The sequence below is a fragment of the Glycine soja genome, chromosome 11 (genome assembly GCF_004193775.1).
Source record: "Glycine soja cultivar W05 chromosome 11, ASM419377v2, whole genome shotgun sequence".
Classification (NCBI taxonomy): domain Eukaryota; kingdom Viridiplantae; phylum Streptophyta; class Magnoliopsida; order Fabales; family Fabaceae; genus Glycine; species Glycine soja.
The window spans coordinates 45,844,661-45,915,784 of record NC_041012.1 but is presented as its reverse complement, the minus strand read 5'-3'; the positions used below and the strand labels follow the sequence as shown (position 1 = coordinate 45,915,784).

General features: G+C 31.1%; 8 protein-coding genes and 2 pseudogenes across 12 annotated transcripts; 4 read left to right on the top strand and 6 right to left on the bottom strand.

The window, feature by feature from the left end:
* The first annotated feature begins 1,924 nt into the window (after positions 1–1,924).
* Positions 1,925–4,295, top strand: LOC114373628 (tubulin-folding cofactor A-like). 2 transcript variants are annotated; one of them, XM_028331133.1, is made up of 5 exons: positions 1,925–2,085; positions 2,265–2,424; positions 2,558–2,644; positions 3,449–3,554; positions 4,267–4,295. In XM_028331133.1, exons 2-4 carry the CDS (start codon positions 2,272–2,274, stop codon positions 3,548–3,550), a joined length of 342 nt encoding a protein of 113 aa, XP_028186934.1. In that variant the 5' UTR covers positions 1,925–2,085; positions 2,265–2,271; the 3' UTR covers positions 3,551–3,554; positions 4,267–4,295. The 2 variants fall into 2 exon arrangements, with proteins under 2 accessions (XP_028186934.1, XP_028186933.1); XM_028331132.1 differs by lacking the exon at positions 4,267–4,295 and having other exon boundaries at positions 1,928–2,085; positions 3,449–4,130.
* Positions 4,296–9,773: 5,478 nt separating this feature from the next.
* Positions 9,774–11,614, bottom strand: LOC114373976. Of its 2 annotated transcripts, none has more exons than XM_028331554.1 (2): positions 10,873–11,614; positions 9,774–10,469 (listed from the first exon to the last, which is right to left on the bottom strand). In XM_028331554.1, exons 1-2 carry the CDS (start codon positions 11,498–11,500, stop codon positions 10,099–10,101), a joined length of 999 nt encoding a protein of 332 aa, XP_028187355.1. In that variant the 5' UTR covers positions 11,501–11,614; the 3' UTR covers positions 9,774–10,098. The 2 variants fall into 2 exon arrangements, with proteins under 2 accessions (XP_028187355.1, XP_028187356.1); XM_028331555.1 differs by having other exon boundaries at positions 9,774–10,466; positions 10,873–11,613.
* Positions 11,615–19,365: 7,751 nt separating this feature from the next.
* Positions 19,366–24,252, bottom strand: LOC114376414 (ADP-ribosylation factor GTPase-activating protein AGD5-like). Of its 2 annotated transcripts, none has more exons than XM_028334514.1 (11): positions 23,974–24,252; positions 23,111–23,169; positions 22,841–22,931; positions 22,153–22,207; positions 21,963–22,053; positions 21,625–21,844; positions 21,118–21,319; positions 20,758–20,936; positions 20,351–20,584; positions 20,211–20,275; positions 19,366–19,788 (listed from the first exon to the last, which is right to left on the bottom strand). In XM_028334514.1, exons 1-11 carry the CDS (start codon positions 24,022–24,024, stop codon positions 19,629–19,631), a joined length of 1,407 nt encoding a protein of 468 aa, XP_028190315.1. In that variant the 5' UTR covers positions 24,025–24,252; the 3' UTR covers positions 19,366–19,628. The 2 variants fall into 2 exon arrangements, with proteins under 2 accessions (XP_028190315.1, XP_028190314.1); XM_028334513.1 differs by having other exon boundaries at positions 21,079–21,319; positions 23,974–24,150.
* A 5,851-nt stretch (positions 24,253–30,103) lies between these two features.
* On the top strand, positions 30,104–34,447 carry LOC114374437. 2 transcript variants are annotated; one of them, XM_028332073.1, is made up of 7 exons: positions 30,104–30,581; positions 31,853–31,930; positions 32,268–32,302; positions 32,455–32,510; positions 33,264–33,359; positions 33,499–33,577; positions 34,096–34,447. In XM_028332073.1, exons 1-6 carry the CDS (start codon positions 30,168–30,170, stop codon positions 33,552–33,554), a joined length of 735 nt encoding a protein of 244 aa, XP_028187874.1. In that variant the 5' UTR covers positions 30,104–30,167; the 3' UTR covers positions 33,555–33,577; positions 34,096–34,447. The 2 variants fall into 2 exon arrangements, with proteins under 2 accessions (XP_028187874.1, XP_028187873.1); XM_028332072.1 differs by having other exon boundaries at positions 30,105–30,581; positions 34,066–34,447.
* Positions 34,448–37,467: 3,020 nt separating this feature from the next.
* Positions 37,468–39,066, bottom strand: LOC114375741. The gene is made up of 2 exons (XM_028333588.1): positions 38,791–39,066; positions 37,468–38,483 (listed from the first exon to the last, which is right to left on the bottom strand). Exons 1-2 carry the CDS (start codon positions 39,014–39,016, stop codon positions 37,705–37,707), a joined length of 1,005 nt encoding a protein of 334 aa, XP_028189389.1. The 5' UTR covers positions 39,017–39,066; the 3' UTR covers positions 37,468–37,704.
* A 2,777-nt stretch (positions 39,067–41,843) lies between these two features.
* On the top strand, positions 41,844–43,444 carry LOC114375672. Its single transcript, XM_028333524.1, has 2 exons — positions 41,844–42,119; positions 42,427–43,444. Exons 1-2 carry the CDS (start codon positions 41,894–41,896, stop codon positions 43,203–43,205), a joined length of 1,005 nt encoding a protein of 334 aa, XP_028189325.1. The 5' UTR covers positions 41,844–41,893; the 3' UTR covers positions 43,206–43,444.
* An 838-nt stretch (positions 43,445–44,282) lies between these two features.
* On the bottom strand, positions 44,283–45,210 carry LOC114373346 (annotated as a pseudogene).
* Positions 45,211–51,027: 5,817 nt separating this feature from the next.
* Positions 51,028–51,767, top strand: LOC114373345 (annotated as a pseudogene).
* On the bottom strand, positions 51,563–55,302 carry LOC114377340 (receptor-like protein kinase THESEUS 1). The gene is made up of 2 exons (XM_028335808.1): positions 54,705–55,302; positions 51,563–54,535 (listed from the first exon to the last, which is right to left on the bottom strand). The coding sequence occupies exon 2, from the start codon at positions 54,414–54,416 to the stop codon at positions 51,885–51,887; it is 2,532 nt and encodes an 843-aa protein (XP_028191609.1). The 5' UTR covers positions 54,417–54,535; positions 54,705–55,302; the 3' UTR covers positions 51,563–51,884.
* A 5,411-nt stretch (positions 55,303–60,713) lies between these two features.
* On the bottom strand, positions 60,714–61,195 carry LOC114373910. Its single transcript, XM_028331484.1, has one exon. It carries the CDS (start codon positions 61,064–61,066, stop codon positions 60,860–60,862), a length of 207 nt encoding a protein of 68 aa, XP_028187285.1. The 5' UTR covers positions 61,067–61,195; the 3' UTR covers positions 60,714–60,859.
* Between the last annotated feature and the right edge of the window lie 9,929 nt (positions 61,196–71,124).

The following is a 71,124-nucleotide window of genomic DNA, read 5'->3' as shown; positions in this document are numbered from 1 at the left end:
ATTTAATGAGGGTGCATGTTTGACTATGGAAATATGTGGGTGTTTACCAAAGAAATTGATAAAACTTCACCCTTACATCTGCTCTCTCAAATTAAGTTCCTTTTTTCCCCCGCAAAACTATTGCATGTTGTAGTTTGTAAACTTAACAATATCAGAATCAGTGCATGATCATATATTGTTAGCAAAGATAAATATATATAATGACAGATTGTTATGGGACATTTCTTATGTGTTTGCTTCTTCCTTTCCAGTCAGAAGAAACTTTATGCTCATTAGCTATAAACAATTGAACAAGTTGCTAACGCAGGGTTATATGGTTTGCTTTATCCAAAATATATACTTATTTTATTTGACCCTTAAACATAGTTTCTTTATTTAAATCATTTAGGATTTGATTCATCTCCATAATTTCCTTACATAACTAACAGGCTTGATCCTTGAAAATGCAGCGCTCTTTATGAAAATGGAACCTTTTGTGAGAAATTCACAAGGAATCTGATGGATGGAGAGATTGTGTAGCTTGCTACAAGGTAAGATTGGAACTTTTTTGTTTGTTCATTTTATATAAGTAATGTCATGGGAAAGAAAGATGAAAAATAAAAAAAAAAAAAAAGTTGGAGATGAGATGAAAGCAAACAAATGAATATCTATGATCTATATATCTATTAAATCTGTCCAGACAATTATCATGTGTTGACTGAACACAAAATTAAGTATTTAATTTTATACTTTTATTTTCTCTCTCCGTCAATCACTCTCACTTTTTTTTAAACAGGGCATTAGCACTGGTCTCATGCTAGTTAGAGAATTAAATTCCAGCAAATTTCTTAAATTTAGCAAAACAAACTATTCTAATTTTCCATAGCTTTTAAGTGTTCATGTTTTTTTTGCAAGATGCATTAGATGATTCATACCCACAAAATCCACACTCGTTCTTTCTAAAATTTTCCTCTGCTTTATAATATTTTAAAGTCAATGTTGCTCAAAGTCCAATTTCTTGCTAATATATTATGTTAAATGTTTAATATTAATTATAGCATTGTCATTAATCAGATCATAATAATAAAGAGTAAATTACTCTTTTTTTTTTCCCAGAGTTTTAGGCCCGTAAGTCATAGTAATAAAGTGCCGTTTTTTTATATAAAAAAATGCAGTAAAAAATAAAAAAAAAGTTTCTTTTTATGAAAACCCTAAATTGGCCTTCTGATTAGGGGATCTGCTGTTTGTGTTGCTTTAGAACAGCTTGAAGATCTAAAACTACTTAAGGCTGTTGCCATCAACAAACGCAGCGTTTTGCAGCGGGTGGGTGCGGTAGAGGGTGAGTGTCCTGTGGATGTCAACATTATTACGGACTATGAATGTCATTCTTGACTGCCATGTAATTGCTGCTTGCTGCATTTTTTAACAATGGCTATGTTTTGTTTTTCAATTAATGTTCAAAATCTTCCAACTTTCTCTCCCTCTTTTTTTTCTTTTTCTCTACCAAGCCAAACGAAAAAAAAAATTGATTCCTGAAACTTTAGATTGTTGTTAATTCAATGGTTGAATTGCTACCTACTGGGCTAAATTCATATTACACTAATGTTTTGCACCCGTGAATTCCAATCTCAATTGTTGGATTGCTAAGTAAAATTTCGTTATTTTTTAATCTGAAATTTTGATTTCGATTAGGGTTAAACCGTGAAGGGTTATGCTTCACTCAAAACTTATTCTTGGTTTAAAATAAAGGTGTCTACTTCTAGTATCTTCTACTATCTTATCTATCCAAGTAGTCTATTCCAAGAAAACGATAATAGGCTACAAAATTTGCTAATTACTAATTTAACCTTTTTTAATTTTTTAACACCTGTCATTTTTTTCTTCTATTTCTGTCTTTTATCAAAATTTGTCTTTGTTTGTTTGGAGTTTGGACCACAAAATAGTGTTTCAAGATTCTTGGTAACACAACGGAACTTGTGATTAAACGGTGCGTTTTAGTAAGAGGAAGGTCCTCTTCAATCTTGTCTTTTTCATCGTGGATCTGCGCTAGGGCTCCGTAATCAGACACCTTTTTCCTCTTACTTCATTTAACCTCACAACAATCAAGTATTGCGTTGAATCTCCGCTGCTTTTTTATGTTTTACTTTTCGATTCGATCATTTTTTCATTTGCGGAATGCGGCTTAAGATTTTCATTTTGCATTGCCAAGTTTTATGAATTTTGATTTGGAAGCAAATTTTATATATATAAAAAAAAACCCTTCTCTGTGGTTTTTGTGGATGTAGGTTTTGAATGGCAACTGTGAGAAGTCTGAAGATCAAGACAAGTACCTGCAAACGTATAGTGAAGGAGCTGCATTCTTATGAGAAGGAAGTTGAGAGAGAAGCTGCCAAAACAGCTGATATGACGGAAAAAGGAGCTGACCCCCATGATCTCAAGCAACAGGTATATCTTCTCCCTCTGCATTTGCTTTCAGGTGATTTGCCACATCGGGTTATGTGTTATTTACTTTTCTCTGTTAAAAAAAAATTATGCAATTTGATGGTAAATTTTGTTGAGCTGATTTGCATTTTGACAGGAAAATGTGTTGGCAGAGTCTAGGATGATGATTCCTGACTGCCGCAAGCGCCTTGAGGCCGCTTTGGCAGACTTGAAAGGAATATTGGTACTGTTTCTGTGCTTACTGTATCTCTAACTTTTCTGTTGTTTTCTTCTGTCATGGACATTTTTATGTTTTAACCACTTTGACATGCTCAGTATTGCTAGCTTCATCTTAACTCGTAATTGATCCAATGGAAGATGGTACCTGTTAATGGTTAATGTGCTATAATCAGTCCATTGGGATAGGAATATAGTTATCTTACTTATCCTGACCCCTGCTAGTTCAAGGTTTTATACAGAATTGAGTTTCCTAGTTCCTACAGTTTTACTCTGCTCTGGGACAAGGTGATTGCCTTCAGCCAGTCCATGCTATATTTTCTCAAAATATTCGTGCAACTTCCTATTTTCAATTCCTCTTCTTTATCTAAATATCTAATTATAACCTTAATGTGAAAATTAAAGACTTGTTTGACTGGTTGAGGATTGCTGCATCTTGATTTAATCAAGAGTCTAACAGATGCAAAAATAAAATTGATAACTAAGATCTTTTTCCAAACCCAGGGATGGGGGTGGTGGTGATTTGAAATAAGAGAAAGTTGGAACTTGCAACTAAAAGGACTTCTGTAATATTTAATTATTTTGTATATTTGTTATTGAATATGTTCTGCAACTTTTTTGTTCTCTTGTTATGAACACATTTGTGTAGTCTGATGAAGCAGGGTCTCTTTAAAACAAATCTATACTTTTTATCCCCATATGTTTTGGTCCATATCTTTATTTCTTTATTGAGGTGTTTTCACTAATTTAAAAATAAGTTTAATTTGTGCATTTTCTTGAAATTGGATTGTAATTTTGATCCCACTTTCAGGCTGAGTTGGAGGAGTCAGATGAGAAGGCCAGTCTTGAGATTGATGAAGCTAAGAACACCATTGTAGAAGTTGAAAAAGTATTTGAAACAACAGAAGATTAACAAGGTTGTTTGATTAGTGATCTTGATGGAGGATATTGGACCTGAATTATATATTTTCCTGGTCACAAAACAATCATACAGTCTTCTTGTTCCATGTGCCCTCTCTTCCACCGTTTAATTCTGTGCTTTTATAGAACATCTGAAAATGAATGATTATGGCATTGGTCTACTTCTCTAGGCTTGCAAACACGGTATCAATTTATCAAAGTTTTTACATCCAAATTTCTCTAATTTTATGTGGTATGCGGTATGCCACCTAAAGATCATTAAGTCAGTAATTTCGGCAGTGATTGTGTGTTTGTAGAGAAAGGAGGTTATGAAAATTAGATGATTAATACAAGGGTATTATTGTCTATAAACTTATATAAATTTGTTGAACTTCTAGACTAGTTATTTTTCTGTTGATCCATCGTTATGTATTTTTATTTTAGTTATAAGGAAAACCAAACACAAAAAGAAAGTTTGGTAGATTGATAAAAGGAAAATCAAATCTATGTTTTCAGTCTGCATTTGTATTCGATGCATTCCTGTAGTAGTTGCTGATGTCATTATCATCACTCATCAGTACTTGTTGCAGCAACACACATGATATGTTCTTTTCCCATACATTCAAATTGGTATGATATGACATGATAAATTCAGTTATGTTTCTTTCGGAGTTTCCTCTAACTAAAAGTTGTTGGTCCTATATGCTTGTTGTTCCTCATCTTGTACAGGTTGATAGCAATCCACTTTGTCAAGGAGCTAAAAAACTCACACAACACTTCCACCTCTGGTTATGGTCATAGAGATGGAATTTTATGATTGTCCTCTTTATCAGTCAGTCCTTTATACAAGAGATGAATAAGTGCAGTTTTTTTTTATTTTTTTATCCCAATTATAAAAATCCCATTTGAGATGGGTTAATTGCTAATTTTCTTTTATATTTAATTTAGTGTGAGATCTATTCATGAAACACCAACTCGTTTTTTTATGTAGGTAGATAAATTCATTGATTTATCAACAATTAAGTTATTTATTTGTAAAAAAACTATCTCTTGAATTACGTGCAGTCAGGGGATGGATTCAAGAGGGGCAAATAAAGGCCTTGGCCCTCTATTAGGATCCTTTATGAATATATGAAAAAAATAAATAGAAAAATTAAAACTAAATAATATTAATAAATAAAGATGTATAAGAAAAATAGGTTTTTGAGTTAATATTTATTTAATTTTTTCTAGTAGTAGATCATATCTATAATTTTATACATAAAATTAATAATAATATTTTTGTTAAACTTATTATTTATTAATAATTATTTTTAGAAGTTAAATATTTAAACATTTGTGTAAAAACAAAATTGGATCTCCCCCTGATACACTCCTAGATTTTTCCTGTGTGCAATATTATTAAATATAATTACTCCTTAAATCACTTAATTCTATAGATATTTCTAAAACAAAATTTAAATATATGACATTATTAATTAAATTAATTTCAATAGTCTTAATAAGTTAATTAATTATATTTTATATAAAAGACCCAATGAAATATACGAATATTTTCATCTTATTATTTATTTGCATGCATGTAGTTTTCAACTATTCATATCACAAAAAAGTACACTCCCCTGTCCTACCAGCAAATTCAATACTGTTTATTTGCTCGTTTAAAGAGAACCCACTTCCTATCGCACACTAATCATAGTGGCCAAATATCGACAGCCACCCAACGAAAAGTGCACTTTTCTTGTTTATGAAGCATGTAGAATTTTTTTTCACCACAGTGGAGCACTCTATTGGGAGGTGGTGTGTATAATTTCTTCTATCTAGTATTTGTAGATAGAGAAATTCAAATGATATTAATTAATTGCATACTAGAAGCTGTTTCAAAATCTCACTTGTTACTTACTTGGTAGTCTCTTATGTTGTTTTTTTCTTCATAAAACTTCATTTCAGTCATTTGTCTAAATTATTTTTAAAACATGAAAATAGAAAAGAAAACTTTTTTTTTCAAAACCAAACAAATACTGGTCATGGGCAAAGTTTTTTTTCAAGTCCATATCCATAAGCCGGTTCGCAAACTACTTAAATAAATGCAAAGAAATCGATCCATTATGGCTGATCTTAGAATATTGTTGCAATGTATCACCGGAAAGCCGCAATTGAAGATAAGATCACTTTGCCTAGCTAGCTTGGTTCTCATTTCTCAAATTGCACAGTGCTATGCCATGACATCATTGCCCATATTTATTATTTCTTCGGTTGTTCTTTCATTGGGTACATCAATAATGTGATGTTTCATTATGGTGTCAATGTTGACTAGTTTCATAATGGAATAATGCGGAAGCTTCTTTATTGATCTCCCACACAAAGTAAGGAGGAATGTATGTGGCTGCTTGTGTTTGTGTGCATCTGCTTTTGTCATCTTAGCCAAGAGGCAAACCTTGTAGTTTTGTGCTTGCAGTTTTACTCCTTTCTTTTCCATGTGACATTGAGGAAATGAAAGAAAAGGCAAATATATTTTTAGAGGTTATCGCTACTTTGAAACCATGCATTATCAGATATATATGCTTCTTGGCCATATATATCTTCGCGTAATCCACCAAAATGGGTCGTTTTTGGAAACTTAATACCAATGTGGATTGTTTTATAAAGTATTTATCAATGTGAGTAATTCTAAGTTAAGTTGGATACTGGTCGTGTAAGTTAATAACATGTCACCTGTGTAGCATTACATTGACCGACGCCTCCAGTTTAAGTTTTTTACTAGTTTGGTGACACCACTCTAAATAATTTTTACAACTATAGACTACAATAATTTTTTATTTCATTTTTTTTTCTACAACTATAATTTTTCTACAAAATGGCAACAATGATTTTCTATTACATTTTTTCTGCAACTATAATTTAATCACCTATAAAATAAATAATAAGAAAAATAACATCACATATTTTTATTCTATAAATACAGAAAAATCAAACAACTGAAAAAAAACTGAAACATTAAAAAATATATAAATAAAATAAAATATAATAGAACTTGCCAAATAAAAAAAGCTTCAAGAACACACTCAAACAGCAACACCACCACCATCAGCCTCCGCAGCACCAAAATAACACTTACACAAGAGCAAATAAGCTCCAAGAACACTCAAACACACTAAAACTTAAAAAAAAAAAAAAAAACTCTCGACTTCAACAAAAGTTACAATGCAAAAATGTGAATCATGAGTTTCATTTTATAGTCAAAGCAAGGAGTTAGATGGCGCTTTACCTGGTAGCAAGGACTAGGCTGGCACTACTAGTTGCAATGCAACCTAAAGTCTAGGGAAATGCAACCTAAAGTCTAGGGAAGTCTGCAGGCAAATTTACTGTAGGGGGTTACTTTTAAAAACAATTTACCGAAGATTGTCTCTTTTAAAACAAATTGCAAGGGGGTCTCTTCTGTACGTGGGTGCCGCCATTGATACTGGTGGGAAGCTTGAACCGCCAGTGACAATGGCGGGATAGGGGGTGGAGAGAGGGGGTACCGCCATTGGTGCTGGCGGGATAGGCTGAGTAGGAGAGAGGAGGGGGTACCGTCATTGGTGCTGGCGAGACGTGCCAACGTGGACGGTTCCGCCATTGGCACCTGCAGGACACTGATCTCGCTAAAAACAATTTTACTTTGAGATATCCAATATTCTTATTGGCGGCATGCTTTTAGCGAGATCAGTGTCCCGTATGTGCCAATGACGGGACCGTCCACGTTGGCACGTCCCACCAGCACCAATGGCGGTACCCCCTCCTCTCTCCTACTCAGTCTATCCCGTCAACACCAATGGCGGTGCCCCCTCTCTCCACCCCCTATCCCGCCATTGTCACTGGCGGTTCAAGCTTCCCGCCAGTGTCAATGGCGACACCCACGTACAGAAGAGATCCCCTTTGTAATTTGTTTTAAAAAAGACCCTCTTTCGTAAATTGTTTTTAAAAGCAACCCCTACAGTAAATTTGTCGAAGTCTTCACCCCTATCCTCTCTCACTCACGTCCATCAACACTCAATTTTCCAAAATGGCATGAAAGGCTCTGCTGACATGGTGAAACCTAGGTGATATGTTGTTCACTTATGCCATATACAACGTGGCTTGAATCACCATGAATACTTTCTGGACTAACTCAGATTTTTATTAAGTTTTCAAAAAACACCTCATTGTTAGGTCACTGCTATTATGGCGACATGGCTTTTGGTAAACAAAGCTTGTCTCATCATACCATTGCATTATACAAATTCCTTCTTGTGACACGCTGCCTTCCCTCCTACCCACGAAAAATTACACACACTATTCATAGTTTCATACATTTCAATTAAGAGTGTACTTGGTCCTAGTTTTCCATGTTCAGAGTGCTTATCCCACTTTTTTTTTTATTATTAATAAGCATCATATCTAAATAAGAACCTATCACTGGGGTGCAGTCTTAACAAGTATCAGGTGCTTTTGTCTAAGAAAAAAAAACCTAACCGTTGTAGATTTTATGTTACAGAAGTTCTCTTGTTTAGTAACCTGTTTAGCTTTTTATTTTTAATAACTTGATAGCTTTTTATTTTGAATATTATTTTAACTCGGAAAATATTAACTAATGCCTAAAGACCCAAGTTAAGGAATAAAAATAGATTTTTTTTTATTGGGAAGTATGATAGTATATTTTCCCATGATTTATAATGCAACTTTCAATGTTCAATTATTTTATTTATTTATTGATTTTTTAACCAGTGTACTGAGAGGACATTGATTAGCATGATCTTTCAAATTTTGTAATTTAAACTATTTTTTATCATTTAAAATAAAATTTAATTCATTAAAATTGGTTATCTTTTTATTGTTTTATTGTTTCATATATTAAGTAATTATGACTTAGGAAAAAAATGTTGATGAAAGTTATCTACGAGTTACTTAAATTAGAGTTGAGAAATAGTAAGGATGTGAAAGTTATTTAGTAAATTTTTAGAGTTACTTAAATAATGAAAAAAAGAATATACACGAGTGATGTGATGTATATAATATTGAAAAAATCTATTTAAGAAAAATCTCCCGAAAAAAAGTTACCAAGATGGGATAGGCGTGCTTAAAAGGATAACTCTAATGAAACAACTCTTATAAGTTTTTAAAAATAATTCAATTAAATGTAATTTTGATATCGTATTTTGTTTATTTAATAATTTTAGTTTTTTATATTAAAATTGAGATATTTGATTCTTTTATTTAAAAAAAAATTATGATTTTAATTCTCTCATCTCAAAATAGATAAATTTAGTCATTTCATTTTTAAAAATTTTGTAATTTTAAAAAATTCATATTCTTATCAAACTTTTAATTTTATCTGTTTTATTTCATTTCTTTTGATTCAATTAAACCATAAATTTAACATATTCATTTAAAGTTTAAAGTATCATCAATAAATGATTTAATCAATTATTAAAGTATCATCAATAAATGATTTAATCAATTATTAAGTAAGAAATAAAATATAAACAAAATTAAATATTAAACTAAAATTATAGATTTTATAAAATATGGGACCAAATATTTATATTTTGAAATAAAAGAATCAAAATTATCAATTTTTTAAAATATGAGTACTAAATGTCTCAATTTTAAAATAAAAAAATTAAAATTACATATTAAATATATTAAATAAAATATAGATTTTATATTATTTTTCACATTTATTTATTATATCATATATTTTTACTATTTCAAGGAACTTGATTAATTTTTTATTCTAATATATCAACTAAAAAAATTTAATCAGACTGCACTATTTATTCCATAGAATTCCAAAAGCAAATAACTATGGTTATATATATATATATATATATATATACTACATCTCAGATTGTATTGCCCGTGAAACCCAATAGTTATTCATGCGATTTCTGACCTTCCAAGTTCCAGCGGTTTTTAACACACATAAATTCAATTTAAATAATTATTCGTCCATTCTCATTCAAATTTACGAAACGTTGTTGTGGGTCACAGGTTCTTCAATCTTCACATAGCATACATCTCCTCCAATCCTACTCAGGAAATTGATTACATTTTCAGTTATTACCACCCCAAACTCGTCTCTCACTTTGCATTCAATTCAAGTCCATGAATAATAAGTTCAAATTGCCCCTCCGGAAATCAGAAGATTGCATTAAAAAGCATAGGCAAGTACTAACATACTATGCTGCTATAAAGAACCAAAAGAAGATTGAAAATACCAGCAAAAAAACATTTCCTCCGGCAATCGGAAGATTGCATTAAAAAGCGTTGGCATTAACACTATTAACAAAATAAATAAACAACCAAAAGAAGGGGAAAAAAAAAACCAATTCATGGAAATTAAAATATCCCCTACACATTTTCTCCAAAGACTCTAAACTAAAACTTTCCCTATATCCCAAACTGTGTTTCGTTCATCATTTGCCTGAACAAAAAACCAATGCAATGCAACACAAGAAAACCTTGTTTAATCACTGTGTTTGTTTTCTTTCTTTCCCCCCAATTTGATTATTGGAGCAAATGTTTTGTGACTTGTGTGAGTCAGTGAGCTCCTCGATTCATCATCTCCTTGTACTGCCTCAGCGACTCCTGCCTCTGCAGCCTCATATCCGCATTGAACTTGTTGATGAACGCTTCCACTCGGCGGTTCAACTCGTCCTGACTCAGCGACGGCTCCTTCCTCAGCCTCGTCGACGCGTTCTTCTCCCTCCCCGCGAACGTCTCCGACTTCTTCATCAATTTGCCCCCTCCGTTCAAGTCCCGTAACGGCGTCTCCCTCTCCCACGTCTCCGCCTTCTTCAGATGCCGCGTTAACGGCATCGCTCTCCCCTCCGTTATCGTCCTCCACGTGCTCTCCAACGTCTCCTGCTTCTTCGCCTTCGCCACTCCCAACGCCACCACCTTCCCTCCTGCTACACCATAACCATACATCAATTCATATAACAATATTTTCTTCTCCTCTATTTATATCATTCTTTTTTTTTTTTGTTACATTTCAAACACTTTGCGGAGTTCTAATAAAATCCAATGCATTACTGCTGATACGATTGCATCTTCTTCTCTATTTATATCTAATCACTTCATTTATTACATCTCGTACTTTATAAATCAAAATTTATATATACTTTTATTAGAATTGAAATTTCATCTTACTACTATTCTACGGAATCATTTAATGAACTTATGTTTTGTTAAACATTTATTAAATCAGTTTCAGTTCTCCTTTTCTTATTCTGATTATTTTTCAATTTCAAATTTCAAAAAACAAATGAATGAATAGATAAATAAATAGTAATACAGTTGTAGTGACGATACCTTCGGGACTGGCTCTAACGGATTTCCGGTGGCTGAATCTGGCGGAAACCGGCGGTTTCAAGTTTTCATTTGCGAACGCGAAGTCCGAGGAGTCTTTCCTCTGCAGGCTTGGAGAGACAACGCCAACGGCTTCGTCGTCGTCGTCGTCGTTGTTAACCGTCGCTTTCACCGGCGTGTTCTCGTCGTAAACGTAGCCGACAGAGCCGTTACCTTCCGTAACGGTGTCGTAGCTGAGAGTCGGTTTCGTTTCGTAGAGGTATTTCTCAGAGGCGACGGCGTTGTAGTCCGTTTGTACAGCGGCAGAGATGTTGACGGTTTCCGGAGCGAGGATCTGGACTGCGGCGGGTGGTAGGGCGTAGATGACGGGGTCGGAGGGGAGGAGGACGGTGGTATCCGGCGGAGAGTGGTGGTGGTTGTTGAGTTTGGAGGAAGCGACGATGGTGAGGATGATGAAGTTGAGAAGGATGTAGAGGTAAGGGGGAGTGAAGCACGTGAGGAGGAAGGTCCACACGTGAGGGGCTTGGTTGAGGAGGAAATGCGAGAGCAAAGGGAGTGTGAGTTTCAAACCCATTGCCATGGATAAAACCCCGGTGGAGATTAGAACCACTTTCATAGAAACATAACCCATTCTTTTCTTCTTTTTCTTTTGTTTTGTTCTGTTTTTTCTATCTCTGTAACGGGAACTTACCTTCTTCGCTTGGGTGTGTGTGTGATTGCTGGGAAGTTTAGGAGAAGAGAGAAAGGAGGCTATTTATATCTGTATTTGTGTGCGTTTGTGTGATGCGATGTGAACCGTTGGATCAAGTTGTGGGAAAGCATTGAACTTTTGACTAAAGTCTCATTCTATTAGTCCTCTAAACTCATATCATACTAGTACTATAGCTTTTTTGTATATAAAAACATTTTGTTGTGAAAAATTATTATTAGGCGTAAGCAAAATGTTGTACCATAGTTTTTTGTGTGAACAAAATGAAGCAACTTGAATATTATTGGAATATATTTGATTGTTAATAAAAGAAAGTAGTGATTATGATGATAAGCAACGGCTAAAAAGAATATGACCGTTACAGCCGGAGCGGTAGGGATTGGCAGGTCTTACTGGGCTTTCCCACATGCCCAGCGCAAAAGTCCACCGCCATACCGACCACTAATGGGAACCATTTTGACCACTTGACTCTCTCTCCCTCTCTCTTGAATGCAACACTCCAAGACTAAAATAATGCAATTAAATTAACCACATGTCCCAGTTTTTATTTTAACATAAAAACAAAAATTTTCCTTTACAAAATTAGAACATTGAAACAGGATCTGTTACTAGCAATTAATTTACTTTTAAGTTTCATTTTTATATACTTTAAAGGTTTTTACACGTTATCAACTAATTAAAAGATTATTATAGGTGAAAAATTAAATAATTATTATAAAAGCTTATAGGCATATTTTTTTTATAATTATTGGACCTTATTCAATAAGATCCTAATTAAGTTGCTTATTTAAATGGGCTCTAAAGCACATAAGTCATATGAGTTTTTTTTTTTAATAAAAAAAGTCACATTCTTTTAAGTGGTCATCATATGATTTTAAATCTTGATTATTTATCTATGATTATATTTTTAAGATTTATTCATCTAATTTTCCTAATATAGAAAATATTTTCTTAGTGAATATATTTTGGGTAATTGATTAATGTAATATTTATTTGATATATATAAATTCATATTTAATGTTTTTTTTCAACATTAGGAAATAGCTTAATATGTTATTGTTAAAGATTTTCTAACATGATTCAATACATAATTAAGAATCCAAATTAATTGAAATCAAACTTAAAGTCTACTTTTACTTTCTTCATATATTATATTTACAATTATTAGTAATCTCTAAAACAAGCATATATCCTTTGATGGAGATTTCACATTAATTAAAGATATGATAAAAATGATATATACAAATATGTGATAATCTTCACCCCTATAAGTTAGTTTTTTGAATTGAGTTCAGTCCAAATTTAATTTTTAAGATGGTATAAGAGTTTGACGTTTAGTCTTATAAACTTTACATTTGATATGTCCAATCTTAAGTTGTAAATATGTGTTTAGATTCCACATTGACTAACCAAAATAATGTATATATGTGAAGGGTAATATTAACCCTCACATCTTGAGCTATATTTTGGATTCAATCATCCATTTATTTGAGACTTAAATATAATCTAAGTAGGTTTTGTCTATCCTAAGGACAACAAAATTATTCTTCATATATATGATCAAGAAATTAAATTCTTGTTGCCCTACTTAAGAAACTTAACTATCTACTAATTATATTCAGTATTGTTAGTTTTGTGTGATTTAAATTTTAATTAATCACACAAACACCTAATTTACATTGAGATTATAACTTTGATGATTATATTAAAGTATATATGTTTTCAAAGTTAGGTTTGTTTTCATTTATGGTTAAAATATACATAACGTAAAGTGAGAAGTTTTTTTTCCTCATGTAAATGGATTTATATATAGATCAATCAAGTTTTTTTTGAACATGCAATGTTCTTGACGATGAAAGTCATTCCTAATCTAACCCCTTACATTGAAAAGGTGCATGATGATCAGGAACTGACATGCATGATCTACTTTTACGGTCAAAACACGATAGATACGCATTGTGTTTCGTAAGTGATTCATAATAATCCTCCCTAATCGCCTACAATAGAAAAATAATTTTGCTACTTCACTCCCCAAAACAAGACACTAATCAACTTGATCGAATACGACGCATTTATAGACATTCATACACACATATGTGGCTGCATTTGATTTGGGTTGTGTGATATCATGCAAGCACCAACCTCAACTAAATAGTTGGAAATTTGGATTTGCCTTTAATTTATATAATAAAATGAGAGAACTCTAAGCTCTGAGTCTACGGGACCATGATCATATATGACTTATAATGCACCAAAGTCAGACATTGTTATCTGTTGATTTGGCAACTTGAAAATGTGAACGAAGAAGATTTCAACAAATGTTAGACAGAATGGGCACGTAAAGACAATTAATGAAAAAAACTATGCATGAGCAGTGACTGAGAACATGACTGCTTGCACTTGTGGTTTCTTTTCAATGAGAATGGGTGATAATGTTATTCACACGACACTCATGTTTATAATGATCGATTTTGTTAACACCACTTCTTAATACTAATTAATGCTATTTTGTTTCTTTCAATTAAGTTGTTTATCTATTTTTAAAAGAATTTATTTTTATTTACTCCCTCTAATCTCATTTATAAGCAAAACAATCCATTATATCTAGGTCTCAAATATAAATAAATTTTAACTATTTTTATTTTATTTAATAAGACTATCTTAAAAAATATATTTTATTTAATAAAGGATTTATGGTTGATATCAAGATCTAACCAAAAATAGTTTTAAAAAATATTTTTAATTGAATTTAATACAGTTAACTATTTTTTTAATAAGTTTGAATTTTTTTCCTTATAAATGAGATCGGAAGGGGTATCTATTTATTTAGAACTTTAAAACAAAAAAAAACTTCAACAAAAATTAGTAGTTAATTATTATATTCTTAATTATATCTTTATTTTTATGTAAGTTTTAAATGTTTTAAACACTTATAATAATGGGAAAAACAATAATAAATGCTATATTAATTAGAAAGTTAATAGTAATAGTGTTAACATAAATAAAGACATCCATTATTGTTTCAATCAATGTCAATTTCTAAAGTTAGCTAGGTTAGGTTAGTTTTAAAGCTTGACATTGTTTGATTCATAATTATGTTTTATCTTTTCTCATGATGGATGAGTCTATATATAAGAGAATACTATTAAAATTAGAAAAATATTTTTTTGGATAATCTTGAGTTGTCTATCATTTGAGAGAAATGAAAAGAAGAAAGATAAATTATTAATTTGTTTGGTGTAATGTGATAAAAAAAAGAGTGATAAAAAGAAAAAAAATTATTGATAAAATATTTAAAATTTTTAATTACCAGAATATAATCACTTTTAAAATCATGTTTAATAAAATATTTTAGTAATTTATAAACTATTTTGCCTAACTTATAAACTAGTTTCATCAAAAGGTCAAGTAATTGTAGTCTCGGGATAAACATTCGGCTTAAAATCTAGAAGGTCCAATTATATGGTTTATTCTCTGTAATTTTTTAAACAAAAAAAACACACACACACATAATATTAGAGTTATAGAAATAAAAAAAAAAATATTATACTCTTACATCCTTAACATAGGAATAATGTCAACAATATATACGGATATATTTAAAATTATGATAAAAAATATTTTACTAGCTTATTGAAAAAACTTTTATGCACGCTCACATGCATTAACAATTATGTGTAGTTATAATAGGTGACACCTTTGATGTGCTACTTCACATATGACCTAATCATTAATCAAAATGTATGATAAATGTTTTAGTTTTTGAAGAAAATTTTGACGGCAACGGGAGCTGGTGAACTATTTCACCTAAAACTATGGCGTATAATGTCAGATATGCTCATATATATGCATATCAATGAAACTAAAACATAAATATAAAGAAATATAAGACTTTAAAGAAATCAAATCAACTTAAAATTTATCTGTTGCTAGTAGTATTATTTCACTTTGTTATCGTCCAAGTCCAAGAAGAGGAGTAGCCATGGATTACGTGGTCATATTTTGTTGGGGAATGATGATATATATTAGCTTGTGTGGAGTACTGTGGCATTGGTCAATTAGATGGCACCGTCAAGCTGTTAGATACGTGACACGTTAAACCAACTTCAAAACTCACCTCAACATGCCCAATACCACTAATATATATATAATCTACTGTATAAAGTTCTGCACTTTAGTCCCACCCTGGTTTGCCAATTTTATGTGGATTGTGGATTTTTTTTATTTATTAAAATTCTCTCTTTTGTTTTGTTTTTTTTTATAAAAAAAAATAGGACCACACGTTGAAAATCAATTTAATTGGGAAACTCTGCGGCTCATGCCAAGGGCATGGGCACATTTATTGGCCATTTAACATGACTGTAGTTGGAAAGGTATTTTTTTTTTTTTTTTATAATGTGGTTGGAAGGTATTTATTGTGTAAGATGAGATCGACACGAATGTAAAATAAAATAAAAATTAAGAAAATATCATAAATGCTGTAAATACTACATTGCTATAAAGTCGTATAAATTAAATCAATTAAATTAAAATTTTCTCGTTTGATCTCAGAATAGCCATTCACCAAAGAAAGTACATTTTAAACATCAATAATAGAAATGAAAAATCATTTTTTTCTAACAATTCAGATTAAATTATGCAAAAAAAACAATTCAGATTAAATATTATACTTTTAATTGCATTTTTTATTTTATTTATTTCTAAGCAAGTGCCAAAACACTGGTTGTTAGCTAGAGTAACAGTTAACTGAATTTTTATGTTAGTAGTAGTAATTAGTAAACTTTATTGTGGATACAACATATTAAAACCCGTACTATCCTAAACAAGAGATGAGAATGAGAGACATTATGGTTGTGGTATTTAAATGAAAAAGGAAAGATTATGTACACAAAAGAAAAGTAATATGTCCAGTACTGGGAGGTGACTGGTCGAGAAAAACGACACTAGGTGTTGGACGAGAATATTGTTCTGGGCGGGGATAGATAATGAGACATTGTGTGGTTTCCATGAATTTTTTAACCAGCACTTTTTGTGCTTTTAATGAAATGATATTTCTGATAAAAAAAATAAAATAAAATATGTCCAGTATTGTCTTTGTTTCATATATATCGAGTATCGACTGTGTGCATGTCTTGTTGCTGGAAGACCGTATTAAGGGAGAAATTATTATATACTCTGGAATTACTTGTGATCGTATAGTTAATATATGTTTATGTAATATGTATTTGAGTTTTTTAATTTATAAAAAAATTAATAATACTCAACCTTGTATCATCTATTATGTAAAAGTTGATTTTTTTTTTAAAGGATGTAAAGTTTAATTAGGACTATGATAAATTGATAATACTGTATTTTATATAATAATAATTTAATTTTTCATAACAGCAGCCTTATGTCTCATTGTTTTTGCAGCTGCACCATATAACAACTTTTCTGAAACACTAGTTTTTGCACCGTTTAATGCCATCAACTTCGGCATTGATCTAATCGAAAGATCAATTGGCTGAAAGGGAACTTCCTCAAGCTCTGCAAATTTTTGCTTAGAGATACTGTGCATTAGAAAATGCGTTTTCTGGAAAGAGTGAGAATCACCAAGTTAGTTCTTTATGAATTATATATAAAGAATTTTTCTTGCTCTTTATGCATTTATTTATACATTCTTGCATTGTGTTTCACATCAATCGTTGAAGCGGTCTCCCGGACCCCAAGAAGTGTTTCATCTTCATCGATGCTTAATTAAATTCCCATGCTTATCTATACATATCAATTCATATTTATAAAACTTTTATTTCTGTTATCTTGTCATATACTACAAATAGAAATCAATTGGCATGTGTATTCTTTGTATAAAACCAAGAAAAAAAAATCATCCATTACGTATAATTTTTAAGATAATTATAATAGAAATGAAATAAACAATCTTGATTTTTTTATTCAAATATAATTATCTTGATAACGTATAATTGGATAATTATTATACTTATAATGTGAATGTATATGTATTATTTGTTCATACAAATATCACCTCCTGAACGCACTTTTTGTCATTTTATTCATCAACACTGTTCTATTATCCATATAAATGTGAGAGAAAAAAGGTGACAGACTCAAATTTTGGATGGTGCATTTCGAGACGATATATTTCTTATCTTACATCAGAAAATATAATTATAATAATAATAACAGAATGAGAATAAAATCAAAGATAGCAAGCCTTTTAATTCTTGCAAATACTTGACGTTTAATATTTTATTTACACAATTATTTAATTATATAAATTAAAATTATTTTATTATACTCGTTTAATAAATCAAATTAATATGAAAATATAAAATAGCATATACTTTTATTTAAATTTAAAGATAATATTATAATTAAAACAATAGCATGTTAAAGATAATATAATATATTAGAACTTAAAATTAAAATAAATTTAGTTTGAACTTAACAACGGCAGTAATAATAATAATACAATATAATTTATTTTTTTATGAAAATTATTATAATTTAAAATAAAATTTGTTTAATTTGAATTTAAATATAATAACTTACTCATAAGAATGACAATCAAAATTTTAAAACAATGTAAAATCTTAAAGAATGCTTTTTTCTTACAAGTTGTTTGTGAAATCGCTAAATAATTAGGAGTGAGATCTTAGTCTCTAAAATAACTACTAAAAATTATAATGTTTTTATTTTTAAATCACGAGTACTCGTAAAATATATTGGTAAAAAAAATTATACTCCCAACTATTATGAAAGTCAAGAAATGTATCATAAATGATAATTTCTAATGGAATGCTAGACCAAACGATCGAATGTTTATTCCATCACACTTTTAGAATGAAATTTACATGGTATGATGATAGACCACTTCTACCAAGGGAAACACCTTTATGCTTCCCATATTGAAAAACTTTTAGGAGACGTTGAATGCCGATTAAAATGATCTGATGGTCAACTTGAGAGTAGCTAATTAAGGGGTTTATCTGTTAATGATGATAGTTAAGATACAAATTAATGTTTAATTATTTTCCACATGTATCAAAACTTATATAAATATACTTCTAATATGTGCAGCGGTGAGCGACAGCGTTTTTCCTATTTTTCAATCTCTCTGGTTTTGGTGATAGCCATTGGTGCCAAGTATTTTCCATCTAAGTTTGTTGTGTATTGCTTTCGCATTTTCCTCATTGCGGTTTGATTAATGGGTGATTGATGGTGGTGGAGGTGAAACCACACAACAAAGGTTAAGGAAAAAAGGCTTTACACACTGGTTGTAATAGCCAATTTGAATTTACTGTAGATGAGTCATGTGACGAAATCAGATTTGGTATCAAGTACTATTTAAGGAAGTAGATGTATTTTTTTATGATTGTAGACTGAATTGCGAAACATTAATTTGCTGCTATTGTATGGGTCGTAGGACAGAACTGCATGTGGATCAGAAGGAAATTGAAAATGAAACGGAAGAAGGCAAAATTGTGGAAGAAGTTGAAAATGATGAAGATTATAGTGAGGCAGAAGATATGATTGTCAAGGAAGGTTTTCTTGAAGATAATGTGGTGAATCTTTTACACGTGAAAAACAATTTTCTATCTTAACTAACATCGTTATCAGATAAACCACACTTAAATAACTACTCTCAAATTCATCGTCAAATCATTTTAATTTGGGATGGAGAAGTATGTCTCCCACAGCGTCATGATGATATACCAAACATCAAAACTACCTCGGCACTGACTGCTGTAACAAACGATATAGAAGAGTAATGAAAAAAAGAGATATAGAAGCAAAGGAAGGAATATCAATATATAATAAATATCACTAATTTTATTGTGCATAAATAAATAGTGAATACAACTACGGATACAAATGAAGCAATCACCTGAAATGAACGAGAAAAAACCTGAACTAGCTCTACAAATGGATTACACCACAAGGACAGGTCAAGGGAAAAATGAGAAAAGAAAGCGCACCTGCTGTAATTTTAACTAATCTTCTATGGTAGTATATGACATAGCTGGCATTGCCCAACAAAAAAGATCAATCACTGTTTCATAAACATTCCCTGTGTTAAGGAGGAAAAATCATAATCCTTCGCAGACTGTGAAGTGGTAGATGACACTGCAGGAGCTCCTGACTGAGGTTTACTCACTCCCATTGTCATACCGTTAACTGGAGGAGGAACTTGTCCCATACCATAGAAACTGCATCAAAGGTCAACTCGGTCAACAAAAATAAAAAAAGGAGGGTTATTGACAGCAAATGCATTAAACTTGAAGCAAGTTGGAATGTAATAAGACGCAATGACATAAAGGGAAAATGTGATTAATTTTTCAAGCCTAATGGCACCACCCTCAGTTACAAAATGAAAATTCTAGATGAACAGAGGATGTATCTTCCACAGTCAAAGTGGTTGGAATGGAAACAGAACCCTCAAAAATAGCCTTTTGGTACAACAGTCTACAGTCTAATTTGTTCTGGCGGGTGGGACCAAAGTGGATTGGAACCAATTATCATCCTAGGATTATTCAGAATTCTAGGGATCGACATCAGGTAATATTCGAGTAAAAAATTTCTACATCCAAACAGACTAATTTGATGTTAAGCATGCAAACTAATGACATACCTGGATGGTGGATATTGAACAGAACTCCCTGCAAAATGTGCTGGGGTCATGTTCCTAGTCTGACCCTGAAAGAGGAGAAACAAGTTAGTCGCTGGACAAAACTAAGCATTCATCAACATTTGGATTACTTCAGTCCTTACCTGCACAAGTTTTTGCAACTCTCCCTGACCACCCATGGGCATTACTCCAGGAATCGAATAGCCAGTAGCTGGCCAACTTTGGATAGGAACATTGGGTCTAGGTTGTTGTATGCTAGCAGGATACCTAGGATCCCCACCAGAAGATTTAGCTGCAGAAGCCATTAGAAGAGACTGTTGCTGTGCTAGCATGGCAAGCTGCTGTTGATGCATAGAAAATGGAGACACCATATTGCCCTGCAGAGTGCAGATATCCAAATCACTGGTCAGGTAAAAGCATTTCAAATACCAGAGAGAAAGCATCTGATGATAAAGTGCAACTAATTAATTCCTGTTGTCAATTAATAATAGAAGAATTTATATATTCAATAAATAAGACTAAGCAAACCTACAGAAGAATTGGCTAGTACCTTCTCAAAGAGGCTCATGATATCATTTTTCACATCTTTCTGTGGTTTTTCTGGAGTCAAACTTGGTGTCACAGGATGTAAATCTTTGAAAAGATCCTCAATTCCAGATGCAGAAGCTGGAGTACTATCAGCTGCTTTCAGGGGACTAGTCTTCTCAGCTGTTGACACCTCTGCAGCAGCTGAAACAGTTATAGCAACAAAATTACAACCCAAGTTCTACCCAAAATAATAGAAGCAACTTCAAATCTTCCAAAACAATCTAGCAACACTTTCAATTGAGTTTTCATAGTGCAATTTTTTTTTATAAGGACACAAACATACACTGGAAACCTGCCCAGTGATTATCATCAGTAGTTGTACCAGCTGCCTCAGAGCCATTTTCATTGGGGCCATCCATAGACAACATGTTGAAAAGGTCTGTGGCATAGTCAACTTTAGGAGGGTTATTTTTAACTGTGTCTGTAGCCTGCTTTGATGTTTCAGCTAGTGGTTGGGGAGCTTGTGGTTGTGGTGCTACTGATTCCACTTTCTCCACATGCTGAGGTTTGGTAATAGGAGTTACCTGTTCATAAATGGATTATTTTATACCACTATAAACAATAATAATTCTGAAATTTAAAGAAGAGCAAGGAGATAATTTATTTATTTTTATACTAAAAAGGGGGAATAATCTATGCTAAGCTCTAAAAGCAAAATTAATCATTTTATTGCAAATATGCAAATTCTTTGTATAACAGTAGTAACTCATGAAACTAATTGCAGAAGAACAGACATAAGTGCAATAGCACATGTAGGGGCAACAAAAGATGTCAAACAAAAAAAATGTCCACAAAACAGTAATAAAACAAAGGGGGGAAAAGAGATTACCTGCTCAGGTGCTCTGGGAGGAGCAGGAACATTAATTCTTGCGGCAGGAATTGCAGTTGATGGTTGGATTTTCTTCCTTTCCTCAAATTTATTTTCAGAAACAGCGGCATAACCACTTCTCTCCACAGGCCTCTGCCAATGTGAAGGACTTTTCTCTTCCCGAAATCCAGAAGGTGTTTTTGAATTCCCATCTCTTGGAACCCATCTCTTTTCATCATACCTTTAAAGTTTAAATATATACAATGATTGAAACTAGGTGCACAAAACAAATAGCATACACTTCAAACAGTACAAAGATAAAAATTTAGCATGATTCAAGGAGTTTATCATAGACATACTTTGCACGAATGAAATTCTCAATTCCAACTCTATCATAATTTGGAGGTAATTCTGCTTCCCAGAAACAATTTGCTTTCTCGTTTCCCATTGCTGTACAGGATCAAAACAATACAGGAGTTATTACATAATTAATGCACATCAGACAAATTCAAAATAACAACAAACTCATGACCATTCAAATTTTCTTACATTGAATGAATGCAACTTGCTCTGGAAGCCAAGTGTCCAGGGTTGCAGAACGAACCTGCAAGGAAAGTCATAAGTAAATATACAAGATTGGCATAAGTGGTTAAGAAAGTCCTTAGAATAGATACTTCATAATTTCTACATTTCAGACTTAGGAGACATTTTTCAGTTATTCCTGCATCACATTCAGTCAGTACTATTACATGAATTTTTAATGGAAAAGTAACAAATCAAATTGAAAACTTAGTCAACCAAATTTATCAGCCTAACACTTTTCAGAATAAGAAAAAGATTTCAATTTCCATTTAAGGAAGGAACTATTGATGATACTTGTTCAGATTCTTCGAAAACCTTTTGTTTGTCATCACTCATTACTAGCAAGGGTGTTAAATTAACCCATACACTAAATGCAGTATTTTTCAGAATGAAACATTCAATTAGCCACATTAAAATTGCTACAACACATGCAAAGCACATAAACATACTATATTATCAAATTGAAAGTTCCTATTTCCACAAGCCAATATAATATACATTTTCCCTCCCAGATTTTTTTATAGATATAACTAAAACCTTTTTAGTATCAGGCTATCAGCTATTCAGCTGTATAACAGAAGCCACAGATCTTAATCGCTTATATTTGTATATTCACTGTTATACAGACTGATCATGCCAAGGAACATAACATCACCTTTGATATATGTACCCCCAAACTTCGATGTATTCCTGAACACTGCATGCATATAAAGATGCCAAGATTTACACTAGCCCATCTTGGACCTCTGCAAAGTAAATTATCATAAAAAGTTGAGTCAACAACAATAATAATAACAACTATATATCCAGAAAATGCATAATATAGAGACAGTCCACATTGCATGAACCAAGTAGCATCTCTTTGCTTGATTTGTTACTGACATAAAATCCAGATAAAATCATTCAGATCCAGCCAAATACATACTTAGCTTTGCAGTCAGCACATTCCCTATTCTCTGGTAATTTAAGAAGTCCTTCCAGTATCTGCACATTTAGAGTAAAGAAAGAAACAATGTAAAGAGAAGGAAAGCAAAAAATGAGACTAGTCTATAACACAAACACATTAAGTTTTTTTTTTTTTTTTCACTCAAAACATAAGCTGAATAAAACACCATAAATTTTTTAAACCCCAATGTCTATTCATTTCTCAAGATCAGTATATAAGATGACTCAAATCCACCTCTTCAGTCCTGACAGATTAAATCCTCCTTAGAATTAAAAATCTACAACTACTCAAGAAAACCACTAAAAATACCTAAATTATATTTTTTGGACTGTTCTTTATAATAAGGACAGAGATTTTGAAGAATCACATCAGCCAAGCTTCTATTAGCTTCATACTCTTTCATTGAGCAAGTAAATAGCACTAACACACCTCTAAAAGGAAATATCAAAACTAAGCGAGCATCAGAAAAAAAAAGGATCCAAACTACCGAACCACAATATTCCGATTGATTAATCCCCAAAAATACCGAAACACGAAAGATCGATGAACCTACCAGCCATCAGTAACTGAACATCATAACAATCAAAACTAACCAACCAATCACTCATTCAGTCATTTGTCTGCAACATCGCTAATTACGCCATATACATTCGCATTAAAACAGATAGAATCGAAACTTTCTCACTTTCAAAATTTCGCGATATGCATATCGGACAGCGACGGATTCAAATCCAAGAACAAGTTCCGATTAATGATCCGAGGCAATTATTTAATCAGCGAATGCAGGATTCACAAATCGAAATTGAAATAATAATAAAAAGAAAAAGCACGAAGAGAGAAACCTTCTTGTGCTTGGCGTTGAGCTCTTTGGAAACGTTGGCCTTGCTGTTCATGGTGGAAGAAGCTTTTAGAAGACCAACGAAAAACGAATCGGAGAGAGAGGAAAGACGAAGATCCAAGGTCAATTTAGTCTTTTCGCGCTCCTTCCTCTCTCTCTCTCTGTCAATCTTCTTCCTTCTCCCACTAAAACTACACTTCTCGTCTCCGATTATTAATATGCGACCAAAAAGTGAAAATACGAAGAAGAAAACGTCGCCACTGAGACGCACTCCTTGACTTTCTTTTATTATATTATATGCGTTTTCCCTATATTTTCTCTATATGTTTTTCGGCCCACACGCTTCTATAGTTTTTTTGTCACCTACGCATATTTATTTTATTTTTATGTATTTTGATTATGACATTTATGTCATGAATTAATTTGTATAATTTATTGGCTTTTATGAAAGAGAAAGAAGAGTGACCTTTCCCTTTACTGAAAAAATGCACAAGTTTTGGTTCTTACCCATTTGGAATGAAATCAGAAGTGAGGAAACAATATTTTTCAATGTAAACAAGGAGATCTTTCTGGTGTTGAACATTTTGTGTTCTTTCCTTATGTTTAGAAGTTTGGTTGTATTTTTCTATTTGACTTATACGGATGATTACCATTATTTCGGTATGAAAACAAAAATATCATTGCCTAAACTTCCTGTAAATTTTGAAATATGTACAGGGATTTCAACAATTTCTTTTTTTTTTTTTGCAACAACAATTTCTTTTCTTAACTACTTACTCCCGGCATCAGGAAATACTAATGTATTTTGTGATATAATATGGAAAATAAAAACAAATATAAAAGTTGTAGATATAAAAATTACAAGTACTTACACGAATTCACATGAAATTAAATTGCTAAATTACGAATATGAACAAGTAAATCATGGTATTAAATTTTCTCTAATATTAAAATAGATGATACTTTATATTTTTTTAATCACTGTAATTAAAAGTTATGACTTTTTATAGGAGTATTCTCACAAGTTTTATATCTTTGAATTTATTATGAATTTTTTTGTTCAAAATTTAGATATATTTAAAATTTCTCTCATCCTCTCCAAAGATGTATTTTGTGATATAATATGGATTTGACTCAATAAAAAAATGATATTTCATATAGGTTTAGTGCAATAGACCCAATCAAGATAATATTAGTGGTCAAGAAACAAACATCTTGACAAAATCTTTTTTTTTTCAGGATCGGAACGGACCTTGAAACACAATTGATTATCAACTTAGGTTAATATCTTATTCTGGATCACTTGACAAATTTACTTCAACTCATGTTACAAGAAAAATCATTAACCAATTTTATGAGGTATTGCCTTTTTAGAAAACTCTCTGTGCTTATCGCATAAAGCCTTATAAGAAAATCACTTGACAAACTTTGAGCTTTGATCCTAATCGAAACAAGAGGCATCCAATCTTAGATATGACCACATACAACTACTTACCCACCAAAGTTAGTAACTTTGCCACATATTTTAGGGTAAAACACCCCTCGCCTAATAAATACAAAAGATTTTGTGCATGTTTGATTTCGGTTAAAAGAGTTTAAAAGTATACTTGTTTTCAAACCAACAAGTTTTTCGTTCTTCATTTTGTGCATTGAAATTTGTTATTGTACATTAAAATCCAAAAAAATATTTTTTTTCAACTTTAATCTAAACATAAATATAGCTTATGTCCTTCACCTAGGTATGATCTAATGTTCAATTTGTGTTGTAACTTATGCCAAAGTTACTTTCTAACTTAGGTCTTCGGATCCTTGTAATGGTTAGTATTGTTCCACACTCTTTTTTTTTCGCCAAATGGATTGGGACAAAAAGTCCCCTATTCCACACTCATACGTGCTCTCCCATTCTTCACTCGTGTAAACTAACAATTAAGAGTATGCATATAAGAAGTTGAGACAATTTCATTTTAATACCCACTTGATGCAAATTTTTGAAAGGATTATTTATTTTAACAAGAGTTAGACTCAATCAAGACTTGATAATATATGGCGACAAGACCAAATCGTCCTATTTAATTAACATATATAATACATCAATATTAATATTATTTATAATTAAATGTAAAATAAAATAAGTATAAACCCCACACAATATATCATTGGAGATGGATAATAAGCTTTAAATATGATTAATTTTCAAATTGAAGATTATTCTCCTAATCAGTCTAAAGAATTAAAATTTGTAAAAATACCTTGAAGTTTCACCGAAAAGTCAAATGTCCTAATCACTAGTTATAAAAAATTAAAAAAATAAGATTTACTTTATATGTATATATAAATAATTAATATCAAAATAAATATTCTTTTTGGAAAACAATATCAAAATAAATATAATATCATATTATACGAATATTATTTATTAAATACTTTTTATACAATTAATATTCAAAATTAAGAATATAACTAAAATACATTGTATTTTAATTATGAAAAATGTCACATATGATAAATGTTTGTGATATACTGTACTTATAATACACTCATCCTTTTAAAAAAATAATAATACACTCCTGCTGGTGGACCTATTTTTATATTAAAGCCGAATGACTTGGATAAAGCCCTCTCATGCGGTTGGACCTATTTTTCTAAACAAATATGAAAAATATCAGTGATATACTCTTATACTCTCTATCATTAATTAAAATTTATTTATATTTACAAAAATAAGTATAGGTTCACCTAATAACGAGTATTGGCTTTGAGTAGACGTGGATCCAGTATGTCGTACGTCCCAGCGTCAAGCTAAACATGCAGACTAAATATATGAATATTCACTTAAAATCACGTTAGCTAACGTGATTTTAGATAACTCAAATTTGAAACCAAGGTAAGTTTGGAGTGCTTTAAATCATGTTTGGAAACAGTTAAAATAGAAGAATTTCATTTGAGATGTGGAGTTATAATTATTGGCTTATACTAAATGTGAATATTTTTTTTTTTTATCTGTACTCGAAATCATAAGACTGAATTGACAAAAGGAGGAATGAGGATTGCTAAGAGTAAAGACACCCGAAAAAAGATATGAATCCATTAGTCCAACTAATAGCGAGTTGAATGGGATAAAAGCCACTTAAATGGCCATGTGACATCTATTTGGCTCGCTTCTCTTGGCGTGTTCTGCGCTCTCTGTTTTTATTTGCCTATGTATATTATAGACTATATGCTACTTGATTGCTTTTTATTAATAGGGATGGCAAGAAAGAAACCATTGTTTAACTATTGCTAATCAAGTTATTATAATTGGTTTCTGTCATTCCTACATCTAATCATTTATTTTAATCATAGCTGTAAAGAAAGATTAATTATTTCGGGCAATGTTTATTTGTTCGCCTTTTTAATTTTGTTTGTTTTTTAAAGACTACTTTCTGTTTCTCTTCATCTAAAAAGAATCAAGACACCATATAATTTTAATCCAATATCACATACATGGATATTAAGTTTTTAATTTATAGTAAATTTTACATTATTGTATTTTTGAATATATTTATTTATTATTTTTTAAATTTTACAAAATTATGTGTATTTGAATATGCACGCACATGTGAATATATATTATTACATTATCTATAATTTAATGTAATTTGTAACACGGAAAAATGTTCTTTATATAAAAATATCTGGCGTATCAGAAAATCGTTTTGTAGTGATGGTCAATTTATAATAGTTTACATCATACATGCATCTTTCGATAATCAAGTGCACTAACACAATTACATGAACCTGTTTTTTGCTGCAGGAGCAGGACTGGTGAAGCTTCAAAGACTTGCATAGTTGCATATATGAAGATGTATTACAAGTGATGTGGGAAATGTTACAATATGTATGGCTTAACCATAGTGAAATTTAATCAGAATCTGCAAATCAAACGTAAAACTAGTTAAGTGTACAAATATAACTGCTACTGATATATTGCAGTATGCAACTGGCAAGCCATCATCGCCGGCACTGTGGAGGCATGATTCTTGGCTACTAAAACTAAATGCATTATCACTATGATGACAAAATCCTGAGGTTTCTCTTTTACAACTGAAACTCTACTATCGACTATCGTATGAGAGCACTATGTAAATATGCCAAGAGTTTGTCAAAAGTCACACCCAAGAGCTTTTGGGGAATAGCTACCGTTTCATTAAACGCAAAACAAGTAGATTTCACTTGTCACTGACATTGAAACAGCATAGTAAACCCGGAAGATTATAATAATTAACCATGGTCACTGTTAGTAACAAGCAACATAGTGTTTTAATATTATTATTATCTGAAGTTTTGTCAGTATGCCTAAGTAAAAGAGAAGTCAAGCAGTTAAAAACATCATTTCATTTCCATAATAATCATACCAGCTTTTTTCATCTTCATTTTCCTCAACCATGCTTTACATATCCCATGCATCTACATTCTTTCTCTTCCCATTGGCAATTCCATCCTTGTGTCTTTCTCTCTATTTCTATTAATGTCATTGTTCTGCAATAAGCAACTGTTTTCCTCCCCAGCAAGTGAATGTTCCCACAATTTCTCACCACACTTCCTCTCCTTAACCAAAACCTGATCACAGTTTTCCATAGGAAATTGTGGGAGCCATCTTGGTATGTGAGGTTTCACTTGCCTAAAGAAGCACATTGATGTACCAGAATCAATGGTTACTTCAGAAACATTTTTGCTACTTGAGCATCATTTACTCCTACTAGACCCCTCTTTTTGCTTTTTTATATGGCTTTTGTGCTGCTATTGTTTTGCATAGGGTTCATGGAAAAATAGTTAAAAAGAAAAAGGTATAAGAAGAGAGATAGAACTCAGAACCCTACGAAAAACCCTGGAGTCCGAATTTGCCCCTAATATGGAAGATATGATGCATACTAGCTCCTTTCCTGCCATCATATCAAGAAATATGATCAATAAAGTTTAATCAGGACTTGCACTTAGAAATGATGAAACATACTACATTTTGTAGTTTCTACAGAAGGAAGAGGCACTATACTTTTATCATATATAATAACAGTTTCTATAGGTGCTCGTCAATTGTAATTTGACCATGCCATTCACAAGGTTGTAACAAGCAACTTCGATTTGAAAGCCGAAAAAAAGGGCAAAGTATGATCAATGTCTGAATCGAGAAACACCATAAAAATTAAATCCGCACAAATTATAAAAGGCACCTAAACTGTTACTTCCCCACCCATGGATAATCCCTTGGCTTTGGAAACTGATAGGAACTACAATGATAAAAAAAAAAAAAGTAGAACCACAACCAGAAAATGTTAAGAGCATTCCAGCCTAAGGTATTGGATCATTCATGACAAAAAAAATCAACAATTAACCCATAGAAGTTTGAACACTGGACACAGTTGGACAAAATAGAAGAAGGGCACAGAGATAACATGAAAATGTAACATCCAAAATTAATTTCAAATTCTCATACTCATGAATAGGGAAGGGAGGGAGGGAGGGATGGATTATGCTAGAAAAGGGTTGCTAGGAAGAACAAATTATTCATTCATAAAGAATAAAGAATTATCTTTGTCCAAATTAATTGCAAGTGCGAGGTTATGCTCGAACAGCCAAACACAAGGCTTGCGGGCTTGGATTAAGTGTGGAAAATTGGTCAAAACAAAATTAATTCAAATATAACCAATATTTTAGCATGTGTAATGTACCATGATAAATATTTATTTTATATAACTAAAATTTATAATAAATACTTATTTTTAGATGTATAAATTATATTACAATTAAAAATTATAATAAAAAATATATTTGAATATATAAATTATATTTTAGATGTTTGATAAGTTAGAACAATTTGAAATTTGAAATAACTATAAAATGAACTTAAAATTCAAATTAAAAAAAAACTTAAAATTCAAACTAATAAAATCAAGCATGAAAACATGTTTTAATTTGGTACGGATCTCTAGTAACCAAAGAAGATAATTTGTTAGAGGGGTCACTTGAAGCTGACGTGGCAACGCTTCTTTGGATTTGGAGAGAGAACTTGTGAAGGAAAATCCAACGGTGATACATCGTACAACTCAACTTGGAATTGAGTCTTGAAACTGAACAATAATATCATCTACAAGGTTCCAATGCCATGTCTACACCTTTTCTAAGTCCATTACACTAGATTTTCTTTCTCTTACGTTTCCCATGACCACACTCGTGCAATTCTCTATCAAATGTTCAAACTTGAAGCCCAACTTCTTCCACCATGGCATATACAAGAGACCCACTTGCTCTTTCTCTCGGATAGAGACAAAGTTTGGTTCTTTTAATGGCAATAACTTGAAACTGACGGCAGGCAGGGTGAGCTTGTTCTTCTTGGGAGGTGAAGTGTTTAAAAATGGGGTTTTGTGGGAAGAGAAGGGGTGCAAGAGGAAAAAGAGGGTGGTGTTGGTGAAGAATAATCAGGGGTTTGGCTTCAATGGAGGAGGTGGTGGTGGTGGAAGAGATGATGGTGCCACTGCTAGGATTTTGGGAAACCTTGCTTTAGCTATTGGATTGACTTACCTTTCTATGACTGGGCAACTTGGTTGGATTTTGGATGCTATTGTGTCCATTTGGGTATTGTTCAATATTCCCTCTCGTGGTTTGCTTTAATTGTGTCATATTTAGCTTAATCAGCAAAATTTTATTGATATATTGGAAGTTCGTATTAATTCTGTATATGCTATATACTTCATTACCATCTTGCTTTTCAGTTATCCAGCTTTCTGTGCTGAGTGGTTTCTACTTTTAGTTTTAGTTGAGCCCATATTTAAGCTATTGCATTGATAGTTGGCACTTGGTCTTTTTTATGCCTTAGATGCTATTATGAAGTTCACATGAGTAGGAGTAGCAACCTTAGGCTTGTGCCATAGCTCTTTCTCTTGCTATCATCATACAATATATTGAATTTTTTTGCTATATGAAATTCACTTAGTACACCACTTTAGATGAAGAAAACAACAAGATAGAATGAAAACGGATTAACAGAGGAACCAAATGCATAATTTATTATGGCAGAGTCTATCGTTATCAAATAGGTTTTCCTAATTTATTACACTCCTTAGTAGAATCTTCCACTCTCCTGGTGCTTCCCTATTACACCATTCTTCCCATCTTCTAATTGTAGTTTGTTATAAATCCTGTTTTAGTTTAACATATCCAAACAAAGGCAATAAAAAGATAGACATCAGTGTGCTAATTTCTTTTTTCTTTGTTTTTTGGCTAAGCAATTGAATTAAAAACAGGTGAAGGATAATTTCCAATACCTTGTTAGGTGCACCGGCTTACTAAATAAAAATTCTATGCTTTTAGACTATTTGTGTTTTTGTGGTCAGAATTGGCAGTTACCCTGGTGGAGGTGTTAAATGAGCTGATCAAACCTTCTTAAGTGTTTAACTAGAAAAAAAGAATTAAATTCTCAGTCTGTGAAAAGCTTAAATAGGTTCTTATATTAGTGATTAGTCTTCTTGGTTATTATAACTTTGGACAGCAAAATGCTTAAGAAGGTTTCCGCATCTACGTCTAGGTTGACTGAGACAGACTTTGTGCTCCAATGCAAGTCCAGACTACCTGTTCGGTGACATGGGGATAATCTCTTGTTGCCTGCTTTTATTTCATTTCTTAATTTACACCTGTATAAGAAAATCGACATTGTTGTTAGTATTTCATAAAAAATATTGTGATGTAAATTCTTTTTGTTGAATGTAAATTATTTTTTCAAAGAGTTGTCCTTTAATTCCTTGGAGGTCATTAATGTCTTCAACAAACGTGTTTCTCCTAAATTAGTACATGTAAATCGATCAACTGACTGATTTGATTTCTCTTCTCCTTTACTTTTTTATTTGCAGCTTGTTGCAGTGTTAATACCAATAGTAGGTCTTGGTGCTTTCCTCTGGTGGGCAGGGCGAGATATAATGCAAGGCACTGTGAGGATTCTTCAAAATTTAAATCTGAAACTTCTTGCTCTTTTAACTTATACTTTATAAATTGAGTTATATTGCTTACTGTTGCTTTATTTTATTGCTTTTACACACTTCAATGTTTAAGTATGAAGTCATTTTTCCCCAACTGAGGAATTTGTACAAAAAAAAATATGTTTGTTATTTTATATCAAACTAGCCTTTTTATTATTCTGATATCAATTTCTTGATTTTATGCTATCCAGTTATTGTAAGCACTATGAATATTGAGAAATAGTTTATTCTAAGGTGACTTGTATGTTGTAACCTGTACTGACTGGGTTTTTCTTTGTTGTATATGCAGTGTCCAAATTGTGGAAATGATTTTCAGGTTTTCAAGTAAGATTTGTTTGACACATCTTGTTAAGCTAGTAATATTCTTGAAACTTTGGTTTTTAACCATGTAACCGACCTCACCTAGTGGGATAAGGCTTTGTTGCTGTAATTCAACTAACCACCTTTACTTTATAATGTCTAATTATCTGTTTCAGATCCTCTCTGAATGATGATTTGCAGCTGTGCCCTTTTTGTGGTCAACCTTTTTCTGGTAATAATGGATTGTTTTGCTTGCCAGTCCTTAAATTCTCCCTGTCATGTTCTGTCAGTATTACACTGAACTATTTCTAGCTTTGGTTATAAAATTAACTGGAGTAAGTTTTATTATTGATTTTAGTCAAGACTGTTAATGACCATTCTACATATGTTGTGACATTTTAATTCTTAAAAACATTTTTGGAACTTCCTTTTGTCATATTCTGTATTTGTATTGGGTACCAATACTACACCTGCATCCATGCAACTTAGTTTTGATCTGACCTCCAAAGTACAACTTAGCTGTTTAACACTGACAATTGTGGACTTCTTCCTACTTTATTTTCCTTTTGTCTTTAAACATGTCAAACCACATCTTGTGGTAACTTTTGTTTTGTGTAAATTTCATTTAGCCCTGTGTTTTTGTCAAATGAAATTAAAAAATCTACAGGTTGCAGAAGACTTGCCATCCTAAAATAAGATGAATGATTAGCCAGTGTTTCTAACTATAAACCGATATGTTGTTTTAGTTAATTATCTTTTAATGTTCTGATGGCTTTAATTGCCTGGGAGATAATGATGGTCTTTTCTGAGATAACCCTTTTGATTCATAGAGATGCCCACCACCTATCTTAATGATACTTGGTGTAATTTTCATTTGGTGTTCTGAAAGTGAAAATGATAAATTAGAATGTTTTATATCATTCACTGTCTTTATGAAAATCACAATGTGAACATTTCTCACTGTTGAAGTTTATTTTGATATCAGTTGTTGGCAATGAGTTTGTGAAGGACTCTGTGAAGTTTTCAAACCAAACTACTACATTTGGACAAGCATTCAATAATTTCACCCGTTCTAGAAAAGGTAATCTTCACAAGGCTTGATTCCTTTTACCCTTAAAAGTACATTGTGGTTAAATGCAACTATCTCACTTATCTCCCCTCTCTTTATTATCCTTAATCTTTGTTGATGATGCCATGTGCCATTGTTTCTGTCTTGGCAGAAAAAGATTCTGGTAAAGCAATTGATGTTGAAGCTGAAATTAATGATGTAGACTGAGTCTTCACAGCTATAACATGTTGGTAAGTGTGAAGTAATTAGCAAATTTTGAGTTGAATACAGTTAATTAAGCCTATCAATCATGAATCATGATCTTTGTCATTCCTCCAACTTTCTAGTATATATACCGGTTTAACCCACACTTTTACCAAATTGCAATTTGCCAAGCGATGCTTAACATTCATTCACCTGAAGATAGAAAATAGCACTTAGATGTTTCCTGTGTACAATTTCCACCTTTACAAAAACCCTTTAGGATGAGTAGTAGTTTGATTTGATACCGATGCATTAGTTAATGACTTAACTTAAAAGATGCCTTAGTATTTAGAGTTAGTAAATGAAATTTCAAAATACTAGATCTTAAGTATATTTTTTCAGTGGTGGCATTTGAATCTATGACTTAGTATTTTTTTTCGAAATACCAATGCAATAGAGTCTGTTTTTGTTCTAATAATTATTTCTCTTTGGCCACTAAATAATTACCTTTCTGAAATTCTTATTAAATTTTTAGGATGACTACACTGAACACCAATCTTATTAGGTTAAAGAACAGGCTGTGGCTTGCATTTTCCGTCATATTGAAGACACAATGAATGACACACATTCAAGAGAGGAGTGTGATGAGCAAAGTAACACATTCACGAGAGGAGTTTTGTGAACAGAGTAACATTGCAATTGTAATATAAGTTTTGACAGTGATGTTTCTCAGGTCACACCTTTATTATTTTGGTGTACCAAATGCTGCTTCATTTTTTCCTTTCATTGTTGCATAGAAAGTTTAGGGGTTAATAAAGATGCTTCATTTCAATGTCAGGCTACCGATTGCTTAACCTGGCTGTATTTGAACTAACAAAAACAACTTAATTAAACGTTTATTTAAAAAGTTATTATCATATGAGCGCTTACGTCATGAATTTGATCATGAAATTTGTTGAAATAAATTAAAATGAACTTATTTTGAGCAGTTACATGAAAAAAAAATATTGAAATAAGTTGAAAATATTCATAGGAGTCATAATATATTTTTGAGTTCAAATAATCTATGCATGTTCTTTTTCAAATGTCCTCTAGTTATTTACATTTTTCTTGTGGACTTTCATTTTTTTTTTAACTCTACTCGTTAACAATATTATTCCAAAAGAATTACTAAATCAGTCCTATAAATTACATTCGATCTGTTAAGAAGCTACCGTTGCTTAACTTTTAAAGTAAAATAAACACCATGCAAAAGTTGTTCTTACACGTTCTTGTGATTCAGTTTGGATCAATATGAAGATAATATCAATGTTGATTCAATCAAATAAAATTAAGTTATTGAATTTGGTTCAAAATCTAATAAAAAATTTGTTAAATTAAATTGGATTAGATGATTTAGATTCTTATCTTTTATTTTATTTTTATAATCAGGAAATATGACATTAAAACATCATTTTTTAAATAGTGTGTTTTTCCTTTTTCTTTTGGTCTACTTGTTTTGTTTTGTGTACTTTCCTCAAAGAACTTGCTAGCTTAATGATTAGTTTGCTTTTTCTATATCCCTTAAATAAATAATATTATAAAGATTTAAGTTTGCTTATTGATGACGATGAGATTTTGATATTTTAACACCTAACTAACTTATATGTTTCAAGCACCCTCGGCAGTCACGAAATGTCATTAGTTGTTATTGTCACTTATTAATTATAAGGAATTGTTAATTATTATTACTTGGAAGTAAAATAAAAAAAGTATAATATTTTTAAAGATGTGATTGGATTTATTTGAAAAATGGGATCCAAAAGTCAACCTGAACTGAACAAATTAATTATTTTTAATATTTATTTATTTACTTTTATTAAATGGTTAGATTATTTTGTCTTTGTATATATATAATAAAAATTGATTTGGCGGTTCTAAAGGATTGAATTTGAGCACCCTAGTTACTCTTATGCCTACACTACATCTACAAGTCTACAAATTAATAAATAGTCATTTAGTAAATTCAGCTTAGTTCTATGATAAATTGACTGAACAATTCGGTTATAGTATTCACTGGCTTATATCCCATAAAATGCTTGAATTTACTACCATTTACCAGTGGCGAATGGCGATGTGATAGAAAATATATACCATAACACTGATAACAATGATATATTTCTAAAAGGTGTGATTATTTCAAACCCTTGCTACTAAAACTAGTCTCATTATTACAAAGATAAAAATCACAACTAGTATTGCTGAAGTCAAGTAGGACAACTTCTTAGCAGATTTTATAGCAACCTCAAGCCTTGTTTGATTCTCCAATTGTCTGCAGCAAGACATGCCAAACTAGAATTCATAAGAAAGTTCGAGACTCCAGAGTGTAAGAAGGAGCCCTAAAACTCATACCAAACACATAAAGGTAAACTTATGTACCTCTTCATTTTTGCCCTTGCCTCTAGTGAAGAACTTGTAACCGATATAGAAGAGTACACCCCATCCAGTCAAAGAAACAATCACAAACTGCAACAACATAAGACTTGGTGAAATTTCAATGTTTTAGCATGACTAAATCTCAGAGAAACATGTACATGAAGCCATAAGGTGGCCAAAATATTCACAAGTGGCACTATTCAACTCAACCATCTTCCTAGCTAGTAGTTTCAATAGCACTAGAGATCAACTTTCTATTCCTGACTTGATATATACTACTGTATATATGTGAGTGTTTCATGGTGTCAGTATGAAGAATTATATCACGTGTGCACAGGTCTTGCCAACACGATAATGAATCGGTAGTCAGCATCAAAATGTGGTCAATCTGAAAATATCTTAAACTAGCATAAGAGATAGTTTTTAAAATTCTAAAGTGACTCACATGCTCTTCTTTCCACTTAGATGGACTAGTAGGGTCTTGCCAAAAGTTCACCTTTGGAGGTCCATGATGATCTGCAACATGTCAAAGTAATATAGACGAGTGATTCTTTATTAAAGAGGGTGAGAATATTTCACTTGATTAATCACTCGGCTTGTACAAATGGTTTATGTCAATCAAAACCACTTTTTAAGACATTAAGTTCCATAGCCTAAGAAAGCACACATCACTCAAATTACCAATCAGTGATCTTTGCACTTTCATAATTAAGGCCATTCCATTCAGCTACCATAGTTCAACAAGCTATGCTATTGCTTGCGGTACTTTGTATAATATCAAAAGAATATGAAATTATGCATTTTATTTTAGAATATTCTAATATAGCAAATTATCAATGAATTTGGACACAAAAGGTCTACACTGCAAAATTGCAACCTTCCAATGCAGTAAAAATCATTTTTATTACAACGTCTAGAATATTTAATTTCTTAAAGGCCTAATTACTTTTTTTTCCTCTCACTATTTTGTTCAATGTCGTTCTACTTTTAATTATGAGTTTAATAAATTTATTTTAATATTATACTGTTTATTTTTATTATTACAAACTTTACATATTCACCAAAGAAAATCACAAACTTTTTACACTATTTATATTAATCTTTAATTAACATTACAGTTAATTAAAAAATTCTCACAAAAAAGGTTAATTCAAAAATCTAAAATTATAATTATCTAAATATATTTTTTTATATAAAACACATTTATATAATTAAGATAAAAAAATTATTTTAATTTTATTAAATAGTTATAATTATAAATTATTTTTTCTATTTTCAACTAATTTTTAGCATTCAATTAACTTATCAGTTATATGCTTATATCTATCAAATATAATCTTAATTTGAGTTATCTTTTACATACCTTAGCTAATATTCTTTAAAAATGAATGATAGATGTGTAGAAAGAACATATATATATAGAGTTGAAAAATTTAAGAGAGAAAATGATAGAAGTGAGATAAATAGTATAGTATAGGAATCAAGAGAGATAAGAAAGAAAACAAATGAGATAAAAGTAGAATGAAAGGAAAAGTGAGTACATGTTGTATACTTAGCAGTTAAGAAGTACATTAATACAGAAGCTCACGTTACATTGAACGACTGAGCTTAATTACAACAAAGGCAAACTAGTGTGCATATATAGAATCATTATTCCCAAAAACGAGGTTTCAGATTTTTCACCTCAACCACGCATTGGATTATTGTTTCTAAACATACCCAACACAACATAAATTAAGGATAAAAAAAAAAACAGTTTTCACTTCCTGCAAACGATTCCCAACCCATTTGAAAACTTGGTGCAATCAAGGGTGCCATATTCCATGGTCTCTATCTCAGCAGAACTTTCCTGTGAGAACACACAAGAAACACAATCAGGAGAGAGCAATGAGTTAGTCCTGTACTTGTCTTCTCCTCCAACAACAGGCATAGCCACACCAGGCTTTGCTGGGTTCACAAAATCCAACCTATAAGTCCTTCCAAGTACACCATCAACTTTTTGGGACAAAGCAAAGAATCTGAACTGAACTTCCAAGTGAGCAAAACAGTCATCAGAAGGCACTTGGTAGTTGTGAATTCTGTCATCCTCTTTGGTTATTGGCACAACATTCACCAATATTTCAGCCACATCCTTCACTGTAACCATCACACTGTTCTTGCTTGCCACTCTCTCCACCTTTATATCTTTTTCTTCACTGTGCCAAGTGGAGAGAGAGCCTTCAGCTAGGGCTACTTGGTTCTCATTGTAGGTGAATTTGAAGTGGTCAAGTTCATCATTCCACTGGGGTGTCTTGGTGGCCTCAAGTGAGAAGCTTTTGGAGTTGAAGAGGATTCCAAGGGCTTGGATCCATGTGTAGTCACGGCTTCTTCCTTCAGGCCTGTGTCCAATGAAGCGTGCATTGATTTGAAGGTTGGAATCGGAGACTAAGGAGAAGTGTTCGTTGGTCTTTCCGTGGAAGTAGAAGACTCTACCATCTCCACCAATGAAACGGGGATCATAGCATCCTGATCCTGGTGCATTGCAGTTTGGCTTGCGACCTAATAACAATCAATAAATGAATTGCATTAATTAAGTTTTTTGTTTCCAAGAAATGAGAAAAACTTCATTTATTTTGCGAACCATGTTTATTTTTATCCTTTGTCACATATTTCAATGATATTATTAGTTAGTGACTAAAGTTAAACACTTATAAAATACCAACATTCACAATCTTTGGGAATAATTAATAACGTGGGGACTTACTATAAAATAAAGATAAAAAAGCATCAGCAAGTATTAGATTAGATGGCTATATAATACTCATTCAACAAGCATATGTAAGAGTAAGAGAAAGGTTTGTCTTACTTCTGCAGACTGCCTTGCAAGTAGGTTTGTTGCACTCGATTTGGCAAACCTTAGTCTTAGGATTGTTTGTTTCACTGTTAGGGCATTCAGCAGGACATGTGATGTACTTTCCATAGCATCTGGTTCCTCTGCCACAGTATAGATTTTGGTATGCCTTAGCATGGATCAAGCTTGAGACAAACACTAGCAAGAATATTAGGAGGGAACTTGTTTTGGTGAACTCCATTCTTAAATATTCTGTGTCTTAGAGAAATATGAGGAAATTCACAGAGAAATGGAGCCAATTGATGCAGCAACTATATCTTCCGCGGGTATTTATAGATGTAGCTTCAGGGTTGCTTCTGTATTATGAAGGTGACTTTTGCAGACTTGTAGTATAATCTATTGCTAAGTTAACTAAACTCAAAGTAAGAACATGGGGTTCTGCTCATTGAAAATATGAGGATTCATATAATTATTATTTCTTCTTAATTAGAGCAGATTACATCTCAGTGAGGTGATTTCTGATTCCTTCAGCTGCAAAATCGGTGGCTGGACTTACATATATATATATATATATATATATATATATATATATATATATAACTAGCTAGATTGATATCAAAATCATGATATGTATATTGTTGGTATGGTAGATGCTTATGCATGAGGTAATTAAGGAGCTACAATATTATAGTTTGGTATCTTGACAATGAAAATAGTTACATGAGATGATAGAATGAGAATTCGTAGAATGTTTAGCATTTTATTTTCCCATATGATGTTATCATTGTTATGCGCTCCGATCCGAACCTTTGGGTTACGAATGGCGGCATTGTTTAGATGACATGTATACGTGAGGTTGAATAGCATAATAGATGTTTATTGTTGCTTCTGTGAAGGGTCAACGCTTTCAACTTTGTTGTAAACTCACGCGACTGTTCTAAACTTCTAATGTCTCTCCCCTGCGATACACATGAAGAGCCCGTGTGTATTTAGATAAATGGTTTAGCTTGTTTAAGGTAATCAAATGTATAATTTTTTAATCTAAAGTTGAACTTTTTTGAAAATATTAAAAATTAGAATGAGACTTTTAAAATTTAATATAAAAAAATGAAAAAAAATAGTAAAACATAAATGACGAAAAGTAAAATTTAATTAACTTTGATTTATAAGCAAAGGTATTTTAAATAAAAAAATGTTATATATTAAATTGTCTAATTTTTAAAGGAAAAATAAATAAATAAAACATACAAAATGTATATAATTATAATACTTTTACTTAATTTTTAGAAATATTACTGAAAAGAATATAAGATCGAAGATTCAGAATTATTTATGATAAAAAAAATTGAAGCTAGCAACCATCGTAGGCAGGCTAGATTTAACTTTTTCTAGCTTTATCACTATTTAACGTTTTGTAAAAGCGACACCGGCCTTTTTTAAAGATTTTTTTTTTCTAATCTACTTAACTTAATTGTGTAAAAAGCAGCATATAGCATATGCTGAAGAATTAAATTTTTTGAAATAAGTTTAATTTTATTTATTTATTGAATAGTAAATTATTCAAGTTTTTAATGATTATTTTATAAAAAAATTCAGGAGAATATATTTTTTTATTTTATTATCAATAAGTGATTGGTTGGAATGATGATAAACTTGGGTCCCTTAAACAAAAGATATGAAATTTTGAATCCTTGTTCTTGTTGGAATGATTGGCATTTGGAAAAAAAACCTAGACAACTTCTTGCAATTGATTTCCCGACTGATTAATTTCGCTACTGAAAACATCATGTGTTATTATCACATATCAGCAACCAAGCTGGGATGATAGAATAGAACATGAAAAGCAATATACCTGTAACACATAGAATGATAGAATAGAATAAAACAAAATATTTCCCAATTAACGAGCGCTAAGAATCATTAGATCACGTATGGTAAAAATTACAAAACTCAACTAATGTTACAACCAAAAAAGTCACAAATATAATAAAAATCATCTGAAAATTAAAAAGAACAAACTGAAAAATAAAAAAATATTTTTATTTTTATTTTTTGATTTCTAGTGAACTACATTTTTCATGTGATTTTTATTATGCTTATGACTCTTTTTTAGATGAACATTAGTTTAGCTTCATAATTTTTATAAGTAAATGTAGTGAGATAGTTTTCATGTCTAGACTTAGTAAAAAATCTCAAAATAAAAAATGATTATTATTAAACCATTAATTTTTACTCACTTAGAAAAAAATTAAATTAAACTAAAGAAAACATGGGACCATACTGAACGCTAAAAACATAGGACTAAAATTTGTATTTTATCCAATTTAAGATATACCTTCACTTTACTTTGGATAAATTTTTACTTTTTATTTTATACATCTGCTTACCTTATAGTACAAGCTAAATTCTGTATCTAAATTCCAGCTTTTCATGTTTGGCAAGTGAGAGACATTAGAACAGTCACGTAAGTTTACAACAAAGTTGTAAGCGTTGACCTTTAACAGAAGCAACAGTATATTAACATGTATTATACTATCCAACCCAATCACGTACATGCCATCTAAACAATATCACTCGTAACCCAAAGGTTGGGAGCGCATAACGTGCACCTGAGACACCATATGGGAAAAATGCTAAACATTACATGAATTCTCATTCTAAGTCATATAGTAACTATTTTCATTGTCAAGATACCAAACTATAATATTGTAGCTCCTTAATTACCTCATGCATAAGCATCTACCATACCAAAAATATTCATATCATGATTTTGATATCAATCTAGCTAGTTATATATATATATATAAGTCCAGCCACCGATTTTGCAGCTGAAGGAATCAGAAATCACCTCAATGAGATGTAATCTGCTCTAATTAAGAAGAAATAATAGTTATATGAATCCTTATGTTTTCAATGAGCAGAACCCCATGTTCTTACTTTGAGTTTAATTAACTTAGCAATAGATTATACTACAAGTCTGCAAAAGTCACCTTCATAATACAGAAGCAACCCTGAAGCTACATCTATAAATACCCGCGGAAGATATAGTTGCTGCATCAATTGGCTCCATTTCTCTGTGAATTTCCTCATATTTCTCTAAGACACAGAATATTTAAGAATGGAGTTCACCAAAACAAGTTCCCTCCTAATATTCTTGCTAGTGTTTGTCTCAAGCTTGATCCATGCTAAGGCATACCAAAATCTATACTGTGGCAGAGGAACCAGATGCTATGGAAAGTACATCACATGTCCTGCTGAATGCCCTAACAGTGAAACAAACAATCCTAAGACTAAGGTTTGCCAAATCGAGTGCAACAAACCTACTTGCAAGGCAGTCTGCAGAAGTAAGACAAACCTTTCTCTTACTCTTACATATGCTTGTTGAATGAGTATTATATAGCCATCTAATCTAATACTTGCTGATGCTTTTTTATCTTTATTTTATAGTAAGTCCCCACGTTATTAATTATTCCCAAAGATTGTGAATGTTGGTATTTTATAAGTGTTTAACTTTAGTCACTAACTAATAATATCATTGAAATATGTGACAAAGGATAAAAATAAACATGGTTCGCAAAATAAATGAAGTTTTTCTCATTTCTTGGAAACAAAAAACTTAATTAATGCAATTCATTTATTGATTGTTATTAGGTCGCAAGCCAAACTGCAATGCACCAGGATCAGGATGCTATGATCCCCGTTTCATTGGTGGAGATGGTAGAGTCTTCTACTTCCACGGAAAGACCAACGAACACTTCTCCTTAGTCTCCGATTCCAACCTTCAAATCAATGCACGCTTCATTGGACACAGGCCTGAAGGAAGAAGCCGTGACTACACATGGATCCAAGCCCTTGGAATCCTCTTCAACTCCAAAAGCTTCTCACTTGAGGCCACCAAGACACCCCAGTGGAATGATGAACTTGACCACTTCAAATTCACCTACAATGAGAACCAAGTAGCCCTAGCTGAAGGCTCTCTCTCCACTTGGCACAGTGAAGAAAAAGATATAAAGGTGGAGAGAGTGGCAAGCAAGAACAGTGTGATGGTTACAGTGAAGGATGTGGCTGAAATATTGGTGAATGTTGTGCCAATAACCAAAGAGGATGACAGAATCCACAACTACCAAGTGCCTTCTGATGACTGTTTTGCTCACTTGGAAGTTCAGTTCAGATTCTTTGCTTTGTCCCAAAAAGTTGATGGTGTACTTGGAAGGACTTATAGGTTGGATTTTGAGAACCCAGCAAAGCCTGGTGTGGCTATGCCTGTTGTTGGAGGAGAAGACAAGTACAGGACTAACTCATTGCTCTCTCCTGATTGTGTTTCTTGTGTGTTCTCACAGGAAAGTTCTGCTGAGAAAGAGACCATGGAATATGGCACCCTTGATTGCACCAAGTTTTCAAATGGGTTGGGAATCGTTTGCAGGAAGTGAAAACTGTTTTTTATTATCCTTAATTTATGTTGTGTTGGGTATGTTTAGAAACAATAATCCAATGCGTGGTTGAGGTGAAAAATCTGAAACCTCGTTTTGGGAATAATGATTCTATATATGCACACTAGTTTGCCTTTGTCGTATGCTCAGTCACTCATTGTAATGTTAAACTCTTGTATTGTTGCAGTACTTATTAACTGCCATGCATGAAAATAAAAATGTTGTGTTTGTAGTTTAAATGATTGGCTATTCTGCACAACTTATTTACATTGCTACTTTTGATATTCATCGATCTCCTATTAAAATTAAAGTTTTACTTTTGTAATATGTGTTAATCTTTAATGTTTTTTTTTTACATTTTTAGTTTGTAATTTTTTTTTTTACTTTTTATTCCTATCGTGTCGTTGATTATCATTAAAAAAAATTAAAATAATATCATGTTATATTATCACGTGTCACATCAATAATAAAAGATAATAACGTATCAACAAAATATCACATCACACCGTATTAGTAACACAACGTGAACAATAAAGAGACTAGAAAATAACAAATTTTTAGGAAAAAAAATGAAAAAAAAAACTTGACTATAATAATAATAATAAAATATGGACATTAGAAAAAAAAAAATAACATATTTGTAGATACACCAAATATTCAAGCCTTTTTAAGTATGTGTAGTGTGAAACTAGAAGAACTATAAACTAAGTTCTGTTTAACCTTATCCGTGTACTGAAACATTGATTTGGTCATTAGTGACCTGATGGTGATTCAAAGACTAATTGGTAACACGGCATCTAGCTCACCTTCAATTCGGGCATTATCTTGCATTTCATAATTTAAAAATGAATTTTCCTCATCAGCTATGTTGCTGAGTTCAAGGTGCAAAGCATCTTCCAAACAACACAAGACAAAACCCATTGGTGGTCTATTGATCCTATTCTCAGCCAGGCACCTTTTAGACACCTCCGCAAACTTTTCTAAGAGAAGAAACACTCACTTTGCCAACTAGATTTGGGTCCATCATATGATGTAACTGACCCTTTACTTCAGAATTCAATGTCCATGTTGCTAAATTTAATTTTCTGTGGGAAGACCATGGTCCAAAGCAGGCCTACCAGAGATTGCATCTATTAGAACCACCGCAAATGAGTACACATCTATTAGATGGCTAGTTCTGAAGTACTCAGGATCTATATATATAACCAAAAGTACCCTTCACAGTAATGGCTACATATGGCTCTCATCAAGAAAAGAAGACCCTTTCTTTGAGATGCCAAAATCTTGCTACTTTGGCCACAAAATTCTCATCCAAGAGAATGTTGTCAGTTTTTACATCTCTATGGATTATGCCTTCCGCAGTGTTAGTGCGGAGATAGTGAAGCCCTCTAGCAGCTCCCATGCAAATTTCAAGTCGTTGCTTCCAGGAGAGTGGTGACTCACTATGTTCATAGAGCCATTTGCTCAAAGAACCATTGGCCATATACTCATACACCAGAATCATCTCCTCCCCTTCATGGCAATAGCCAATAAGAGGCACAATATGGAGGTGTTGGAGTTTGGATAACAAATGAATCTCGTTTTGGAATTCTGCCAAGCCTTGTTTTGATAGAGGAGCGTTTCTTGGAATGTGAACATTCTACAAGAAAAAAGAACTATTTGATGACATGTCATCGTGGCATGTTGCTCCCTTGGACCTACGAGCTACAAAGCAATAACAAAGTGAACCAAATAACACTAAGAAGAAAGAGATCGACAGCCACAAAAAAACTGAAGCAAATAAACAAATAGAACTATGCTTGTAGAGCCACCATGGCTTGGAATGGAAGGTAATTCAAATGCCATTGACAAATGCAACTGAGTTTTTGGAAGGAACAAAGGTGAGGGTCAATGTCTTTGCATTGACATTAATAGCATGCTCCTTGAACACATAGGGATTGGCATTAGTATAGCTCACAAAAGTGAAGTTGATTCGTAGCACAAAGTTTTTAGTCAAAATAGTCATTGAGGTAAGAAGCTATAAGCTTGTGAAGATTCGAGCAGATTGGAGGTATCGTAATAGAATTGAAGTTTATAACAAAAGGAATCGCTAGTTTTCAAACGTAATGAAGAATGTTGTGAATCAGGAATAGAAGTTCGACCTGCAAAAAGCAATGTTTTTGTGAGGACCAAAAGCAATCAAATAGTGGCATATGTTTGACATATTAACAGAATGGCAAAGAGTAATAGAGTTAATTAACCATTTCTTTGCATTGAGTTCATCTTCTCTGATTTTTAGCACTACTCAAACCGTGTTGCTGTTTTATAACCATTGAAAGAAGTCACGTAAGGAAGTAGAAATATGAAAAGTACCACGAACAAGCATCAACTTTTTTTGATGTACAAACAACCATCCTTTCTGTCGACATTGAAATTTCAACTTAATTAATATTACAAAACAAGAAGGAAGGGGGTATTCTTTGGCTTACATGATTACATCATTGAATCCGAAAACCAAACCAAATATCAACAGGTGATGTGAGTCACTGACTTAAGTATATAAAACATCATGCAAATTCGGCAAATTTTAATTATAGGGTGTTTACTATATATTAACAGATTTTTTTAATATAATTTTATTTATAAAGACAAAAATAAAGTAGAAAAATTTTAATTGAATAATTATTATAGCACTACTACATATAACACATTTTGCAACATTTATCCGGTAACATTTGTAAAAATGTTACCATTGTTTATTAAATACAGTTTTTACTAACATTCATTATAACAAATGTTGCTATTGCTTACGGACAAATGTTACCAAATGCAACTACCACTGTACCACAAGTCCACAACTAAAACTAAAACAAAAACAAAATAAAATTGTGAAACCCTACTATTCTGATTTCTCTTCTTCTTTCGAACCTTCCCTCCTCTTGTCAACCTCTCTGAAATCGTGAACGACGGTGAGCCTCAATCACCGTCTTCGCCCCGCTCCCTCCGGCGACCCTCCGACTACTCCCCGCCGATGCTCCTCGGCTAGTATCTCACCGTCACCATCTCTTCCTCCGATCGACGTCAACAAGGCCAAGCTCACGGGATCTCCCATCTACGACGACGGTTTTCTCCTTGTCTACAAAATCAAAAAGTTATTCGATCTTACTTGATTTCGATTCCAATTTTTCTTTATATTTTCTCTCTTTGCAGACAACTTTACCGGGATCCACCTCTGTCCCACTATAAATCTGAACAGAAATTAATTTTCCAGATATTGATTTGCTATGATTGTGTGTGATCACAAACTTCCCCTTGGAGTTAATTGTTGAGTAGCTTGGCATATAGGATTCAAGTTATTCAACATTTTGGTTGTGACGGAAGAAGAGTACTGCCATTTGGGCACACTACTTGAAGCCTTTTTTGGCATTCCATGGATATTCATACTTCTTCCTTACTTTGTCTCTAACAAAAATCTGCAATGAAAGCATTTGTATAAGCCATAGTGATCAAATTTTGCCCCTTAGTTTAGCTGTGTTCTAATACTTTACGTTGCTTGTCTTGACCATGTGGTTTTCTTGTCACCAAGAAAATGCCACCAACCAATTACTTAGAAATTATTGCCTCTGTGTTAGTTGGTATACTACATGGAATTAAACTAATATTTTTTAGGGTAAATTGAAATTATGGTCCCCTATAAATCAAAACATTTAGTCCCTTAAAAAAATTATTTTTATAGTGCTCTCATTTAGTTCTTGTGATCCTCTTTTTGACGATGCTTGTGAGTGTGACCTTCACGATTTTTTTTTAAGAGGTCACCTTCACGTTGCCAGAATACAAATATTAATGGGTTAAAATAAGTATATATATGAATAAATAAACTGAATTTAAAAATATTATCTATTTGTAGACAAGTAGATTATTTAAACTGAAAACCAGCACATTATATATAGAGACACAAACACTTTTTACAAGTAAAAAAAAAACACATATAACTATTTTAAGTAGTCATGTGAATTGCTAACTAATTTATAATATTTAGCATGCATATGTAATGGTATGATTTCGATTTATTGTTTTTATCTTTTAACAATAGTCAAATATTCTCACAGGAGTCTCTATATAAACAAGAGAACCATAAATTCAAGTTTGTGAAGCATATTTAGACAAACAAGTGGGCTTCACTGTTGCCGTAAAAGGCAGGAAGGTTCCTACACTTGCCTAAATTTTTAAGTGATTGTATGAAAAAAAAAAAAAAACTAGTTGGTTTCTGATGGCTTTTAATATATAATCTAAAGTATATTTCTACTTTTTTTTCATTATTTTAGTGAGTAATATATAATATTTATTATAGGAAAAGATTCAAAAAAGGTTATAATGAAGCAATTCAGACAATATTGAGAGGGTAAGTGAAATTGATTAAATTGATAACTTTAGATTTTATTAAGTCATTCACTAATTAGCATTTATTTTGAAAAAAAAAACATAGGTTGATAAAGCGGCTGTTAAAGCATGGATGTCCATGACTAATGAAGTAAGTTTAAGTCTTATTTTCACTTTTAAGTAGTTTAATGTTGATTGAATCTTTGTTATGACAATCGAATCAGGAGAAGAAGCCTTATTTTGATAAAGCAGTTAAACTCAATGCAAAAAAAATGAGAAATTACATTCTGATGCATTAAATGAAAGGTTAGTTATGTACTTTGTTATCTTATGATACATGGGAATTATGATTTATGACATCTTTCATTTATTTTTGTTCTGATGATTCTAATAGGTTTGTTCACTTTAATCAGCAAGAATGTTCACTTGGTATGTTGTTTATTTTTATATTGTATCGTGTTTTATATATAGTAAAGTGCTAAAATATCATTTGTGGACTTGGATTGTAATTCAACATGATATTTGTAGAGTTTATACAAAACTGTTTTTGAGAGATCCATTATTAGTGAACATGGTACCAAGAATGAAATACATTTATCACTTTGTCTTATTACTTTCTGTTGGTGTAATATTTTGTCTTTTATCCGTTCCACTTGCTCAATACTCTATCCATTTTGGCAATTAACACTAGATTCTTTAATAATAATGATGATATCAAACTCTTCATACATGTATCAAAGTGTAAAATTTTAAAATACTACAAAATTGACATTATATTGTATTTTTAAAAAAGAAAATTAGTAACATTTGTTAAATGTTACGAAACATATATATTACCAACATTTTTAAAATGTTGCCTATGTATTGAAAAAAATATTGCTAAAAAGCCTTTAGTAACATTTTTAGAAATCTTGTTATTAGTATGAAAAAAATATTGCTAAAAAATTTTAGTAACATTTTTATAAATTTTGTTATTAGTATAAAAAAATATTGCAAAAAGCCTTTAACAATATGAAGTATACACAACATTTCGTAAAATATCCCGAAAATGTTTTAGTAATATTTGTTCATGTTTTGGGGACATTTTTTTAATGTTAAAAAAAATACTTTGTTGTAGTATAGTATAAACTATAAAAATTGATCCAAATCAATTCAAAAAATTGATTTAATTTGGTTCAGATTTTATATTAAATTTAAATCAGATCACATAAATTTTTATGTTTAGTTAAATGATTTTTTGATAAAATAAAATATTAGCAACATTTGTTAAAATGTTACAAAGCATATATATTAGCAACATTTTTAAAATGTTGTCTATGTATTGAAAAAATATTGTTAAAAATCTTTAATAACATTTTTAGAGTGTTACTTATGTATTGAAAACTATTTTTAAAAGTCTTTAGTAACAATTTTAGAAATGTTATTAGTAATGAAAAATAATATTACTGAGTTTTTAGTAATATTTTTATAAATGTTGTTATTAGTATAAAAAAATATTACAAAAAACCTTTAACAATATGGGGTATACACAATATTGATAAATTCTAATGTCCAATTTTTTTTCATTCTAAAACTTTGGAAATTCTATATCTATAACTTATTTTATTTTTAAAAAAATTGAATCAATCTAACGTTTTTTTAATGATCAATTTGACGTGTTTACATTCTTACTAAGTCATATTATATCAGGTTTTATATATGATAAATCATACTTTTTCGATAACATTGTGAGTTATCAAAATATTAGGAACAAGATTTCAAATCTAATAAACTTGTATCCTTAGTGGAGACATGTTTGCATTTATAGGATACAGTTGGGCATATTAAGATGAAATTTTTGGGGATTTTCGGATAGAATCATTCTGAATTATTTTTTTAAATATATTTTTTCTTCTAATCTTTCTAGTTATTTGATAAGGCATATTGAATAAAAATTAAGGAGATCTAGTTCGGTTGAATAATGTATGTGATTGTTACAAATCTTTGTATCATATTTAATTCCTAAGAATTAAAAAAAAAATTACCAAACTAAATGAAAAATACTTGGTCATAAAAGAACCGGCAAGGGACAGTAGACTTACAACCTGTAATGCATAAATAAAATAGAATATTTCCGCGAAAGACTGATTTATATATTTATTTATTGTTTATATATTTCCTATGCAAACTTTTTTCCTGTGGAAAGTAGACAGTACGTGTAGTGTGATATAACATCGATATGTATCACAATTCTTATTTTGTTGTCGTTGTTAATGCTTAAACATTACTCAATCAAGGTCTGATCAGTAAGTCCTCGCACGCGTGTAACAACTTGGTAGAATTGGGCAGCTTCTTGCAACATTCGCATTGTTTTAGATGGCTCAATTTGCTTACTTTTTCTATTAGATGAATTGAGCTTCTTACTAAAAGGCCATAATTAAACACACGAAATTGAAAAATTGTCTTACAGATTCTGAATCTTTTTGGGTTGGACACTAAAGTATTCTCTAAATTTTGTTTCGTCTATAACTATAAAACTGTACTCCAAACTTGAAAAAAAGCTTTGTTTTTTTGGATCCAAAGAATGGTTGATGGGACAGGGACAATATGGAAATTAGATCTTGAAAGGAAAGGAAAACGGCCCAACCACACCTAGATTTTGAGCCAATCCACTACTTTATTTTCCTCGCTTAAACAAGATTACTTCTTGTGTAAAATACTTATTCGCTATCATGTGTGAGTGAATTGTTAAATTACTGGTAAGTTTGATTCTTTTGGATAAAAAAAAGAAAATGCGTATCCTCTAAAAGACAGAATTGTGAGGATTAAATGAAGAGTTCGATCTTCCTTATAATTAAATGGTTAAAATATCAGGACTAGAGGCTAGGTGTAAACCGGACAATTTCAAGTTATTGACAGCGTGAATGTGTGCAAATAGTGACTATAGGAAATCCGGAACCAAATGTATTTTGTATGGTCAAAGAAATATTCCCTTTTCAGTTTAAAGTCGTACAAAAATGATCACTTACTAAGTTTTCTATTAGCATATAAGGTGAGGCCACGTTGATCTCCCTATCTATCAAAGATGAAAGTCATGGCTGTCTCAAGCAGCAATGGCTTAATTAATATTTGTAATGTTATTTGCACTCTTTGTAATGCATACTAATGCAGAAACTCAAACCTGCGCCAACCGTAGGAGTCCATGCTTTCTCAAGAAAATACAATGCCCTGCTGCGTGCCCTTCAAAGTCACTAACTAACCCAAAAAGCCTAAGTCTGCTATCTATAAGATCACTTTTATGTTACGTGACATGACTTCAGATATCATAAACTGTATGTTCTTTAAGTCAAAATTCTTGACTCGGCACATTCTTTTGGTTACCATGCTGTATATAACTACAACATGTCTTCATTCTATATTTGATAATAACAGATCGTGAACCAAACTTCAATGGCCCTGGACCCTCACTTGAGCTTAGTATCTAATGCCAACCTCCAAATCAAGCTTAGTATCTGATGCCAACCTCCAAATCAATGGTCGTTCCATTGGCAGGGAGACCAAGAAATTTGTACTTGGATTCAAGCATTGTTGGGAATCCTCTTTGATTCCCACAATTTTTCTGTTGAGGCCACCCCATCAGCAATTTGGGATGAAGAAGTTGACCATTTGAAGCTCTCTTATGATGGAGAGGAACTTGCCATCCAAGAAGGCCACCTCTCTACATGGCAATGCAAGGAAAATCAACATTATGGTTACCCTCCCAGAAGTTGTGGAGATATATGTCAATGTTGTGCCTGTCACTAAGGAGGACAGTAGAATACACAACTATCAAATCCCAGATAATGATTGTTTCGCATGCTTGGAGGTGAAGTTCAAATTCTATGGTTTATCCTCCAATTGAACGAGTTCTTGGCAGGACTTATCAGCCAGATTTTCAGAATCCAGCAAAGTCAGGTGTGGCAATGCCAGTGGTTGGAGGGGAAGACAAATATAGAATAACATCGCTTATTTCTGCATAGTTTATTCATTTTCTAAAAGACCTTTTTATTGTAACTTGTAAGAAGCTGAACTCCTACTTGCCTTATAAAAAGTATAACAGAACCTTAGAGATACTTTACATACAATTCCTAACCAGCTAATTGGCACCCATCTGTACCACTCAAATATCATCACATTGTAACTTGCTTTTGGACAAAAAAAAAAAAAGAATTGCAAAATCATTAACGAAATGAAAAATAACATTCATTCATAAAATCAGAACTTCTTAATGAGTCCAAAGCCAGGACAGCCATTGTACTTAATGCTCCATGGCCAAAATCAAGGACACGTCAGAAGAAGAACTCATCTGCCGCGAGGATTTACCAATTGCGAAAACACTGCACTTGTGGCAGCATCTTCTGCATCATCGTCATCTGTGAAAGAGTTTCCCCCATCAACCATATTGACACTGTTATCAAAAGGCTTGAGACGTGTTAACTGAATTCCAGTAATGTGGTTTGTGCTGTTATCTTCAGGTTCCATGAGTGCTGATGAGGTCTCCTGAAGCTGCAAAGCATATTCAAGATTCCACAAGACGTCGCCCATAGACGGCCGATCCACTCCATACTCGGCCAAGCACTTCTCAGCTGTCTCCCCAAACTTCTTAAGAGAAGCAGGATTGACTTTCCCCACCAGATTCTGATCCATAATTTGATCAAGCATTCCTTTCTTCTGCCAACTCATTGCCCACTCGGCTATGTTAACCTGCTCCCTTGGAAGGACAGGGTTCAAGGCTGGTCTTGTGCATAAAACTTCCATCAAAACTACTCCAAATGAATAAACATCTGATTTCTCTGTAAGCTGTTGCCTTCTGAAGTATTCAGGATCAAGATAACCGAAACTACCTTTAACAGCAGTGCTCACATGAGTCTGATCAAGAGCAGGACCAGTTTTGGAGAGGCCAAAGTCAGCAACCTTTGCAACAAAGTTATCATCTACGAGGATGTTAGTTGTCTTTACGTCGCGGTGAATTATGCTCTGAGATGCTCCTGTGTGGAGATAATGAAGACCTCTTGCTGCTCCAATGCAAATTTCAAGCCGCTGCTTCCATGATAGAGGTGGCAGGTCAGTTCCATACAAATGACTCCTGAGAGGTCCATTAGCCATGTACTCATAGACAAGAATCATTTCTGATCTCTCGTCACAATAGCCAATGAGGGACACGAGATGGCGATGGCGAAGCTTGGATAACATCTCAATTTCTGTTCGGAATTCAGCAAGACCTTGTTCTGATCTCGGGTTCCCCCTTTTAACAGCCACATTGGTCCCATCTTCAAGAGTCCCTTTATAAACCCTGCCAAAACCACCAACACCAAGAAGCAGCTTCTCATCAAATTTGTTGGTTGCATCAAGGATCTCTTGGAAGGTGAACAACCGTCCAAGATTTGATGAAGCTAAAGAAATAATGCTTGCAGTTGCACTCTTCTGTGAAGTTGTTGACATTTTTGTCATGGTCTGAGAGTTTCCATACAAGGGTAAAGGCAGCCAAGAATGGCCCTGTTGAGTAGACTTTGATTTGTATCTCGCAAGGCAGCAATAACACAAACCAGCTAAAGCAATGGCAGCCACAGCCCCAACAGAAGAACCAACTATTATTCCCATCTTGCTTTTGCTTGACGGTGAATGGGGAAGGAAACTCTCAACTGAAGAAAGTCCATCCAAGCTCTTGAATGCATTGCTGATCTTCATAACCTCAAGTCCATTCATAGTGGCATTTGTGATATCTGCCATTGAATCAGGACCAACACTCACTGTCAAAATGTTGGAGTCTGCTGAGGCATTGGAAACAAAGTCCTTATAGTAAGGCACAGCCAAGTCATTAGTTATGGATGAGAGGTCAAGGCTTCCAAGAGCTATGTCAGCGTTTATGAACAAATTGAATACTAAAGTGTTGAGAGACTTGCTAATAATATCACAAAAGTGCACCCGGATGAAATAGGAGAAGTTTGGATCCACAGGAAAGACCCAAGTGATGTTGAAATTTGAGTCTGGTACATTTGCATCCCCCATTGCTTCAGAAGTGGCATAGACCCAATTCGGTGCCGTCTCAGATGTAACACCTGCTGGATACTTAATACTGGAAGGGTTAACAGACACCTTAATGACTGAACTATTCACATGGAGGTATTTCTGATCATTCTCCCAAGTCCTTCCTAAGGTGTCATTTTGGGGAGTGAGCAAGGGGCCTCCTACGTTTAAGCGATAAACAGTCTCAAAAGCAAGTTCAGAAAGGCCATTGAATGGTGCAGTTGGGTTAAGGGCCAATGCCTGATCAACAAACAAGTCATTTGGCATTGACACAACTTCAATTGCATTGACAAAGGCAACTGAACCATTTGAAGGAATGAAGGTAACAGTCAAGGTATCAGATGTAACATTGATGGCATACTCCCTAAACATATAAGAACCATTGTAGCTCCTAAAGGAGAAGTTGCACAATAGAACAAAATCGTCAGTGACCACTGTTATAGCAGCAGCAGTCAAATTATGGGCAGAGTTGGGAAGAGGAGAAAAATATAGCCTAAGCCAGTGCCTACCTTCCTCAACCTGAAACCTATAAGAAGCTTTCTCAGTGAAAATCCTAGCCGATTGGTATACTGGGGAAGGGACACTAGAATTGGAACTGGCAACAACAGAATTACCAGTTTTCAACACTGGTGAAGAATGTTGTGAATCAGGAACAAAAGTGCGGTCTTGGAAAGTTATGCTTTGGGAGGAACCACATGCAATTAGATAATTGTCACGAGGAGCGAATGTGGCAAATGAACCATTTACCGAAAACAAATAAAGAACCAAAACAAAGGAAACCCACTTTACAAGCTTCATCATCACCATTGTAGTTCCCAAGTCTTCACCAATCCACAAAACAATTGTATGCACTAAGCAATACCCTTCAAACCTTTGAACTCTTTAATCTTAAGTTCTTAACTTTCAATCCCAAGCCACAGAAAAACCTGCAAAAACCTCGGATCTATCAAACTCAATACACAAAACCAGACATTTCCATTACATGTAACAGACAAAAACACCATGATTGTAATTCTAACATAACAACTCACGAGACATGACGCAACACAAACTCACAAACAAGGGTCTTGACAGGGAATTATATTGTGTACTTACCCTTTTGGTCGTGAATAACCTGCTTCTGCAAAAGTGATTAGCACGGTTCAAAGAGAGACACAAAATGAGACCCAATTTAGATTACGTGAACCCCATTACTGAAATCCCATGAAGTTTAGCTTTTTAGTGTGGCCGTAATGCAAGCAAACACCTTTTCCAGGCTGTTGATTAGGCTGTCAATTACAGAGAGAAAGAGTGGAGCCCACAAAGAGAAAATTAAAAATTAAAAAAAAAAAAAAAGTGTTAACAAAACTTCAAGTCTTCAAACTTGAAAGTTGAAACTTGAAACTCCCATAGAACCAGCTGTTACCTGAAGATTCCGAGTTTTCTAAACTCAGAATCTTTGCAACCAAAGTACTAGGAATTAAGGCTTACAACTAAAAATGTTCTATTGTATTATATATATTATATATTACATGATATGATAATAAATAGTAGTAATATACTAGTTTTTAAGCCTATAAAGGGAAGAAGAAAAACAAAAGAATCATCTAAAAAAACAAAAGAACATGGCTCGGAAGAAAATGGTTGTTGCGCTGGGTTCAACGATAAAATGGGACCCGCCTTTAACGCGGCTTCAAGCTACAGAAGGGTCAGGGGTTGATAACACTTATCAAACAAACTCTGAACACAGTTGAGTTAGCTTTTCACCATGGTTAAAAAGGTTTCTTGAGAGTAAAATTATTATTATTTTACCATTTTTGTTTTCACTATACATATCTTGTCCTTTATTTTAATTTTGAAAATTTGCGAATATCTCTGTCAACAAAACTTGTCTCGTTCTAACGAAAAATCTTGTCACACTCATTATCTAACAGCAATGTCAGCAAACTAGTAATTTTGTAGTGACATTCATCCATCCTAGGTGTAAGATATTATGAATATGAATGGGGAAATTATTGGACATACTTTTATGCTGTATTTGATTAATTGTGGATGATTTAATTTAGAATTTGATTTTGAGAAACTGTTAATGTAGAGATTTTTATATTGTTAACTAATTAAAATTTATTTTAAGTATTGTTTTGAATTAAATATTATAAAAATTAACAATTTTAGTATATATAATAATTCACTACTAAATAGTAATAAAAAACTATTACATTTTTTTTAAGAAAAAAATTGTCTTATGTAAAATAAAGATCTTGGTAAGAATAACAATCCCAGTAAGAATGACCGACGAAGTCACTGTCTTTGACAAAACTACTTCATCCGAATTCCATGTTAGTTATTTGAAACTTGACCTTTCGTGGTTTTTCTAGTCAACTTTTGGATTAAGTAACAAAATCATGGAGGTAGCTTTTATCTAAGAGGTTTTATGATTTTACAGGAAAGAACTAACACCCACAATTCCAAACCCGTACTATATATTCGGTATCCTAAGATATAGGATTGTTTTCGTTGGATGAGTAACTTCTCACATTAGCCACAATAGCATTGTCCAGTTCATATTTGATCTAAATTAATTTTAGAGAATGAACATTTAAATTTCTACACACAAAAAAATAAAGATTGCACAATTATATAAAATGATTCATAACTGTTTTTTTCATAACAACTAATTTGTTCCAGTACATAACAACTGATACATCAAATTTAAATTAAATTACAAATTTGACTACTTTTCTAACATGCTCATAATAAAGTTACAACACAATTCATGATATTTGTGTTGATTTAGATGTGTCCTTCATGAGAATTTCATACCACATGCATATGTTCTTCTTTATCTCCTTTGTCTTAACTATTTTTTCTTTGAGAACATTTTTTTCTTTTATAGCATTTTCCATGCCAGACAAATCAACATTGCTAGAAGAGGTTGAGGCTGTAACTCATTTTTTCTTTGCTTTTCCTTTTTGCTACCTTTTTGTCTTATGGGATGGGCCAATGGTGATGTTGTGTCCGAAGATGATGAGTATGCGCTTGAAGAATGAACATTTATTCTTTTTGAAGAGTTGTCAACTTGTTATAGTCACTCTAGTATGAGCCTCGTGATTTCTTCTTGGATGTTATTTTCTAGTATTTCATCTATGGTTTATTTTCAAAGTGTATCAAAATCCATGTGATCCATATGAATGATTGAAACGTAAGTAAATGAGAGAAGAAGATTGCACAGTTTGATGAGATGTGAGAAGGATACAAGATTGCACATTTATGACTCATAATGACTAATTTTATAATGGATAGTTCATAACCATTAGTTTTATAACTATTACTTTGATAATGAATAGTAGATAACAACTAATTTAAATTACAATTTTTGGGTAGTTTCCTAACTTGTGACTAATAAAGATAAAAGAATAAGAGTCACATAATATCAATATAAAATAATTTTACAAATTATCTAATCACATGACAAATTTACTGATTTTTATAATATTTATCTAAAAAATTATATATAATAATTTAGGATAATAATAATACAAAATAATTTTACCTGCATAACTATTAAACTCTAAAGATAATACAATTATGATTTTAGAATTGATTCTCGGACACATGTCTGATGTGTCCTTCACAATTTTTATTTTGATTTCTAAATAAAATTTTGATAATATTTCTTTAAAATAAAAAACAATATTTAAATAATCTTACTTTATAATTTAAATTATTTATCATAAATCCAAAACATAATTTATATATTAAAAATATTTTTTATCATAAATTTTAATTTTAATATAATTTACATATTAGAAAATATTCCTTTAATATAATATTTAATCAAATAAATATAAACATTTATCTTATACATACAAATACTAACTCGCTTACGATAATACATATAACTTAAAAAGTTTTATTTATACATGATTGACACTTTTGTTAACAGTCTTGATGTTGTTTATATGTTGATATTTTTCACATGTACTAAATAATATTTTTTTTTATCTTACAATCAACAAAAGTTATAAAAAGAAAAAGAATCCCAAGTCGTGCAAACCAAATTGTGGGTTCAAAATAGTAAGCCGAAACAATTTTTTGTTGTTGAATGTTAATATTAATTAATTTTGAGAAAGGAAGTGGAAGAAGTTTTAAGTGTACGTGACCACCACGCCTTCCTGTTAGTGATGGTGATTGTTTCTCTTTCTTTCTATGGCTTCAGAATCCTTTTTGCCTTCTAATTTGAAGGCAACAATAGCTCCTGGTCTTGTCAACTGTTAGTGCCTTTTTTCTCTTCGTCTTTGCTAACACGATGAATTTTTATTTTACCATAATCAAGTTTAACAGGAGAAAATACACAGAATAGGAAGACAGAAAGATACAAATTTATCATTTTTTTGTGAAAAAGATCAAAATTCATCTCTGTAAAACAAGATTATGGCTCCTTAATATGTATACAAACGATGTATAACTTATGAGTATAATGTGTTTAGTTTAATATATACCATGGGGACATTTTTCAGCAACACAATATTGATAAAATGATAATTTTAAAAAATACATTTTTTGTTCTGCAATTTAACGTTTTTTTAATTTTTATCCTAAAAAAATCATTTTAGTTCTTATAAAATATAATTATTTTTTTATTTTTTTATTTTTTTATTTTAAAATTATGTTATATATCATTCGAAAAAGAGTTAATTATATTATTATTTTTTTAAAGTGTTTTAAATAATATTTTTTATCATTCAAAATATTATCTAAAATATTTTAAGAAAAAAAATCAAATAAATAAATTTTATAAGAATTAAAATTAAAAAAAGATTAAATTACAGAAAACAAAAATGTATTTAAGCTATAAAAAAAATATTGATAAAATGGTAAGGTTAGCGTTAGCGTGCTACTAGGCTTTGAAAAGGATCACCGCTATCTCGCTATCGTCATGTGCTTGATGCCTTCACAGATGATTCAATTCGTCATTTTCTAATTTAAATTAAAAGGAAATAGTTTATAGAAAATATTAAAATATAATGTAAAATATTTGTTTTATTTAAAAATGATTATACTATTGACATTTTGTTTCATAATCATTTTAAATAATTGTATTTTTTGAATATAATGATTTTAATTTCAATCGGAAAGGTAGTTTATAAAACAAATAAAATACTATCTTCCCCAACAATATTGAAGAAAAAAGTTTTGAATTTTTAAAAAAAAATTCTGTAAAAAAAAAAAACTAAACATTTTAAAGAAGCTAAACAAACAGACAGCATTGGAGGCAAAACCAAACATTTTTTCAAGAGTTGAAAGTGTATGTCAATTTGGTTTTAGCCCACGAGTCGTGAATGGAAAAAGGCCATTGTGAGCCCAAATTCTCTACCTAAGTAAGCCCAGTAATTAGTGCAACCAAGTAGAAATTAGGAAATTAGCCGGTTTGTTTGCGTTTTCATAACAAAATATATTTAATTAATAATTATAACATTTGTGTAAATAAGATTTTTTTCCCCAAGTACACTAATTCAGAAAATTAGTTGTATATTATTTACCGTAGTGAAAAAAATCCCTTATTTTTTTAGTGTCCAAAATATTTAACAGAGTCAAAAACTAATTTCTTAAATTAAAGCATTGTAATTGGAATACTTAATTTATATTATTTTATTAGTGGAAAGGTAGATTGCTGCCTGTGAACTCAATAAAAACTCATCTGCAGAATTAATTGTCCGCGAAAACAATCCATCCCTAAACATGGGACCAATAAAAGTTTTTATATCAGAATTTAAATAACAATCGAGAAAGAAAGTGACATGATAGCGTTTCATCAAAACAAAAAAAAAGTGGCATGATAGCGAGAAAATTTATGTACCTTCATGCTCCTGACAACAACAAAACATAGACAATCCAATAAATTCTCTTTTTTCGTCTTTTTACATTTTCTTTTCTAACAAGGAAAAAAATTATTTCCTTTAAATTCTCCTCCGAGAAAATATATATATATATATATATATATATATATATATATATATATACACACACATATATATATAATGAGGAAAAAAATATACAGCAAGAATATAATATTTTTTTATCCAATCATAAATTATCAAATACATAAATTTATTATTTTTTATAATAATTATCTTAATACTCACACCAAAGCTGCGTATATATTAAACTCTAGAAAAACAGATATATATTTGAAATTTTGGAAAAGCATTAGGTGTTCAGTAATTGAGAAAATATTATTAAATATGTCATTTTAGTTATAACATTATACATGTTTTTTTATGGACACATTATACATGTTATTAAAAGTGAGAAATAATAATTTTTTCATTTAGCAAGTCGGTCAAATGCTAAACCAGAAGCTAATCCTCTTAATAATTTCTTTGTATATACATGAATTTCGGATAGAATCATATGCCTTCCACTCGAATCAACCCACGTTACTACAAACTGAACGATAAACACTAAACAGTGAAAAATAATTAAGTTTTTTTTCTTCTTTTTGTTTAAATATGCTGAAAATTCATATAAACATAGTGTGTTTTTTCAATCTAAAAAAAAATCAGTTTTTTTAATTATTTCTACAATTTCATTACTTCCTGCATGTTTTGGTTCTTATAGTATGACTTGCCATTAAAAAATATATCACATTTATAAAATATAGCTATTTTATTTTTAATCTAATAAATCATGTTAGGCTATAAAAAATTAAAATATAATTAAGTGAATTTCGATCTGCCATCAGAACCAAGATAGGTGACAATAAATACGGTAAAGATAAAGAAAAATTCAACTACTAAAAATTAAAAAGTACTAAATTTGAAAGTACACACACATCATATTTAAGCTTTTAAATATATACGTGAAACACGTAAAAATTTCTCGTACGGCTTGATACATTAATTAAACAAGCATCCAACTTATAGCAGGCTTTATCACAAAAAGGAAGCAAGCAGAACACACGAGAAAATACAACAGAAGAATGCAATATTTTGAAAGGAGAAGAACTCAATATAAAGTACCCTAAAAATGAATTTAAAAAAAAATGCAAAGAAGAAAGAGATAAATATACATTATAAGCATGTATATATATCCACGAGTCAGCACAAGAACATAAAACCGATATAAACATTAAAAACGTAAATCCCTGCTTACTAGAATCTTAATGTGCGTATATATATTATGATACATTGAAAAATCTCATAATAATAAGAGGGTAGAGAAGGAAACATAGGAAAATTAGAATTAGAAACTATATAGTATGATGGTGCTCATCTGTAAGATTTGAGAGTGGCTCCACAAAAAGTGCAAATAATAGCTTTCCACGATTTGGAGTAAAAGGGAACGTAGCAAAATCTGGTTTGTATCATCATATCAGCCACGCTGGCTCCGCAGCCGCACCGCGAGCACGTCCCCGCCGCCGGCTTGCTCCGCCGCACCTTTCTCCTCTGATCCACCAGAAAACAGAAGCAAACCATGTCTCTGCTCGATCCAACGTTGTATAGTTTCACACTTTCACTTGTTGTCTTGTTTTGAAAAGTTGCCTTTTCTAATGGACAGAAATGAGAAAAAACTTTAGTGGTTGCTTGTGCTGACGGCTATCCCAAAAAAAGTGTCTAATCAAAATCGTTGTTCAGTAAGGGTAAGGGAAAAATATGAAGTGATTGGGTTGGAGTACGTAATTACTTTCGGTTGGATGAACGACACGTGTGGGGGAGAGTTGATGGATGCATGACGCGTGTCTTAAGTTTTTCACGTATTGATGGTAATGGATGCCTTTTTGGTTCAATCATGGTGAATAGTGATCAAGTGAACATTTGCCACGTGAAGTTACACGGTTGTGAGAGTGAAGAGTTGTTCTGACTATAAGATGCTGCTAGATGATGACTTATGATTCGAGCATTCAAAGTGCATTATTGTTCTTTTAGGATTCCAAGTCTAGTACGAGTAATAATCTCCTTGCATTAATTTTGGGTTGTTTCCTATCATTAATTAAGGATAAGTTCTTGGTATTGCGGGTAAATCATCCCATTGTGATATTTGAACAATTAGTGTCTTAACCTTTTTAACCCATGAGATCAAGTTTATCAAACTCGAGAGTTTACGCAAACTCGTGAGAGTTTCATAAACTCGACTCGTAGACTCAACTCGCAGACTCGTAAGAGTTTACTTCATATAAAAATAATATCCAAATATCTATAAATAACATACTAATTAAACATCTCAGCAATATAATAAAAGCAAAGCAGTATCACAAAGTTCAGAATATTTAAATAATCAAGTCTAGTAATAATACATCACTAGTAGACAATAACATGTAGAAGTTATAGTAGTGGTAGATCATTCTCATCGAGGGTTTGATGTTATTAAGTTTGGTATTATTAAAGTTAAGAATTTCCTATTTGAGAATAGCACGCTAAATGAATATATGTTGAATGTTAAACACATAGAAAACAATAAAAAATGACTTACATTTTAGTCTAATTTTTTTAACTTAGCTAACTCGTTGACTCGGTGGTAAACTCGAGAGTCTACAGAGTTTACTGAGAGTTTATAGAGTTTATTCAGAGTCTATTAAAAAAAAGTTTACTCAAAAATCAACTCGCAGAATACAAGTGAACTCGTAAAATCGTAAGAATTAGCGAGTTAACTCGAAAGTTTAATAACCTGCATGAGATTACACATCATCAATCTCTCATTTTCAGTAATAAACCAAGTTCCTTTTCCTTGATCAATAAATGGTCTGCTGCTGTAATGCTATCGGGGATTAAATGGTTGGTGTTATTACCATACATCATATCTTTATGTAATTGCTTTAAATATGTCTTGGTTACAGCTTGTTGTCTTGACATTTATTATGTTAATGAAATTTATTTTGTCATTAAATAAAAAAAAAAACAAGTTCCTCAGCTCGTCAGACCAATGGGTATAGAAGGTGGATTCTTCTGATCCTTTCCAATTAAATTAACTTACAATTTTCTATACAAATCAAGATTGTTGATCAGGGAGAGTTTGCTTTAGCCTCTTTCTATTTTTTTCCTTTACTTTTTGGAGAGTTTTACACCTCTCAAGTGCTTTATTTTGGTAATTTATTTTGGATAGGTTGCCTCTAGAGTTAAATTATTGTGCAATAAACGAGCTTTGTCTCAAGTGCAAAGCATGTCTTGTGTACGTGTTTTGTTTTTCATTTGAGGAGGAAACTCTTCACGTTATTATATCTTGCTCGGTGACAAAATTAGATTTGGAATGCAGTGGCTTATTTTTCTAGGGGCTTGTCTAATGATATTTTTGCTCATTGTATCTAGTTTAGTTCTTTTTAAGAAGGAAAAAGTTACATCCTATTTTGTTATCTCTTTTTGGCACGTTGTAGTATTGTCTAATTAGATTACACATAACGAAATTCAGGGTATACCTTATTCCTTTTTACTTAACAATGTTTTGGAGTTGATAATAGTCAAATCGAGAACACGATTTAAGATCAAAACAAGTAAATTAAATTTAACGCTCTTTTTATGATTGGTGAATTAATCACACAGTTTGTCTAAATTTATCCTTTTGATGTAACCTTATAAAACTTTTGTAAACAGGTTAGAATATTCCTAATACTCTATTTTTTAATTTTTTTTTCTTATATATGACTTACGCAGGTTCTTCAATTCTAAGTTTAACACATTTACATTCATCTTTATGGAAGACAATATTACTTTTTTTTTTCTAGTTCTTGTGTACATTGATGATTTGTTTCTCACAAGAAATGGTTTTACTTAATTTTATATATAAAAAAAGTTTTCACATGTTCTTGCTTAAGATTTAAAAAATTTAACTCAAGGATTTTATGGCCTCGAGTCATTTTCTTGGTGTGGAACTTCTAATCTCTAATGGTATATTTCTCATCCAACATCATTATTAAGGAGCTTCAGCAAATAGTTATTATAATTGATGAGAAGCCTATTTCGACTTTAAGCAGCAAGTTTTTATAGTCTTGACTTCATTGAAATAAACTTTATCTAATAGAGTGGAACCTTGGTTTATGCAGATGCCACAACCTATCTAAACAAAATTATGTACTCTGGCACTTCTTGTGCTTCTTTAATATTAACTATTTGCCTATTTAAAAAACTTTATCTAATAGAGATTGAACCATTAGCCTAGACATTGTGGATTTATGTTAAAAGTATTATCTAATGAGTAATTTTTTTAGTATAATTTATTGTTATTGTAATTCATTAATGGTATAGTGTAACATTTTAATTTTTATTAGAAAAAATATATACTGATGAATAGTAACCAAACAATAAATCATAAGTAAAATATACTCTCTTTTTTGTAGTGAATATTAATCCAAACAGTTACTGAATTTATTGTTCCGTTGGTCAGTAAAAGTTTAATAAGAAAAGGTACCCATTTGACCTAAACAGATTGGACTAATATACAGGTATTTCAACTATGAATGGTACAATTGTATAAACTTAAAAGCAGGAGTTGGCAATAGAGAAGATTTTATATCATGTGAAGATAATATCCCATACCCCACCCTCGAACAAGTGAGGAGATTTTTCCACCTGATCTATTTATTTAATCAAAATTAAAAGTACATATATCCAATAATTCAAATATAAAAACATATTTCATATTTTAATACACTAGACTGGTTCATCTTCCAGAAATTTGTTCCATATGAAAAATTCAAATATCATACCTTATTTAAAGAAAGTAAAGTATATATTACTTTGAACCAACTACCAATTAATATTTTGTGCACTTTGTAATATTGATTGTTTTTTATACAGAATAACTTTATACTATTTATGCTTACATAGGACTCCTATTGTCGAAATGCTACTGGTGGCAAGGTACATAAGCATAAACTCACCAAACAAAGTACATTAGCATAACTAAATCAGTGAGAAAAAAGTTAATAAAGGACCACACATGTGGGGTGGGGGAAATTTAAATGTTCTTAAGTGTGAAGGAAACACGTGTCAGAATTCTTTCTTTCGTGACTGAAAGGACGTAATATGTGAGTGTTGCTGTCTTCACCAATATTTTAAAGCAATAATATTAATTATCTAAGACAGACAAAACTATCGACAGTTTAACGAAAAACAAATGTATATAGTCACTGATAAAGAGAAAAAAAAAATCTCAAATATCAAAGAAAATTGCAACTACATGTGCGTTATACTGCCTATACATACATGTTTTTTGAGTTTCGGAAAGGTTAAATTATACCAATAATTAATCAAAATCTCTATATTTGTGCAAATTGCCGACTTCAGGATAATTGTGATTTTTTACTGGAAATAATTTTGATTTTAATTATCCTTTATATATTAACTAGTTTAATTTCTCTTGTACTATTCATGATTTAAAAATTATTTTATCTTGCCAAAATCCTTAATATAGAATATAAATTGCATTCATAAAAAAAATATACACAATTAACATTAACAAAATATACATGTACTCCAATTAATCTAAAAACTTACTTCTTATGCATATAAAATAATTGTTTAATGACATTTATAAAAAAACTTGTATGATGTAACCGTTTTCTTTCTTTCCTGTAACTCTAATTTGTATTTGTCTGGGGCATAGCTTATACCTTCTTCATTAATTTATCAGTTTTTTTGCCAATAAAAAAAACATAAAAAACTTATTTGGCTCCTATGTTTATTATGTTTTATTTCTTACATCTAAAAATTATTCATTCTAGTATATCTATATATGCACTTTTTAACTCATCTTAGTTTTCTCTCACACACATACATATACATTTTTAGTTTTTACAATTTGGTCTTTAGGCGGTAAGAACTAAAACAAATTTAAAGAAAGTTGCTTCTTGCACCTAATTAGTTAGTTGTTACTTTTTAGATTAGCCCTTCTAAAATGAAATTTTTCATTTTTGAATTAGTCTTTTCAAAAAGTTAAAAAGTGCAAGAAATAAAAGGAGGTAATTGCCCTAGTTGCGAAGGACCCTTGGTTACCAAGCTGGAGATACCCAATCTGTTTTTTTTTTTTTACTTAAATATTTTTTTCTCCCATGTCATATGCGTCTAACAATGCTCTGTTCCTTTTGAGTTAGATGGGTTTGTTTGGGCCTCCGAGGATTTGGCATCACTTAGGCCTTCTTTTATCGTATTTGGGTTGTGTTAATTATCCTACTACCCAAAGGAGAACTGTTTCGTATTTTCTGGTTAGAGCAAACATAACGGTCAAATGTTATTGTTTAGCACTAGCTTTTTTTTTTCTTTTTCTTCCTTGCTTTTATAATTTATAAAGTTTAATTTTTAATATTATAAATTTATGAATATTAATTTATTTTTTATTTAGTATTATTTAATATATTATATTAAAAATAATATTATTTAGTTATTACTAATTCAACAATGAATAAATTATTAAACATTGAATCATAGTCTTTGTCAGTCAAACTATTATTCCGATTTTAAAAATCTCAAATAAGATTGAGTGCAATATATATGAGAATACTTTTCCTGATGTTGTATCATTTTATAGAACTTTCTCGTAGCTTATGAAGAAAGTATTTATATAAAAAAATAATAATGTATTTAATGTCATTAAAATATAAAAATATATTTCATATTTATCATAATACTCTTTTTAGTCTCGAACATAAGTAACAAAATTTCTTTGTCATTTAATTTTTTTAATTATTTTTAATAAATATATTTTTTCTTCTTTTTATAATCTATATTGGAGAGAGTAAAAAAATAATTAATAAAAGTGGAGAGATTCATTTTCTTTTAGAGTTGTTTGTCATTTTCATTATTCATTTTATTAAATTTTAATAGTTATAAAGGTAACTAATTTTAATTATTAGATATAATAAATAAATAAATAATGAGGATGAAAAAATAACTCTACTGGTGCATCTCTCATCTTAATAAAAATATTTAATAGTAGGATATAATGATTTAAAATTATTCTTTTTAAAATGTAACCAATACCAACCACAAGGGTACTCATTAATGTAGGTTAGTTTATTTATGGAGCGTATCTCCTGCTACAGGTATCCTCGACAAGCATTAAATTCAAGATTTTTTCATAACTATGGTTAAGAAATTAAAAGAAAAAAATATTAATCTTAACAATTAAAAAAGAGTGTAAAAAAATTATAGATAATATAATTTTACGCATTTTAATAAAAAATTATTTTTTAGTCTCTTAACTAATATCTTAAAGACATTGATTAATAATATTTATCATTTTTTTATACATTATAATTTTTGTTATAAATTTCAAGAAAATTTATGAAAAATATCTATTTTGACTCTTGAAAGTGTGTAACACTAGCAAATTGATTTTTGAAAAATAAAAATTTTAAATTTAGTATAAGAATATACAAAAAATGTAATAAATTAATCATATTTTTAATTCATCTCTACTAACCTTAATATAGATGTTTATGTGTAACATTTTTAGTGATATCATGATAGCTCATTATTGACACGTGTCATTTACATAAATGCTATGACATGATCAAAGGTTTCATGTACATACAGTACATTAAAACTAGTGAAGATGAGTTAACCACAAGAAGGTGAAAAATATTAGGTATGAAATGGAAATAAGAAAATATGGTGATGGCTTTACTAAATTTATATGTAATGTGATTAAAAATTCAAAAGTATCTTTAAGGATTAAAATAACACTAAAGATTAAGTTTAAGAACTTAGTAAATAATTAAATTATGAGATTAAAATGATAACAAATTGTTAAGTTCATAAATTAAATTAAAAAATTATTTTTTAAATATATGACAATCACTTAATAACATGCGATAATCATCGATTGTTACCTAAGATGTCACATAGGTACCTAAGACCGTATTATATTTTTTTGCACATTCAAAATTTTCATCTTTGTGCAAACAATCGAGTAAATTAAAACCAGACTTAAAATTTTAAAGTTAAATTAAATGAAACATCAATTGTGAGTGTGTAACGCATTCAATACACCTAATCAATAATACCTCGAAACAATGTGCCCTTGTAACTGATTGTTATTTTAAGAAGTTGTAATCTATGTTTGCCACTGACCCAAAAATTAGGCCGAAAAACGTCATCCAGTGGCTATATATCCAACAAAAGCTCAATCTCATACCAGGCTGACCATTGTAGTCCTAATAATTCATCGAATGGTAATTGCTGATTTAATTACACTTATATTGATTCATTTATTAAGGATCATACTTTTTTTAACGAATCATACTTATATTTCAATGAATTTTATCATCGATGTAAAACTTTTGTTAGCAAGTAATATATTCTGTAAATGGTTTTTAATCCTGATGCATGTTTTGATTTTGTATAACAATCCTAATTAGAGTATTGATTCTTTGGTGTAATCCTAAGATATCCATAAATTTTGTTTTTTTTAGTCCATCATAAGATTAATCTTTAATTTAAGATTTAATTATACTTAAAATTCTTTTGTTCTTCTTTAAATATATATTATGTGAGAATTGAATTTAAGTTAAATATGACAACTCTCCTACAGGACAAATTTGCATCTAAAATTATATTGCCATCTAAATATTTTTCCAAACCACTTATTTTGGTATTTACTTTTACCAAATCACTCATTTTCATAAAAGAAGTAGAGCTAATGACTAATGTATTGGTGTATTGAAATTCATCTAAATGGTTGATATTTTTTTTTTCCATATTGGATACTTATTTAGAGACGGAGACACAGTAATATATTATTCCGAAAATGCTTAAAGACAGGAGTATTTGAAAGTTCCGTTTAGGTTGGAAACATTGGAGTCAATAGGAGCGGCAGAGTGAGTGCTTGGTAGTGTTTATGGGTGCCAAATTGCCAATCCACGCGCATTCCCCTTTCGGCTTTTGCTCATTGCCGCGTTCTTCTCCCATTTGCTTCCCTTTCTTAAACAGACTCAAGGATTCCCCCACCAATTTAACTTTTACTTTTATGGGCAAAAATAAATGCTAAATTGCAGTCTGCAAAAATAAATGCTAAACGTCACACCAGTTTTAAGTTTCCAGAAGGTGCTTTGCTTAAACTGAACAAAAAAAGGGGATAAAGTATGCTTTATTTTTCTGTAATTTGTGTCAAAAACATTATGTTTATGCATTATAAAATTTCACATTTGCCTCAAGAGTTAAAGTAAAAGATATATAAAAATCCATTGTTAACACTTAATAAAACATGAATATTTGAATGAGTCTTTCAATATTATCTTACCCTTCTCTTGCTACTTTGATTCTTTCTCATAAAATTTAATTTTTAAGTATTATAAATTATAACTTAGTCCATTTTGATGGAAATAAATCTCTTAACATCATTTTTCTCTTCTTTTTTTTATAACTTTGAACTAATTTTGAATTCTTATTATGAGCTTTCCAACTTTAGAGTGTTAATGTGAAATAAAGATTTTGAATGAAACTTCAAAGTTAACAGTATGGGTATTTAAAATATCATTTCATTTATTTAAATGTGAAAATCTATAATACAATTTATAAAATTAGTTGCCCTTGGCCTAAGAAGTTGTAGAGAGAAAAAAGAAACTCATAAAAAGATTTATTTATAGCTACTCATAACCATGCATCAGTAAGAACTTGTTTGCATGAATTAAAAGTGTAATGCATATGATTTCTTGAGAAAAAAAAAATTTTAAAAAATTTGTTTCTATAATATTAAAAATATTTAACGATTTATGATTTTTATATTAAATATGGAAAATCATCAAACACTTATATTAGATTAATTTTCTGTTAGTTAAAGAAGTGTTGAATTTGATTTTTCTTTAGAAGAATTAGATTTGAATCTTGTAAAAAAAATAGGTATTTGAACAACTTTATTTTTTAATTAAGTTCATTTGACTCAATTTAAATCAATCGAAATTTAAAGTTATTTTTAAATACTTAATCAGGGTCTCGCACATAAAATAAAATCACTAAAAGATTCAATCCTTCTGCCAGCTCATGTGGTCTTTAGGGTTTTCTTTGACATGAACGTTTACATGAACAGGTGCATTTCATGTCATCATGTCAGAATTTTTATATGATATTTTGATTTGGATGGAAATTCATTTTTGTACATTTCTTTACTCTTGTGGATTCTTAATACTCAAATAATTTTTTTACTGCATTTTATCCAATTTCCCTGACAAGTAAGTTAAATGGATCACTAAATTAAGTTTAAATTTCGTTAAATGATTGAAGAATCGGTGAATAGTATAATTGGAATTGGACCAATAGAAGAGGACAAATTCATTTATCAGAATTGGATTAATTAAAGTAAGAACCGCGTTGACATGTAAAGTATCATCGAGCAAGAACAGATAACAGAAGTATCTAACGCATCGCTAATATTTTATTATTACAGCATTATTTTTTATATTAAAGCTAATAGTATTTTATTTCTATTCCTATTTCCCATAAAAATAGAGAAATAAAAGTCAAGCGTAGTTGGTGGCCAACTCACCTTATTGAGCTGCGTCGACGGCAGTGGTATTTTTGGGAATAAAGGCAGAAACCAGGGGCTTTCGTTAATTTTCTAAGGTTTTGGCCTCATTTTGTGGAGGAACTATGGGAATGGAATGGACTAATGGAGGGAAAGTACTAAAGTAAAGAAAATATCTCTATAATCAACTGTTATCATTATTTGATATTTGATCTGTGTGACTCTCAGGCTGAACTACTTAAGGTTCCACAACCTATATTACTATGTATATAAGCATTTCTTTAACAATAATAATACCATTAACTGCCCATTAATCTTCTTAATTTTATGATATTTAATCCTTTCTGATCTTTATGACAAAGTTTATTTATTACTTTTGTCTTGTCATAACAAACCTATTAAACTTGACTAAAAACAAACAAACCTATTAATCAAATTCAATAGTCTTCTACATCCAAGTAGATACTTTCTCTCGAATCAATTATAAGAAGAAAAAATCAAATATAAATAAATTTTAACTGCTTTCTTTCTATTTAATGATAATATTTTTCTTAATAATATGATATTATTCTTTTGAAGATAATAATATGAGATTCTATTTTTAATCTATCTTTCTTATTCTTTATATGGAGTTTTAATATAAAATTAAACAAATTTAGTTAAGTTTCTTAATTACCTTAAAAGTTAGTTAATTTTACTTATATTAGAATCTAGAGAGTACTTACAATGTTTTCTAATAAGAGCATAATTAATTCTTCAAAATAAATTTCATGTTTGAATATAATAAGTAAAAGTCAACTTTAAGATAACTGGTTTTATTTAAATTATCTAAAAATATTTTTTATATTGTAAAACTAAAAGTGGCAGCATAAAGTTACTTAAAATAGTTGGTATTTAATTTAAAAAACAACTATTAGAGATAGAATAAACAAATAATAGTTAACTAAAAAAGATAAAATGTTAACTTTTAATTACAACTTCCTAAATATTATTTATCATAAAAAATTATTCCAGTTATTAAGATTATAATAGTATAAGTTATATATCAAACATATGTTTGTAGAATGAAGAAGTACTCGCAATA

Excerpts from the sequence above, each read along its gene's own strand:
- LOC114375741 (XM_028333588.1), bottom strand. The coding sequence starts at position 39,016 with ATGGAGTTCACCAAAACAAGTTCCCTCCTAATATTCTTGCTAGTGTTT. Across the intron at positions 38,484-38,790 it reads TTGCAAGGCAGTCTGCAGAA|GTCGCAAGCCAAACTGCAAT; the intron begins GTAAGACAAACC and ends GATTGTTATTAG.
- LOC114376414 (XM_028334513.1), bottom strand. The coding sequence starts at position 24,024 with ATGAACAGCAAGGCCAACGTTTCCAAAGAGCTCAACGCCAAGCACAAG. Across the intron at positions 22,054-22,152 it reads GCAAGTTGCATTCATTCAAT|CAATGGGAAACGAGAAAGCA; the intron begins GTAAGAAAATTT and ends GATCCTGTACAG. Across the intron at positions 20,937-21,078 it reads TCACTGGGCAGGTTTCCAGT|CTGCTGCAGAGGTGTCAACA; the intron begins GTATGTTTGTGT and ends TAACTGTTTCAG.
- LOC114373910 (XM_028331484.1), bottom strand. The coding sequence starts at position 61,066 with ATGGTTTGCTTCTGTTTTCTGGTGGATCAGAGGAGAAAGGTGCGGCGG.
- LOC114375672 (XM_028333524.1), top strand. The coding sequence starts at position 41,894 with ATGGAGTTCACCAAAACAAGTTCCCTCCTAATATTCTTGCTAGTGTTT. Across the intron at positions 42,120-42,426 it reads TTGCAAGGCAGTCTGCAGAA|GTCGCAAGCCAAACTGCAAT; the intron begins GTAAGACAAACC and ends GATTGTTATTAG.
- LOC114373628 (XM_028331133.1), top strand. The coding sequence starts at position 2,272 with ATGGCAACTGTGAGAAGTCTGAAGATCAAGACAAGTACCTGCAAACGT. Across the intron at positions 2,425-2,557 it reads CCCATGATCTCAAGCAACAG|GAAAATGTGTTGGCAGAGTC; the intron begins GTATATCTTCTC and ends GCATTTTGACAG. Across the intron at positions 2,645-3,448 it reads CAGACTTGAAAGGAATATTG|GCTGAGTTGGAGGAGTCAGA; the intron begins GTACTGTTTCTG and ends TCCCACTTTCAG.
- LOC114377340 (XM_028335808.1), bottom strand. The coding sequence starts at position 54,416 with ATGGTGATGATGAAGCTTGTAAAGTGGGTTTCCTTTGTTTTGGTTCTT.
- LOC114373976 (XM_028331554.1), bottom strand. The coding sequence starts at position 11,500 with ATGGGTTATGTTTCTATGAAAGTGGTTCTAATCTCCACCGGGGTTTTA. Across the intron at positions 10,470-10,872 it reads CGTTAGAGCCAGTCCCGAAG|CAGGAGGGAAGGTGGTGGCG; the intron begins GTATCGTCACTA and ends GTTATGGTGTAG.
- LOC114374437 (XM_028332073.1), top strand. The coding sequence starts at position 30,168 with ATGACCACACTCGTGCAATTCTCTATCAAATGTTCAAACTTGAAGCCC. Across the intron at positions 30,582-31,852 it reads ATGCTATTGTGTCCATTTGG|CTTGTTGCAGTGTTAATACC; the intron begins GTATTGTTCAAT and ends TTTTATTTGCAG. Across the intron at positions 32,303-32,454 it reads AATGATTTTCAGGTTTTCAA|ATCCTCTCTGAATGATGATT; the intron begins GTAAGATTTGTT and ends TATCTGTTTCAG.